A 71,489-nucleotide genomic window follows, 5' to 3' on the forward strand; every position below is an offset into this window, starting at 1 on the left:
TCCCGAAGACGTAGCAGTCAACCCCACCTCCAGAGAATTCTTCTTACAGGGAGCATCCCCCCACCCCCGCTAAATTATTACAGGGCAGCGCTCCTGCACTTCTGGGGTAACTCCCATAATGTTGGGGAGCCCTAGAGAAATAGACACAGAGGCCTGCCATGAGGGAGACGCTCACTCAGTCTCAGCTTTTGCAGTATTCTAATGGCCCACAACCTGAAGGCCAGCCCCTGGACGCCAGGTCCCCCATCCCACCTCCCAGAGCGTCCTTTCCACCTCCAGGTCCTGAGCTACATACCACCCCCATCGGAGGCAAAGCCCAGGATGGCTCTGAGGAGCAAGGCGCTGCATGCCACGGCTCTGCCAGCTGGGCGTCCCCAGTGAGCTCGTATCTCTGCAGCCCTGGTGCAGGCTTCTCTTGACAGGTGATCACAACACAGCCCAGTGTCAATGGCCCAGGGGACTGCAGAGGGCCCTGGGGCCTACTCTTCCCCCTCCCCCAAATCTTCCCCAACCTGGGAGCTCGGGAGCCCTGAGAGCCTTACCCTAAGGACTCAGCAGCTACGAGAAGCTTGTCCTTTCCAGGGACAGCCCCCATTTATGACTCTGGTGGTCCACCGGGACAAAGGTAATAACCACATTCCTGGCTCTTTTAGTCACAGGAGCCTGAGTCGCGGTAATTCCAGGTAACCCCTCTAAATTCCCCAAGGGAGCCTCCTATACTCTACCAGAGGGAGCACAAGTCAAGCTGGACGTGTCTGTGGCACCATATTTCCAAATTAGCTGCTAGTGTTATTGGCCCCCTGGCTCCCTCTTCCTGTTACAGGTATGGATGCCCTGGCTCACCAACACATTGTTGGGAAATGTCACCAAAGAGAATTGACTGCCGGTTGACCTGTGAGCTGGACCCGGGCCCTTGGAGGCTCCTCACCCCCTCCCGCCCTTGGAATGTGGGTTCCATTTGGCTTTCCCGATCCTAGAGGCTGCTCCAAGGATGTGGACTTGAGATAGCGATGTGGTGTGGAGAATACCTGCACCGTGCATGTGACTAAACCCACTGAGGGCCTCTTTGTAAACGCTTAAGACTTGGGGGGCAGGTGCAGGAATCCATTCATCTTGCTGCTCAAGATAAGCCTTGTATGTAAGTTTCCTTTGCTTAGTAAAGCTACCGCCTACCAACTGGGAGTCAGCTGCCTCTCTTTGGTGTCTCCCTGCCCTCTGTGTAAGGGGCCAAGTTCAGGTTTCACCAGGGAAGCTCCAAGAAGGCTGTGATTCAACACACATCTACTGGAATAAGCCTAAATTCCTGGCATTTCTCATGGGAACCTGCTCAACTGCTTCTCTAGCACAAATATTGACGGAAGCAAGGTGCGGAGGGATGATGCCCCTTGACCCTGGGGTCATTAGCCCGCCACCTCATCCTGTAATAGCCCCGTCTGGCCAGTGTCAAACTGGCCACCAAGGAGTAGAGACTAACAATTGACTCTGGCAACTTAAATGCACAGTTTCCTGCCACTAAGTCTCCCATTTCCAGTAAGACAGAGATGATCGATGACATAAAAAAAACTCAGGGCCCCTACTTTGCAGTCTGAGATCTAGACAGCGTGTTTTACTCTATTCCCATCAGTAAAGACTCACAACATCGATTTGCTTTCACTTTCAGACACCCAGGGCACCTACTCGGCTGTGGACGGGTTCCCTGCACAGCCCTGCGTCTCCTATAACCTATGCAGACAAGTTCTAAATCCACTCAAACTAACCCGCTGTGGCCTTCAGCATCATATGGAGGACATTCTGCTACAGGGGTCCTGAGATGCTGTCCGGGAAGACTCACGCCAGGCAGCATGACATTTACAGCAGGGGAAGAACCACCACTCCGAATACGATCCAGGACCAGCCGCTCTGTCAAGTTTCTCGGCACACTACGGTCAGCGGAGGGCCACGGGACTCCTCTGGCTGTGAACCTCCACCCCTCACAGCCGGTTCTCCCACGACACTGCGGCAGGTGAGCACGTGGCAGGTCTCTCCACCTTTTGGAGGCAAAACGTCCCCACTCTCCATTCCGCTTGGCCCTACTCGTGCCGTTACTTGCCAATTGGCTGCCTTCCTTGGGGAGAACCTCAGAAAACTGCCTTACAGCTTGCCCTGCCCTTGGGTCCCTCTGGGCTCAGACTTCCAAGTTCAATCGCTGGCTGCCCCTGATTATGCCTCAAGGCGTCCCCAGGATGAGCACGGGGTTCTGGGCCAAACCTGCCCCAGACGGCAGCCTGGTACATGCCACTCAAGTGCCAAAGTTTGGCAGCCTACCGGGCCCTATTACAGACAGAGGCATTACTGGTTCCCAGCCCGAGCAGGAGGCACACAGTCCCCATCCTGCCTTGGCTCAGCATAGCCACCGAGGCCTCACTGTCGAACTGGAGTTTTTTGTTTTCAGATTACAGGAAGGTGTGGCTTCCCCCACACTCGGCCCCCTCACCACTGACGTAGAGGCACAGATGGCCGCACCCCCACTGCCGGCCCTCTAGCGGTTTGGAGGGCCCTTGGCATCAAGGGTACGGCATGGAAAAGGAGCCAGTTCTTCACCAATGGCAGGGCTGCCGCTGTATGGAGCACAGCGCCCCAGAAAGCCAGGGCATGTCCCACAGCCTGTCCCTGATGGGGGTGGGCAGTCCCGGCAGAATGGTGACATTATGCCCGGCTCTACAATAGGTCAGAAGAATGACACTCCTGAGGGGGCACCTGGGTGGCTCAGTCAGTTGACCATCCAACTTTTGAGCTCAGCTCGGGTCTTGATCTCAGGGTCCTGAGTTCGTGTCCCACATTGGGTTCCGTGCGGTGCATGAAGCTTACTTAACAAACAGACAAAAAAACAACAACAAATAAAGAAAAGAAGAGAAAAGAAAAAAAAAAGAGACTCCCAAGACACACAGTGTTGACTCCTGGGTGGTACGCAATGGGTTAGCAGCCTGGTCTAGACAGTGGCCTCCCTGGGGCATCTCCATCTGGAAAAAGATCGCCAGCTCATGCATGCTGACTGTGGTCATGCATCTCTGCGCACACACACCAACACATACCGGAAGCACCTTGTAGTAACGTTGCGGACTCCAGCTCCGAATGACATGCCTGTTCCGACGTGCCACTCGAGCCACCTCCACGCGTACCAGACACAGCCCGACACGACGAGTCCTCTAGACACGGCTGACCCACTAGCAGGTACGCTAGCAGAGTTGGCCCCTTACACCGGGTCACAGGGCACGGCAGCCCCTCACCGCGGCTCCAGGCAAAGTGGTGGCACAGGATTGTCTCTTGCTGGTACATAAGTGGCTCCCAGGAGAGGACCCGTGCCCCAGGGGAACAGACCCTATTCTTGAGCAGCCCCCACTAGAGACAGCAGGCACCCCACCACTATCTGGGTCACCTTCACTTTACTCCTGCTGGCCGTTCCTCTAGAAATGCTGCCGCCAACCTGTAACCACTTTCTTAAGCAGGTCTGGGCTCGTCTCCCTTGGCGCACACACCAGACATCGTGGCTTGAGATCAAGGTGCCCGTTTCACTTACCAGGCTGTCCTGTCGTGAGTTCGAGAACGTGGCACCTTGTGGAATTTCCACCTTGCTCACCGGTCCCAAGCAGCCCGGCTTACAGAGAGGCAAAACGTTCTACTCAAAGACGTGCTTCTCAAGCTTTTAAACAAAGGGGGTCCCTCCGGTGGACAGAGAGTTTGCCCTAAGCTCTGGTCTTGCTCGAGTCCCAGCTCTCAGGGCTCCAAAACCCTCGCACCAGCTACCTGTCTCCTGCGATATCTCCTTGTGAGTGTTCCAGGGATCTTCATCCCACCATAGATAGCACAGAGGGCGTCATTCACATCTGTCACCGGGGGAAGCTCCCCTCGCCATTGAGATCTTTTGAGTTTTTTATTTCTATTTTCATTTTTTGAACCGGTGACCCAATTGAGGGCTGATTGTGTAATATGACCCTCTTATAATAGAAAGTCAAGGGGACAACCCCACCAGATTCTTAGAGGTCATACAGATTTCAGTGGTCCCGGTTACGATGGCCCAGTACCAGCTGCAAAACTAGGGCCGATGATGCTGCCTCACATTTCTGTTATAATAGCTGATCAATTTAAACAAATTCATCAGGGGTGCCTGCGTGGCTCAGTCCATTAAGCGTCTGGCTTCGGCTCAGGTTACGATTTCATGGTCTGTGAGTTCAGGCCCTGTGTTGGGCTCTGTGCTGACAGCTCAGAGCCTGGAGCCTGCTTCAGATCCTGTGTCTCCCTCTCTCTCTGCCCCTCTACTGATTGCGCTCTGTCTCTCTCTCCCTCTCTAGTGGGGCTGTGTGGATCACAGAGACAGGAAAAGAGGTCTTCTGCTTAGCGATGCCATTGGGAAGTGAAATCCACAAAGGAATCCTGGAATATAGTGGTTGTTATCGGCCGACGTGGGCCAAGCCTCCACCCTGCCCTAGGTGGAGGGGTGAATGACCTCAGGCTGTAGGTGGAGGGATGAATGACCTCGGGCTCCGAGGCAGCCACACTGCACCTGGGGTCAATATCCAGACCGAGTCCCCAAGAGGCCCCGCAAGCCTGTACACGCTCTCCTGGGTTGTGGCTCCTGCTCTCCCCTGCACAGCCCGGATGGTAGGGTGGCAGGTGGGCCTCGGAGGGTAACGCGTCCCGGACTATGGGCTGGAACAGAATCAGTGCCAGTGCTGCAGGCCCTGTCAGAAGGGCTTCAGCCAGTGGGCCGCCAGCCGTGGGTTCTGGCCCTGAGCTCACCTCCCTCTCATTAACTGGGGCCGTGGAAACGGGTTGCTCCTCCTTATCCCCTGCCTCCGGTTATGCCCCGGGCAGAGGGCCCTCCCAGTGTAACCAAGTCAGCCCGTCTGGCTGGCAGGGGTGTGCTCTGACGATATGCCACAGTTTAATGGGGAAGTCTCCGGACTGTGAAGCCGCCATCCACAAACGTGGTGACAAGTAGCCCATCAGTGTGTCCGGAATCTGTAAGCACCGTGGATAGAGTCTCCACGAGACTCGGACACGGACAAGGCGCATCCGCCACGAGCAGGTGGAACTGCCTACAATCCGCTCGCCGAGCCACAGAGCCCACACTGCAGCGCCACCCTGAGCCCGGGCCCTCGAGATGGACTCGGGACTTAACACCAGCCCGCTCCTGCCCCTCATGGGTCTCCTCCTGGGTGGGTCGCCCTCCGCCTGGCTGGCCCCCACCACCCCAAGTACGCCAGCGCCTCGGACAACGTCACCGCAGCCCGAGAGCATGATGGGGATGGTGCGCGGTGACCTCTTGGACACTGGGACTTTCCCCTCCCAGGTGTTCTCTGCACATGGGGGGGGGGGGGAGGGCCAGTGCCCATGTCACAGTAACCTGGAGGCCAAGTTGCACACATGCCTCCCCCTGACCTGCCCTGACAACCGTGCAGAGTGTTATTTTTCTGGAATAGCTGGGCTTGCAGACCCTGCCTCTAGCAGAGGCTCGCAAACTGGGAGTAAGTCCCCTGCCCACTGGCTGGCACCCTGGGCAGCATTTCACCTTTGTGGCCAAACAGTGGACCGTAAACCACGGCAGCCACTCTGAGGGCACTTCCCGCAGAGTGCCCACGGCCTGGGCCTCGTGAGGCAGGGGCCTCCTGCTGCCGCGTTCACTGCTCGGTGCACTGGGACACAGCTCCTGCTTTGCGTGCGACACGCCCGCAACAGGCCTTGCTCCCTGCTTCCCGCTACCACCGCCAGCACCCCAGGCACTGTCCGAAGGCTTCCAGCTCCACTCCAGCACAAAGGCCGGACCTCCCCCTGGGTACTCACTGTCCCCCGATGGCCACGCCTCACTCAGACTCTAGAGTGGACCTGACTCGAGGCCCAGGAGCAAGTCCAGCAGACCGTGCCCACCCACAAGCCATCTGCAGGGATGGCCCCTGTTCCTGCAACTCTGTTACCTTGACTGTTCCAGCACCCTTTGCTCTCTGGGCATCTCCCCCAAACATGTCCTGCTGGCTGACCAAAAGCCATTCTTATTCCCATCCTGTGAGGGACTGGCCAGCTCCACTGGCCCTGCAGGAACGGAGAACATCCTAGAGCAATTCCCAGCCGCTCTAATCAACCACACACAGCACCAAGCTCCGAGTCTGAATCAGCAACGGCACCACCGGCTGGGCAGATGGTGATGGGGTCCACCTGGGCAGGTTCCCGGGTGCCGAGGGCACGGGGCCTCTTACAGGGACAGTGATAGGGTCCACCTGGACAGGTTCCCGGAGGCCTCGGGTGCGGGGCCTCGGGCGCCCCTTGTTTTGCTCAGAACAACTCACGACAGTACAGGCCAACCTCAAGGAGAGGCCTCCAGATATCAGGTCAGGTAGAATATGACTGAAATATCCAACAACCTCCGTCTCCCCAAGGTCCCTGATTTGTCGCAGGGCTCCCGCCATGCACCTGGGGGCAATGGCTGAGAACAGGACTGCAAACAGCAGCGAGCCTATGCACTCCAGGCTTCGTTGTGATGGCCTCGATTCAACGTACGTTCTGGGGGCTGCAGAAAGCAGGACCTATGTCCTTTAACAGATCTGGTCCTTGCGGCACCTGGGCAGCTCAGTCTGTTGAGTGTCCGACTTCGGCTCAGGTCATGATCTCACAGTCAGTGAATTCGAGCCCAGTGTTGGGCTCTGTGCTGATCACACAGAGCCTGCTTCGGATCCTCTGTGTCCCCTCTCTCTGCCCCTCCCCCACTCTTTCTCAAAAATAAATAAACATTTAACAAACAAACATATCTGCTCCTCCATCGATGGCTACTGCTGAGGGCCGGGCATCCCAGGACAGACTGTCCAGAGTTCAGCTAAGCTGCTCCGTGGGATTCCCGCCTCTGCCCCTTCTCTCGATTTGGGCTCCGTAAAAAGGCAACATTGAGCGTTGGCAGGTGGATGGCTTGCCCAGGCTGGAGGTGGGGACAACACAGAGCCAGAGGGTCTCCAAGCTTCACCCAGGACTTTGTAAAGATGCTTCAACGTTTGGCTACAACAGGAGGACACATTCTGCCCTGAAAACATTTGTTCTGTATCAGCCGAAGTCCTTACCCACAGGCAATCCCTCCTCTCTGACAGAATCAAACAGCTCCTTCCAGGTGGAGGCTGCGGGTAAACGAGCGAGACCCCCTTCCTCCTGGGAGGCTCAGCCCGGACTTGGCATCTTCCCCGGAGGCCAGGCCGCCCCACATGTGGCGGTCCTGCTGGGCTGAGGCAGCGCCCTGCCCCCTCCCCTCTCCCCGCCCGAGATGAGCCTCGTCAACGCTCACCTGTCCCTGCAGGGACGTCCACCGGACTCCAAAATACAGGAGAGAAAGGACACGCCTATCCGTGGAGGCAGGATGATTGGAGGGAGAGTGAACCCTGGTCAGCTGCACTGGGGCCTGCCGCAGGAAGTGCCTCACAGATGTAGCTTGCTCACGTCGTTTGTAAATAAATGAGATACTATATATAGAAACACAAGGAAAATGCAGCGGGACAAAGTAAACGTTTCTCCTGGGGTTGCCGTCGGAGGGGCGGGCGTCAGGGGCCATGGAGACCTGGAAGATGTTTTACTCTAATGTTATACCATTTTTTAAAAATGCTTACTTTATTTCTGAGGGAGAGCATGAGCGGGGGAGGGACAGAGAGAGGGACAGAGGATCCAAGCAGTCTCTGCGCTGACAGCAGAGAGCCCGATGCGGGGCTTGAGCCCACGAAACTTGAGATCATAATCTGAGCCTAAATCAGACGCTTAACCAAACTCAGCCACTCAGGCGCCCCAGTTTTATACCATTTCAAAAACTGGGATTACTGTTGGGTTTTAACTTCATTTGTATGACATATTTTCCTAATGGAACTAACAAAATTAGGATGTGGAGGAAGGGACTGTGTCTCTGCGTTGTTGTGTGTCCTGACCCCAGACCGCTGCCGTTTTCAAGTGACAGAAGCTTGATCATGACCAGCAGCACCCCACCCCGCAAAGTCTGGACTCTCAAGTTCAGGTTCCAATGTTGGCTCTGGGCTCTGCCAGTGGTGGGAGTGGTCCCCTCGGGGAAGTGATTTCCCACCCCCCTGGCCTTCAGCCTACCCCCAGCCCCAGCCCCAGGGTGATTTATGGTAATTTTCTGACTCCTAGTTATAACCTCCTAGGAATAGAAACTTGGAGAAAAGGCTCAGCCAACATTGGGGCTAGTGTATCCCTCCTGCCTGGAGCCATGAAATCCTTGGGTGGTGCCCCAAGTGGGCCAGGGCCAGTCTGTTTGCATCTCAAAAGCTTTTAGAGTTTCACTGTTACAGACACCGAGGCTCAGAAAGCAAAGTGTCCCATCAAGGCCACACTCTGTCCTTAGGCAGGGCAGTTCGCTGGACAAAGGCGAGGCGAGGGCCGGCCCTCTCTCCGCCAAGGGCGCAGTCCTCAGTCTCCAAAATGCGTCTCCCTCGGGAGCGCTACCTGTGCACCTGGGCAGCAATCAACTCCACAGGTGTCCTGGGCCCTCTCTTCCAGAGGTGGGGAAGGGGCAGAGGTCAAGAATCGTCAACTGTTTTCAGGGGTGATTTGGGAAAAAGAGAGAGGACGTAAGCATTTGTCTATAAAGGCAGGAGGCTTGGCATCCCTCCGTGCGTTGCCGTGGAAACGCAGACAGGCAGCTGTCCCAGGCCCGGGGCTGGCTCCCCAGCTCTGCCCACACGGCGGCGAGGTCTGCCGGCAGCTTCAGTGTCCACTGTTCGGGGCTCCCTTCTGCAGCAACAGATTTTGGCAATACATTTTAGTTTACCCAGTGTGTCAAACGTGTCATTGCTTTGGCCATATTACGAATACAGCCATCACTGAGCTGCTTCATGTTGTGTGTCTCGAGTGTTCACAAAGCAGAGTGTGTACCTGCTCACGGCACATCCCAGCTTGGAGTCGCCACGTGTGGGTTGTCGGACAGAAACGCCCTCACGGCCTGTGGCAGGGGAGGAGCCTGGCCACAGGTCAGGGCCAAGGCTGGCTTGAATCCAGGGCTGCGTCTGTCGCGGGCCTGGGCCTGACCTCTGCTCTGGAAGAAACGGGGATGCGAGCAGAGGTGAGGACCGCTTGCTACAGGGCTTTGCCAGGGGTCCAGACCCCAGAGTCCCTCTGCGGAACAGCCCCCTCAGTCTCTGGATCCATCCTTTCCTACCACCAACTCCCGGAACACCTTTCTAGAACTTCTGCTCCTGTGGCAACCTGCTCGGGTCACGTATCCCGGCCCTTCTTACGCCTGCGCCTCGGGACCCCCTCTGTCTTCCACTCGCCCCTGCACGGGCAGTGGGGCTCCTCAGACTTCGCAGGTCTTCAATGGGACCGTGGGAGGCCAGAGAAGAAGGGAGAGCTTTCAAGGGTGGAAAGGCCAGCAGTGGCGCTGGGGGTCGTGTGGGGTGCTGGGGGGCCTCGTAGGGTCTTTGTAGGGTTGCAGTGGCTTATGTGAAGCTTTGGGATCATTGTGGGGTGGTGTGTGGTGGCTTCAGGGTGACATGGGGCAACACGGGGCTTCGTGGGGGGACCGAGGTAGCTTGTAGCTGCTGTGTCCGTCCCCCAGGGGAGGAGCGGAGACGTTAGTAGCCGTCGGGCGGCTCCGTCCCTCCCAGGCTGGCTCTCTGATGTCGAGCACACTCAGAGACCCTGCGCACGTCCTTCAAGGACACACAGCTTTGGGGATCATTTCTGACCAGAACGGGGGTGCCTTTTACGACTGGAAGCACTCTGGACTCGTGGCCTGCTTCTTCCCTGTCGGGGGGGGGGGGCGGACAGCAGCTGGGCCCTCGAAGCAGGCCAGGAGGGCAGTGCTCCTGCGCCCCCGAGCTTCGCGGCCTGCAGCTTGAGGACCAGGCTTCCCGGGACTCTCTGGGGAGTCGAACGTGGCATTTCCAGTGGCTCTCAGCAGCCCCCAGGACAGTCCCACCAGCTTCTCAGCCCCTCCATCTCCTCAGGGCTGTCCCCTCGGACACTTGACGTCTATCGGTTCAGCACAGACTTGGGTGAAAATAATTTCTTTCTCTTTCTTTGCTTGTCTGAGTCAACCTCACGAGGACGTCCCAGAACTTTTCACTTGCAAATTAATCCAGCCAGAAACAAAACAGAGCAAAACCCGACACAGTTTGAAAGGCAATGCTTGACGCCCATTAAAACGTGGTTGCAAGTAACGCCCCGCCCCGCTAATCTCCAAAGTGAGATAAGCCTTCGACCAGACCCGCAGACGCAGACGCTGCAGCCTCTGCTCTTCTCCGCCTCTCCCGGGACCTGAAGCTTGGGGACCCTCGCAACGGGCCGTCCTGTTTACGTGGATTTACACACTACTAAACTACTAAAACCCTTGGGACTTGATCCGTCCACCCAGGTTCAAGAGAAGGGGGCTCGGATGCACGGCACCAACCTAAATCTGAACCTTCTGGGTGCACAGAGGCAGCTGCCTTACGAGAAGCTCGTTTCGTGGTCACACTTTGCCCATTACGATTCGGAGGGTACAGATGAGGAAGCAGCAGTGGAGGGTTCCGTGGCAGCTGAGCAAGGAGTGTGGGTCCTGGTCTGCTCTGGGTGCGGGTCTGGGCAGGGGGCGCGTATTTGTGCTGCACGGCAGGTGCTCACTGACATTCTTTTTGCTTAATTCACTGGTGGCCGAGCCCCTCAAAACAACACCCACTGGCAACGCACGTGGTCGGCAGAGCCTGCACTTGGCAGCCTGAAGTCCTGTCTTAAGCCCTGACGCATGCGGGTGCGCTCGCCCTCCGCAGCCCTGCAGGGCCCAGAGCAGTTGAGGGACGGGTGGTCTGGCACCACTCTGGGATCATCCCTTCCCGAGAAGATAGTATTAAGGGAGGTGGGTCTTGCAAAGTGCTAACCAGGGGCTTAACTGGGTGGGACCCTCAGCCTTTGCTATAAGACCTGGGGCGGGTGGGAGAGAGGGAGGCAGTTCTTACCGAGATCCCTCTGACCTGCTTCAGTCTCCAGCTTGGTCATGTCTTCAGACCGTGAGTCCTAGAGGGGGGTCCTGGGGGTGGGGGTGGTGGCCGGAGAGGCCGGGCAGTGGGGTCCAGGCAGGTCTCAGGCGTTGCTCACCGTGACGTCTGGTTTGGGGACCTGGGAGGAGAGACCAACACCCTGGACCGGACCCGGAAAGGCCCCCTTGAGGAGCACGGGCGACACCATTTTTCAGTCCACAAGTCCCCTCTTGTGGGGGCTGCTGGCTGGCACTGTGGGGCCTGAGGAGGACAGGAGGGAAGGGAGCCCGGCTTCCCCCGGGCCGTGTATTCTGCGGGCTTTTCTCCACAGAGGATTCTGTGTTGACCTGAATCCCGTCAGAGGGGAGCCCGCTCTGCCCGGCCCGGGGTTGGGGACCAGCAAGCTTCCCCAGGTCACGGGGGAAAAAAACCCGTGTTGACAGACAGAAATCCCCTGGGCTGGGCTTTTGCACATGAAGGCTCCTTATCTTGTGGTTTTGGGCCTCTCTCCCCACTCGTGTGTCTTGGGCACAAGCAGAGGTAGTGGGCAGTCGGAGGCTGGGAGACCCAGTCGTGCCCATCCCGGAGCGGCCGAGCCCTCCAAGATGCCCTCACAGCCCGCAGCCCGCAGCCAGGGATTGGGGGCGGGGGGTGGGGGGGGTGCAGCTCATGCGGGGAGAGCAGGTGCGGCCGTCGGTGCGGGAGCTCAGGGAGGGTCCCCAGCATGTCCGCCTAGGGCACCGGCCAGGGGCAGCAGCTCGGGACGACTGGGAGGCTTTTTCGGAGGGGCCGGAGTCCTGTGTCTGCAGGCAGACACCTCGTGTTGGGGAGGCTGCACGCTGACTTGGACGGGGAGCGAGTCTCAAAACGGACCTAAACGTGGGGTCAGACTAACACCTCCTCTTTCTGGGTGCGAATCTGTCCCAGCGCCCCAGGGAGGTCGGAGACGCAAAAGGACCAAGTTCAGCAAGACCCAGTACCAGGTGCTCATCGAGGCTTTCGAGAGGGACTCATACCCTGATATCACTGCCAGAGAAGAACTGGCTCGACGAACCCAGATCCCTGAGCCCAGAATCCAGGTGACTACAGACCGGTTGCTCCCTGACGGGAGGGCGAGGGGGGCAAGGAACCTTGTACTAAGCGCCTGTTCTAGCTCGGGCTTAACAACCCGCTTTGCGTTAAGCCTCTCAGTTCCCCTGTGAGTAGGCGTTAATTATGCCCTTTAGCTGGGCTGGGACAATGATGACGGAGGTTTGGTGACAGGTTACAGCTCTGGCAAGGGGTAGAGCCTGAACTGGTGATGAGAGTTGTATCTGCCAAACAGTTACCATGTTAGCAATGAAGAGAAATCTTCAAATATTTACTAACCAAAAAAAAAAAAAACATAATAAACCCATTACGTGTAAACCGAAACTTATTTTTCAAGATAAGCAACCATATTGTCACAGCCAGAAAATTTACTCAGAGAGGATGCCAGAGGACGCGGGAAGAGCAGGGGTGGGGCTCCCCTCTGCCAAGGGCTCTGAGAAACCCTTGAGAAAGTGGGGTGTGAAGCAGGCAGAGGCGGATTACACCTGGGTGTCGTAAAGGAAAGCGTCGTGAGCTAACAGCGATCCCGAAAGGATGTCAGGGATCCTGGGGGTCCCGGGTCATGGGGTCCTCTGGGTCTCAGTGTCGGGGGCACCGGGCCCCTCCTCCAGGAAGGCTGCTGGGTGCAGCCTGGGTTTGAGGGCCGCCGCCCTGCATGAAACCCAAGTCGTTGAAAGTGGAGCCCAGATACCGAAGGTTGTTTGGGAAGCCCCCCCAGGTGATTCTGCTGTGTAGGCGCCTTTCAATCTGAGGCCATCAGGGTCTCATCCCAGACTGTGATCAGGATCTCTGGGAGTGAACAGATGTGCAGAAGTTTTTAAAACTGCCAGGTGACTCCAGCATGCCGACCCCTACCCTTTGACCCTTGCCCTCCCGCGTGCTGTGGGCCCAGCTCTCCCGGAGAGCCGACCGTCTACTGAGTCTGGGTTCGAGCTGGGCCCTGGAGTTCCGAAATCTCCCCAGGTGGTTCGCAGGTGCAGCAGACTCAGGGTCACCCCACTGGCCTCCAGGGCCCACCACCCCCATATCTTACCAGCCGCTTTCGAGGTCCTTGATGAGGGTGGTGGGACGGATCACAGGCTGCTGCATGAGAATGACAAATGCTTAAGGGTTTGCTAATTTTTTTCTAATGTTTGTTTATTTTGAAAGAGACAGAGCATGACTGGGGGAGGGGCAGAGACAGAGACAGAATCCCAAGCAGGCTCCGCACTGACTCGGGCCTGATCCCACAGACCATGACCTGAGCCGCAATCAAGAGTCGACACTCTACGCCTGAGCCACCCAGGTGCCCCAAGGGTTTGCTAATTTTAAAAAATTTTGACCTAACCCCAGAGATAATTAAACCACAGCCCAGAGGGGAGAAGGGTTACCAAAAACACCCTACAGGGGCTGAGAGATAAGCCTTGGGGCTTCCTATTTCTAGAAGCAATAGATAGCCTGAGCCGTCAGTATCTGTCCTAGAAGCCCCCTGCTGGCCCAAACCTTACAAAGAGAACCAGGATACAGAAAAGCTTAGTGAAAGCCCCAAGCCTGTGACGTTAGATTTAGTGGCCTTTTATCAGCGGGCCTGGAAACCTCACTCAGGGAGGGGCAGACAGCCCTTCAGGACTAGATCACCTTCCCAGAACCCGTCAGCCCAAACAGCCCTCCATGCCAAGTACAGCTTGACCTTCCCCAGGAGAAGGAATTGGCCACAGAAGTTCAGTACTTGGGGTGAGGTGGGTGGGTTCCAGGTTTCAGCTCAAGCAGCTCCTGGATCCGGGAGGAAAACCCTGATGTTCTCGGTCCGGCTGGCGCCTGGGTGGCGAGTGAGTTCCCGGGGCCAAGTGTGCTGGGGCGGCTGTGATCGGGATTCGCAGAGGCTCTGGCTCCCACAGGCTGCACCAGCACCCTGCCGGCCGGCACCTGGGCCTGGCCCCGGGCCAGGGCGTGTGTGGGAGGGTGCCAGGTGGCAGTTCTGGGAACGGCCTGCTGGAGGATTGGGCTTTTGTCTTGCAGTTTGTGCAGAGGATTTTTTTTTTTTTTTCTCCCCCTGGGGCAAGCAAATCCTGGGAGTTGTTTTGCCTATTCATGTCCCATCTTTCTGCGGGATCTTCAGGCCTCGCTTGGTGGCTGGGCCCCAAAAGAGGCCTCTGTTGTGTTTTCCAAGAGCGGAGGGGAGGCCTGGCTGACCGCTGCTGGGAGGGGCATGGAACCACCTGACCCAGGTGACCCCCAGAGGAACCGGACATTGAACCTGGGCAGAAAGAGGCTTTACTCACAGGCGTCCATCTTACTCCTTGTGTGGTGGAGAGGGGGCCACCCAGACAGAGCAAGTGAAGGCTGCGGGGTGATCTTGGCGGGGTGCAGCCCCATCGCTGGTTCAGCAGAGCCTCAGAGGCAGGCAGGGATGGGGAGCTGCCAATGCAGGGTGTAGGTACTCGGACGCCAGCGCGGTCAGCCAGAGGGGCACCTGTGTACTGGTCTGGGAAGCAGACTGGGCTGCTGGTCCCGAGCTGAAAGCAGGTCCTGGGTGGGCGTGGTCGAAGCTGATGGCTGTAGGGGTTCTGTGGTGATCTGGCCCTCGACTGTATATTCAGCCCTTCACTGTTTTCCAATACATTAAAAATTTTTTAGTGTTCATTTATTGTTGAGAGAGAGACAGAGGGTGAGTGGGGGAGGGGCAGAGAGAGGGAGACACAGAATCCGAAGCAGGCTCCAGGCTCCGAGCTGTCAGCACAGACAGCTGGGAGACTCAAACCCACGATCTATGAGATCGTGACCTGAGCCACAGTCGGACTCTTAACTGACTGAGCCACCCAGGCGCCCCTGTGATACAATATCATCAGCTATAGCCCCCCTGCTCTATGAGGCCTCCAGAACTCGTTCATCTCAAGACTGCAAGTCTGTGCGCTCTGACCAGCACCCCCATGGTTATCGGATAATGGAGGACCGGGGAGAGGGCGCAGGAGCCGGAGTGTGAGTGTTGCCTGGTGGACCGTGGAGCCCCCTGGACACCACCAGACGCTCTGGTCTCGTCCCCATAAAGAATTCAAGGACAGACCAGACAGTGGTTGAACGGTGCTAGTAGGAAAGTTTGTTAAAGAGCAAACTCTGAGGGGCGCCTGGGTGGCTCAGTCAGTTAAGCGTCCGACTTCGGCTCAGGTCGTGATCTCGCGGTCCGTGAGTTCGAGCCCCGCGTCGGGCTCTGTGCTGATTGCTCGGAGCCTGGAGCCTGTTTCGGATTCTGTGTCTCCCTCTCTCTGACCCTCCCCCATTCATGCTCTGTCTCTGTCTCAAAAACAAATAAACATTAAAAAAAAAATTAAAAAAAAAGAGCAAACTCTGGAGATGTGAGCGAGCTCCAGGATGCACGGGGTTTGGGGCTCTGTCTTATATTGATAGTTGTTAACCGGGGGTGGAATATTAATTACTAGGGGAGGGGACTAGGGTTTTGTGCCTTTTTTCCCTTATTTGGGCAGGGTCTCTGGCCTTTGTTGTGGGAGGGGCTGGTTTCTTCCAGCTTCCCTTGGCTTTGCCTTGGAAGGCTCCCAGGACAGGTCTCTAACTGCCCCCTCCGAGGCAGTGACTCCCCTTTGCCAGCCTCCAGGCATCATGTTAAGGCCTAATAATAACCGCCTACCCTAGCACGGGCAGGAGAGAGCCCGGTGTTTCCCCGAGGCAGCCTTCCCGTAGCACTGGTGTGTCCATGAGTGTCCGTCAGTGTGTGTGTGTGTGTGTGCACGGGTACAAGGTGGGTGCTTTGGGGAGAGGTACCTGGAAGGTAGGGAGGGCCATACAGGGAATGGTTTGATCAGCCGAGCCAAGGATTTTGCTTTCGTTCTAAACTCTGAAAGTTTCATTTGGTGACCGTCTAACCTTGGCTACGCGGTGATGATGATTGTACTGGCTTTATTACAGTGTCTCCTCTTCGTCTCCCCTTCCATGACCATCCTTGCCCCTGCAGGTCTGGTTTCAGAACCGGAGAGCCCGAATCCCCAAGAGCAACCAGAGGAGGCCAGGCGTGGAGGCAGGTGCCCAGGCGCCGGGGTCCGGTCAGCACGGCGGGGGCGCCCCCCACTGCGCCTGCCAGCCAAGCTTTGTGGGGGCCCCGAGCACCGCTGGCCACTTCTTGGCGTCGGAGGGCACTTCTGGTCAGGCCATCCCCTCGGGGCACGCTGCTGTCGTGGACGAGAACGTGGCCTTGCATGACCTGGAGACTCCAGGCAGCGCACTGGGCGAGCCTTCCGGAGATTTCTATCTCTCTCCCTTGGGCTTCAGCCCCGAAGCCCTGTGTTCGCTTCCTGCTTCCCTGCAGCCCCTCTCCCAGCCGGAAGAAACCGGAGCTCAGTGGGGGGACCTGGGACAGCTCCTGCCCTACGGGGACTGTGCCCTTCAGGGCTGGGAACAGCCTCCCGCCTCTAGTGAGCCTCAGCCACAGCCGTGGTGGGGCTGGCAGCCTTCGGCCTCACTGGAGCCGGACATGTTGCCCCCACAGCCCCAGCCCCCGGGGCCCTGGGAGCAGCCAGCATGGTCCCTGCCTCCCACAGAGCCCTGGCCCCAGCCCTCACTGGAGCAGGTGCCCATGGGCGTCGGGAGCAGTTTCCCCACCCCCCTGGGACACGGGATGCTTGAGGGAGGCCCCGGGGCCCCCACACACCCCGGCCCCCAATCCCGCAGCTGTGGGGCCATGCTGGGAGCTGCTGCTACAGCGAAACGTTGAAATGACTTAAGCTCCAATGGTAGGAGATAGTGAATGAGCAGCGGTTCCCCTGCACACTTCATACTACGCGAAATTAAAAGGGAATGAAGGTTTGCGTCCTTTGCGTGGAGAGGTGTCCCGGACATACCTCTCAGGAGTGGGGTCTGTCATAAAGTGCAGAGGGACAGGCAAGCAGAGGATCCAGGGGGATGTTCTCAGATGGGAGGAAAGGGATTTTTTGGTTTTTACCACCCATGTGACCTGCCTTCAAGTCACTGGTAAACTCAGAGCACTTACAATGTCCTGTAGACTCTTAGAGGGGGCTTGGGGACAGGGCGGGGCTGCCTTGTACAAGGGTCAATAAAGAACGAGGAGCACCTCGTCCCTCTTCGCATGCACAGCGGCTGCTTCCTTCCACCTGGCCTTGGCCTTCACAAGGGTCCCACACTCATTCCTCCCCCACCGCCCCCCCCCCCCCCGTCCCCATGTCCAGCCAAGTGTGGCTTCCTCCTGGACACTGGACGTGTCCCTGGTGCTGGGCAAACAAATTTCTTGAAAACGAGCCGTATGGGTCTAATGCAAAGTGTGGCATAAAGTAGCTGGATCTCAGCAGAGAGAAGCAGGGAGGATGCCTGAGCTGCGTCCCTTCTCTCCGGTCCACAGTGTAGTCTGGGCCCCCCAACACCCACCCATCTGCACTGAGAAGGGGTGTGGGGGAGGGTGCTCACCTCGCCTGGACAGCTGGTGGTCCTGCCTTCAAGGATGGGGAAGTCATGAAGACCCCTCTTGGTCACCGGAACCACACCTTCGAGGTTACACAGAAGGAAACATTAGTTGTGCCCAACTTACAAGTAGGGGCAGGTGTTAAGTCAGACGGATGCCAGAGATCGACCACCCTGCGGCCCTGAGAAACCAGGAGCTGAGCCCAGCGGCTTGTCGGGCACACACTTCATGTCCCTGAGGAAAGGCGGACACACAGATCTCCAGGGCTTCTGTGAGTGATGTTGCTGTGGCCTGTGTGTCACCACGTCCACCTGCTTGTCCTCCTTTGCCAGCTGAGGCCCGGGGGGCCTCCTGCTTCAGCCAAACACTCTAGAACCGGGTCTACATCAGCACCCTGGGTCTCAAGCCAGGCCAACTCAGGTGTGTGGATACGTAGACATCTTTCTAGCCAGCAGTCCCAGTGTCCCCATCCCCCATTACCCTTCCCCAGATGACAGTCCCAGCTGATGGGACTTGACTCCGGCAGGCAGAGCCCCAGCTGCCTGGTACGATGTGGTCCCTGTCGGGGACCTGCCCTGCGTATCTGCTCGTGAAGAATGTTCTGGATTTCCCAGGGCTGGAGCCAGAAGGGACCAGAGCTGGGCTGCGAGGCAGGGGACCCAGCGGCCGTCCTGTTGGGATGGCGCTGACTGCTGACCTCAGGGTGGGTTCTCCCTCTGACGCCCTTTGTAACTAGAACAACCTGCAGCGTGCGAGTCCACACGGAATGATCCGCAAACATTAGCTGGCCCTTTACCACGTGCCAGGCGTTGGTAGGGATGAGAGACAAGATGCCTGCCAACCGTTTCTTAAACACCCAGGGTGATGCCGGGCCCAGAAACTGCCTGTGCTGAGCAGCTCGGGGAGCGATGTTCCTTCTCTGAAGTGAGGCCTTGGCGATTCCTACCTTCCCGTGGCTGCGAAAGATCCAAAGGCGTCAGCTGTCTCTTCCTTTCTCTCTGTCTTCTATTATTAGCAAGGAATCTGGCTTCACGGGAGGAAGGCCTGTAGAGGATTGGTATTTGTTAGGAAATGCTTGGGGATATAAGAGGGGAAGCCAGGCTTACCGAGGCCCTAGGTCTCCTCGGATCACCGCTCGCTGCTCAGCTGCCTGCCTCCCTCTCCACCCGGCCCAGGTGCATATCTGCCAGGCAGCTGGTCAGAGAGCCTGAGGAGTAGGGGGAGGAGTCTGAGGAAGGATCGGGGTTCGGTTCTGCCCCCACTCCTTCTAGGTGTAGAGTCTGGGCACTATTTCTTCTCTTACAACCTAGTTTCCTTAATTACAGGGGAGCATTTGAGAGCTCGTTTGGGCCAAGAGCGGTTCCAAGCATAAACATAAACGTGTAAGAGATGGCTCTGCCTTAGTTCAGGAGACAGAGTCACCGCAGACAAGACTCAGAAGGTGAACGACAAACTGGGAGCAAAATGAGGATTTATTTATTTTTTAAGGATTAAAAAAAAATTTATTAGAAAAAAATTTTTAATGTTTATTTTTGAGAGAGAAAGAGAGAGAGAAAACAAGCGGGGGAGGGCCACATAGGGAGACATAGAATCCAAAGCAGGCTCCAGGCTCCGAGCTGTCAGCATACAGCCGGATGCGGGGCTCAAACTAGTGAACTGCGAGGTCATGACCTGAGCTGAGGTCAGATGCTGAGCCAACTGAGCCACCCAGGTGCCCCCAAACGAGCAATTATAATAGCAGAGAAACTAATAACACCAGATAAGGACGACTATCACCTCCCAAAATGAAAGTACCTATAGATGGGCAATGAACATATTTTAAAAGTTATTCTAAAATTTAAAAAGTAATGCAACTTAAAATAGTGCCATGCTACTTTTTACACAGTATATTGGGTTAAAAATGAAAATATTCATCACACATAGTGCAATATTTGAGGATATGCATAAGAGCTTGTAATAGTAAAAACTGAGGGGCACTGGGGTGGCTCAGTCGGTTGAGCGTCTGACTCTTGATTTCAGCTCAAATCATGATCCCAGGGTCATGGGATCAAGCCCTGTGACAAAGCTTCTCTTTCTTCCTCTCCCTCTGCCCCTCCCCTTCTCATGCTATCCCTCTAAAAGAAAAAAAAAAAAAGAAAAAAGAAAGTTGGGAGAAATTTGCAAGGTTTAAGGACCGTAGAATGGATAATTATACAGATCTTCTAGAACATGAACTATTATGCACCCATTTCAAACAACATCCTAAATGAATATTTAACAACATATAGTCTTGTTTTCAACATCTGGGTGAAAACCATTCAGCTAATTAAATCCTCTACAGGAAAGAATCTGAGTAGATAATTAGCCAAATTCAACCTCCTTCCTTCTCTTTTTTTATTAAATCTCTCCACCTAATTATAAATGCCTTTAAAGGCGCACCAGCACCATTCAGGTGAACCACTTGAAACTTCCGAAATGCTCCTGGTTCTGGTCCTGGCCCTGGTCTGGCCCACCACGTGCAGAATCATCCACCCCAGCTCGGCGTGTCCAGGGCAGAGAAGGGGGAAAAGACATTTGCTAAGCAATGTGGCCTTTGGGTTCGGTGGGCTGAGCATCAAGTCCTGGGGAGCCTTCCCCTCTCAGACCCCCAGGGAACGTGTCCCAGGCCCCAGGATGCATCCCCCCTCTGGTGTCTCCTTTACGCATTCGGCCTCACAGCAGCCAGTGCCCCGGGCAGCCCCCCTTCCGGAAGGTGGGGGTGAGGGGATTGAGGAGCAGAGGCAGGAGGTGACAGGGGGCCTCACTCACGCCTGCGCACGGTCAGGTTCTGGAGGAGACTGGAGATGGGGCAGGGGACAGAAGCTGAGAACCGGCCCCAGGACACTGAGCGTGACTCCCGCGGGCGGTCCAGGGAGCACGGTGCCGGGAAGGGGCACCACCGCCCTGTGCTCCACCTGAAGCCTGCGTTTGCACGTCGGGTCTAACGGGTGCAGCTGCCCCCCTGCCCCACAGAGGAGAGTGTGGAAGGAGCAGGGGCCGTCGCTCTAGAAAGGCAGGGGGGACACCCGCGGTTTTGCCGGGGCTGAGAAGGCCCGTGCAGAACTGTCGGTGTGCGGGCATCAGCAAACGGAAGGCGGCAGCGGGGCAGCCCCTGTGCCAGCGACAAACCAAGCTGACCCCAGCCCCCTCTACCTGCGCAACCCAGACTGCAAGTGTGAGTTGGCCTACCTCTCACCTGCCAGGGATCCAGGTCCCTCTGTGGCGTTGGGCTGTGCAGAAGCAGCTGGAGGGTCCTCCCTTGTCTTTTTAAATTTGTTTTAACGTTTATTTATTTTTGAGACAGAGAGAGACAGAGCATGAACAGGGGAGGGGCAGAGAGAGGGAGACACAGAATCTGAAACAGGCTCCAGGCTCCGAGCCGTCAGCACATAGCCCGACGCGGGGCTCGAACTCACGGACCACGAGATCGTGACCTGAGCCGAAGTTGGCCGCTTAACCGACTGAGCCACCCAGGTGCCCCATCTCCCTTGTCTTTTTAAATTCTTCTCTGCCTTTTCTCCTTTATTTATCTTCCAGAAAAGGGGGATTTTTCTTTCTCCCTTCTCTCCTAACCCCCGTGTCTTCTGAGTAAAGACAAACCCTCCCAGGATTCCAGTCCCCATTGTCCCGCCTCGTCCACGGAGGTCTGGGGAGACAGGACCTGGGACGGGTGGTCAGAGTGGTGGATGGGTCGCTGCACTGTCCATCCTCCCCTGAGACCCGAGTCTCTGCCCGGCCTGTCCCAAAGGCCTTGGGATGCACGGGATGGGTGACAGGGCTCGCATGCCGTCTCAGATTTTGAGGAGCTAAATCAATTTTGTGCCATTTTCACTGCAGGGGTCTCCGCGGAGGGGAGCACCCTGGGCAGGTGTTTGGGGACAACCCACTGGCCCTATTTTACAAGGACTTAGAAAGTTTGGATAATATCACCAACAAAAAATAATTGTTGCTAATATAAACTCCACAACCATATCTTTCAAGTACTCGCATTACATTGTCCCTTCTTCTCGACACTTTGCTGCCCGTTCTCTCTGGAAATCCTCATCTTTGATATTGGGATTCCTGAAACTAATCTCCGATTCCCTTAACTTTTTCTTTCTCTCTGTGTACCTTTACTCTCCTTTGTGACATTTCCTTGACTCTCTCTTCCAACCGTTCTATTGGCTTTTTAATTACTCACATCCCGTTTTCTTTTGTTCTGAATGCGCCTTTTAAAGGCACCCATATCCATATTCTTATTTCCTCTAAAGACACATGTATATGCATAATATCCTTGGAGATTATGTATCTGTGGATATAGTGATAACTTTGAAGGTTTTTTTTTCTATTTTATACATAGTTTTTGTTCCTCCATGTTGATTGTTTTTGCTTGTTTTGGTCTTATTTTCCATTTTAGAAGCGGGTCTGGTAATCCGTGGTTGTCTGCTCATGGTTAACGATATGGAATGGAAAAGCTTACTGGAAGCCCTATAAGTGGGTGTGGCTTGTTGACCTTGCCCTTCACTGTGAGATGATCTTGTCCTCACGCACCGCTGCTGAAGTCAGTCCTCAGCCCAGAGCTCCTCTCCAGAGAACAGATGGGGCTGTTGGCCGTCATGAAGCCCCGTGGGCTGGGGAAAGGGGTCTAGTGAGCCAGCTGCTTCTTAAACTTAGCTTGGTTCTCAGATGAAGTCACTTGGGGCTTAGAATTCAGCTTTCTGGGGTTGGCTAGATCAATTATTGCTCTTGATTTTTCCAGCTTCCAAAGTTGGCTTCTGTCTTCTGGTTTGCTGTTGAGGACATGTTTTATTCTCCAAAGATGATGACCACAGTATCTCCAACCTCACGTGGTCTTCTCACCGTGATTTTGACACTTTGGTGGCTGAAAGTGTGTGGGTAGACTGATGGGTTCAGTCAGTCACAACTGCAACACTGAGACGATGTTTGAATTTGGGCATCACTGGCCTCTGTGCTTTAGTTTTCTCATTTGAAATAGGAGGATAACGATAGGACTGTTGCTGTACAACATTCACAGAGCATCTTGAGTTACATCTGGTGCATGGTAAGCCCTCTGTTTTATTTTTTATTTTTATCAAAAAAGATTTTTTTAATGTTTTATTTATTTGAGAGAGAGAGAGACAGAGAGAGAGAGAGAGCAAGCTGTGGAGGGGCAGAGAGAGAGGGAGACACAGGATCTGAAGCAGGTTCCAGGCTCCGAGCTGTCAGCACAGAGCCCGACGTGGGGCTCAAACCCACAAACTGTGAGATCATGACCTGAGCTGAAGTTGGACGCTTAGCTGACTCAGCCACCCAGGCGCGCCAGCCCTCTGTTTTAACTATTGCTATGATGACGAAAGAATCTTGGTAACTTCATTCTTGCCTCCTTCTTGGCTCCTACTGTGGTAAGAGTGCAGTGTCTTACCTCCTACAGTATCTTACCTCTTCTCGGGAACAATTGTGCCAGAGGTCAGCTGGTTGATTTTACTTATCTCTTTGGTTCTCCCACAAAGAACCAATTTTAGGGGCACCTGGGTGGCTCAGTTAAGTGTCCGACTTCAGCTCAGGTCATGATCTCACTGTTCGTGGGTTCGAGCCCCACATCAGGCTCTGTGCTGACAGCTCAGAGCCTGGAGCCTGCTTTGGATTCTGTGTCTCCCTCTCTATCTGTCCCTCCCCTACTTGCACTCTGTCTCTGTCTCTCAAAACTAAATAAAATGTTAAAAGAATCTATCTATATATAAAAGAACCAATTTTAGACTTTTTGGGGGCCCCTTTAGGTATATTTTATTTCCTTTTTAATCCACTTCTGCTATTATTTTTATTATGTTCTGCCTTCTGCTTTTTGGGGGAATATATTTTTTTTTGTTGGATATTTACACCTATATGGTGCTTTTAGTATGTAGCTCTAGTATACACTGAGATTCAAGGTCAGTGTTTCCCAACTTCTATCATGATTTCTTCTTTAGTCCACGAGTTACTTAGAATTGTTGACTGGTTAGTTTCTATGCAAATGGGCATTTTCCCCCCTTAATGCTATCTTCTTTTATTACTGTTTCCTATTTTATTTTATTTTTTTTAATAAACATGTATTCATTTTTGAGAGAGAGAGTGTGAGCATGGAAGGGGCAGAGAGACAGGGGGACAGAGGATCCAAAGCAGGCTCTGCGCTGACAGCAGTGAGCCCGATGCGGGACTCGAACTCACGAACCATGAGATCATAACCTGAGCCGAAGTCGGGTGCTCGACCGACTCAGCCACCCAGGTACCCCACTGGTTCCTATTTTAATTGAGTTATAGTCAAAGGATGCAGTCTAGGTGAACCAATTCTTTGAAATTTGTTGAAGCTAGCTTTATGGTCCAGGATATGGCCAATGTTTGCATGTTTTCCCTTAAATGTTTGGGAAATAATGTGTATTTTTTTAATGTTTATTTTTGAGAGAGGGAGAGAGAGACTGAGTGTGAGGAGAGGGGAAGGGTCAGAGAGAGAGGGGAGGACACAGAATCTGAAGCAGGCTCCAGGCTCCAAACTGTCAACACAGAGCCCGATGCAGGGCTTGAACCCACAAGCCCTGAGATCATGACCTGAACCAAAGTCAGATGCTCAACTGACTGAGCCACCCAGGTGCCCCTTAATGTGCATTTTCTAATTTAAGGGTGCAGTGTTCTATATATGTCTATATAGAGATCAGGTTTGTTGTTCAAATATTTACCAGTTCCTGTTACTTAATTCCTAAATTGTTGAGAAATATCTTACCATGGTCATAGATTTTTCAGTTTCTCCTTGGATTTCTAGGAGTTTCTGCTTTATATTTTTTTGAGATTTTATGTGTTATTGGGCACAAACCTTCTAAAATTGTTACATTTTCCCGACAATTTGAACTTTTAACTGCTATTGACATTTTTTGCCTTAAAATGATAGCATGTCTGATAGGAATGGTGGGGCCGGGTGTGTTGGGTGCGTCTGCCCATCTTCCACTTCTTTCCTTTGTGTGCCGCAGGCATATCTCTAAACAACATGTAACTCCACTTTGTGTCTTCAGGACATGTGGGGATATAGCCGCGTTTATTTCTGCCGTTCTATTTTGTGCTTCCTACTTGCTCTGATGTTCCTCCTCCCTCCCTTTTGCTGCCTTCCTTTGTATTGTCCAACTTTCCCTCGAAATTCCATCCTCCCTCCCCACCAATTCAGAAGTTATACACACAGAGAGTCCTTCTTACTTTTCACAAACCTTAAACGCCGATTCGGACGATAGAAAGTGTTCTGCAGGCTCTACTTCGTTCCAATATGTAGAGGATTCGCCCTTCTGCCCCTCTTCTCAGATCTCTTCACAGGAAGGCAACGTTCATCCGTTCAAAGCTTTGGCCTTAAACGGACATAAAGTCACCAAAGGAAAACTGCAGTTTGCTCAAACTCAGGTTCGATACTTAGGGCCCCTGACCTCAGAACCAGGACTAGATTTGGACCCAGGCCGACTTCAGGGCACCCTGAACATCCCTAAACCTAAAACCAGCACCAATTACGAGGTTTTCTTGGCCTAGCTGACTGCGTCAAAACTGGACCCCAAACTCTCTTACAGCTCAACCTCCACACGCTTTCCTGAAAATCAACCAACCTGACCCTGTTATTTGGAAAGATCAGGATGACACAGCTTTTGGGACTTTAGGGAAAAGCCTAATACGACCCCTGCCTTTGGACGTCCTTTCAATTCCCCTTTTCCCTCTTGGTGTGTGAGAGGGAAGGGAATGCCCTTGGAGCGCTCACCCCAAAATCACGGGCACCATCGCTGTCCCGTAGGGCATTATAGCCAACAACTTGAACCTGTGGCTCAGGGATGTACCCCCCGCCCTTGCCTCCCAGCCATTCCTGCCACTGCCTTCTTGGTTGAGGCCACTGCGGAAATAGTCACAGGGTCCCCTCTAACCATCCTTGTATTGTGGCTGTAGGGAAAATTGCAAACTTTTATACAGATGGCTGGTACACCTTCCAGGAGTTCATGACTTTAGAAGATTATGCATACAGCGAGGTTTCCTCACCTCCAATGGAGATAATAAAAAAAAATGGCTCCTATGTTCACAATTTATCACACGGCCACACTTTTGTTGGCTGCTCTGGCCATTACCAAGGTTCCTGGGCATTCCAGACGTGAGTCCCTGGAGGCCAAAAGAAACCACCTCACTGACATTTCTGCCCCAAATGCTGTTCTCTCGGATGCCAACAACCAGACCTCTGCCCTGGTCCAAAGGGATGTTCTCTCAAATGATAATTTGGAAAAATTGACCAGAGACCCCAAAAATTGGCCCCAGAAAAGGAAAAACAGTATTAGAAATCTAGTCATTGTTGGTTTGGTAGTAAGAGAGAACTCTGGTTTGGACCAAATAACAATCTGCCCACCCCAAATCCCCACTGCTCACCACTGTACGTGCTTTCAACCACTGGTCTCCTGACACAGTGATGGCATTCGTGGACCAATACTGGTGCGGAAAAGATAACAGGGCCACAGAAAGTGCCTACTTCGCTCATCCCACATACAAGGTATAATCCAGGGAAAACCGCACTTCTCCCAGACTCTGAACCACCCAACGGACCATTAGAGGTTTGGCAAATGGATCTCATACGGCTTCCCTACCTCAGGGAAAGAAATATGTTCTTGTCGTGGTCTGTATGTTTTGTCACCGGACCGAAGCATCCCCTTGTAGACAGGCCAATGCTTCTTCTGTGGCTAAAATTCTGTTAAAGAAGATTACTCCTACCTGGGGGCCCCCTCTCACATATCACAGTGGTCGGGAAACCCACTTCACCATTCAGGTGCTTTGTTAGTTAGGCGTGCACTGTTCGGCCGTGTGATGTTACCACACTTGCACTGTGCACACGCCACACTCAGTCCTCAGACTTGTCACACTCACTCGCGGCATCGTGAAGTCTCAGCTGGAAAAACTTGTGGAGACTGCCACTGGTCCTTCTAAATCTCAGATCCATTCTCTGGGGAACTCCTGGACCCTCACCCTTTGAGACAGTCACAGGACATCCGGCCCGCTTGGCCCTGCCTCCTCGACCCACAGTCCGTAAAGGGAGGTCCCTTCCGTAGCGTCAAGGCTCGCTGCTCCTATAAAAACAACCACGGTTTGGTAGAGCAAGCTTTGCGCGGCGTGCTCCCGGGACACGCCGTCCTGCATCACCCCTGGCAACCCAGAGACTTCGTCTGTCGGGAAAGATGCCTCCAGAAAGACTCTCTTCCATCTCGCCGGCAAGTGCGGCCACAGTCCAGGGAACAGACTCTCGGATCCACGGGACACGTGCAAAGACGACACCTGACTGGCCCTGCCCGCCATCTGGTGTGGCCTGAAGGTACGGGCTTCCCGGAACTGAAGTTGACATCTGACCAGCTTTCCCACAATGCTCCCCTCTTTGTACTTTTCTTCCCCTTATTTGTGTTGGTTTCTGTCTTTTGTGTTACAACCTTCTTCCCAACACTTGGCGATCCTCAAATATTCATTCAAGTTTAAGACCGAGGCAGAGAACATCTGATTGGAAGCTTGGGTGGGGGCTGGTGTGAGGGGTTCTCCACTTCAGACACACATCTAAGTGTTGTTTCTCTTCTGCTGGGCACTTTCCTGGGAAGACTCTTCTGTGTCTCTGACCTTCCAAGAAAGGTTCAGTAGAGATGTGGGAGGCACACGGAGAGCTGCGGTCACGTGTGGGGTGAGGGGACAGCCGCCTGGGGACAGGTAAGGGGCCGCCGTGGGTTGTGTGGTGGGGCTGCAGGGGAGAAAAGCTGTCATCCCCAAATGTGTCCTCTCCGGCATGTGTGTGTATTCTGGGCTGATTATTTTCATGAAACAGAAGGCTCGGGAAGAACCCTGACCTCCCCCAGGTGCCTGAAGAACGTAGGCAGAGAAGCCGCTTCGGGGGGCAGCTGTCGCCGTCAGTGACCCCAGTACAGCAGGAGGGGGACTGGGAGGCACCTGTCTGCCTGTTAACTCCTCCGTGTCCCACATCTGTCTACCAAACGTTTACTGTACCATCTTCCCTGTGAACCATCTTCCTTCCTAACACCAGTTATTTCCAGGTCCCTTTGTATGGGAGAAGACACACAAGTGGGGAGCAGGAAGGTCTAATTGGAACTGGTTCACATTGGAAGGGAAAGAAAATTGTTAAGATTCTCCAGCTTTCCTACATTCGGTCTGGGTCTGGCACCTGTTAGCTCATGACAGAATCACACCGGTGTCAGTCGTCGAGGAAGTAATCTGCATCTCTTTCTCTGTCCCCAAAGCAGACCACACGTGTCCTGCAAGATGCTATGAAAACAGCAGCAGAGCGTGGGCACACACTGTGGGGTCTCTTACCGCATGGCCACAGCCCCCGAGTCCTGGCACTAGCATGCAGCATCCTGCAAGGACATCCAGTGTTCCCCAACCTGGTGTCCCCCTCTTCACAGCTAGTTGTCGAGACCGCGTCCTTCTGGAAATGGATTCCGAGTGAGACTGCCTGCAGGGGGCTTCTCGGGAGCCCTGGCAGGAGCCACATGTGGGAGGGAAGTGGGAGCCAGCGGAAAAGGCAGTGGCCATAGAGGCGTCATCTGATCCCTCGGGAGGTCTGAGGCTGATGTGGCGCAGAACTGCCCCTTTGTATCCCACGAGTGACAGTCACCAGGGTCAAAAGCTGGCGGGGGGGGGGGGGCAGTTCCTGGGGAGGGCTCTACTCCTCTCTGAGCCCTCAGCAGGCAGCACAGCCAGGAGCTGGGGGGAGGAGAAGCCCAGTCCTGGGAGGGAGCTGGAGTGTGCCTGCGGAGGGCCAGGCCTCAGGCACCTGGCCAGCCCCCGCTCCCGCAGGAAGCTGCTGTTCTGCCTTCAGAGTTCACGGTCACCTTGACAGTCTCATATCCTTCATCTATTTAGCATGCAACCACACCTAATCGGTGGGGCCGGTTCTCTGCAGGCCGGTCCCCGCCCCCCGCGATCACGGGTCAGCGTCCACGGGCCAGTTCTCCTCCGGCTGGTCCACCCGTGATCACGTGTCAGCGTCTGTGAGCCAGTTCTCCACGGGCGTTCCCCCGGCGGTCACGGGTCAGCGTCCGGGGGCGACTCACTGCCGCACAAGGACACGGCCGAATCACAGCTATTCGGAGTAGCGTATTGCGAGCTGTGCCGTACTTGCTAAAACCAGTGGCACCATCGGTCTGTGACACGAAGGAGGGGGCCCTTCTCTCTTGCCCGAACTCGAACTCCACCGTACGCACCTTTGGAACAGGGACGTGTGGAATGGAGAGACGGTCTTGCAGCAACCACTTGCTTGAAGCTGGTGCCCTCCCACCCCCAACAGACTGCATTCATCATCAGTTAATGCATAGATACTGTGGCCTCTCTCTATATCCAGGAGAGGTTAATGAACTCTCATTTAAATCACTATTTCATTTGTTGAGAGTTGCTCTTGACTGAATGCATTATCTGCTCCAGCTGTCTGTGGTCAAGGACCACAGACACACTTAACAACAGGGATTGTCTCCCAGTCTGGAGTCTGGAAGCCTGAGATCCAGCATGGGCAGGGCTGGTTCCCGTGAAGCCTCTCCCCTGCCCTGGAAGATGGCCACTTCCTCCCTGTGTCCCTCTGTGCATGTCTGTGTCCTCACGTCTTCTTATGAGGACACGGTGTAGGACCCACACTCCCAAAGATCGGCTTTCAGACCTGTGTTTAGAGAGTTTTTTCTTTATTTTTATTTTTTTGTTAACGTTTTTATTTATTTTTGAGACAGAGAGAGACAGAGCATGAATGGGGGAGGGTCAGAGAGAGAGGGAGACACAGAATCCAAAGCAGGCTCCAGGCTCTGAGCTGTCAGCACATAGCCCGACGCGGGGCTCGAACTCACAGACCGTGAGATCATGACCTGAGCCAAAGTCAGACGCTTAACCAACTGAGCCACCCAGGCGCCCCGAGAGTTTTTTCTTTAAAAAGACCAGCATACTTTCCCTTATGGGTAGTTTGAATTTTGTGACTATATTTATATGTATTCGTTGTGCCCAGAGTTCGATTTTTGGCCCGATTTTCAGAAAGGTACGTGATAAAAACCAAAAATTCTGGCTTTTAATTTTTACTCAAAAGTGCTCTTAGCACATCAAGTGTCATCAGAATCGCCCAGAGGGCTTGTTAAAAACAGATCACTGGGCTCCACCCCCGGAGTGTCTGACCCAGGGGGTCTGGTGGGGCCTGAGGATTTGCATTTCTGACAAGCCCTCCCAACCCCGCTGGGGTGCTCACCCATGTGTTCCAGACATGGTCCACCAGGTGGCGCAGTGGGAGCACCTCCAGACAGGCCATCAAGGCCAGCGGGCCCTCCAGGTGGGCGGTGGGCCCCTGTGCACCAGGGACCCTCCCCACAGGCCATGGGTCCCCTCACCCCTGTAGGACTTTTACCCTAAATTGTTGCGACCCAGCTTCAGCTGTGGCATTTCAGACCTCAAAAGTAATAACATTTTTTAAAAATTTTATTTATTTATTTTTAATGTTTATTTATTTATTTTATTATTTAAAAAAAAATTTTTTTTTTAATGTTTATTTATTTTGGAGACAGAGAGAGACAGAGCATGAACCGGGGAGGGTCAGAGAGAGAGGGAGACACAGAATCCGAAACAAGCTCCAGGCTCTGAGCTGTCAGCACAGAGCCCGACGCGGGGCCTGAACTCACAGACCACAAGATCATGACCTGAGCCGAAGTCAGCCGCTTAACCGACTGAGCCACCCAGGCGCCCCAATGTTTATTTATTTTTGAGAGAGAAAGAGAGCACGAGCAGGAGAGGGGCAGAGATACAGAGGGAGACACAGAATCCGAAGCAGGCTTCAGGCTCCGAGCAGTCAGCACAGAGCCTGAGGTAGGTCTCGAACCCACGAACCACGAGATCATGACCTGAGCTGAAGTCTGAGGCTTAACCGAATGAGCCACCCAGGTGCCCCAAGAGTAATAACAATTTAAATGACACAAACTGGTAATGAATAAAGCAGTAAGGAGCTATAAGTGTTTTTTTAATACAGGACTTTCCATGCCTGCACAACCAGCATATGCAAAATCCAGCTGAGGAGGATGAAGGGAAGGGTCTTTGGCTTTTACTGTCTTTTGTTCTTACATTTGGTTTGTCAGAGTCAATGGGATCCACTTACTTGTGAAGTTAATTTCCTAACCATCTGCTACCCTTCAGCCTAACTTGCAACGTGAGCTATTCCTGTTTAAACTGTGCGTGCAGTCAACAGCAAGGAAATCATAAGTGTTTGTATGACTCAGACAGTCAATCAAAGGAAGTGATTAGTATTTGGGGTGAAGGGAAGCTAATTAAATATGTGCCTAATCATGTATATATGAGAGCAAAGTACTGTAATGAAATTGTCATTTTGAGTGGTACAAGTCAGCATGATGATTAAAAACAAAAGTCATGAATAAATAAGATATTTATTAACTACAGGGGGACTGCAAGATCCAAGTAGTCAGAAAGTTGTACTCAGCCTGGTTATGTGCAGACTCTATGACTTTGTGTTCAAGGGTCTTAAATGTTCAGTGCAAGCTATATCTAATTACACTATGGACTAGATCTATGATTTCTAGCAGTTTTCCAAATGATAGGAGAAAGTAATTATCAAGAATGCACCTTTGTGGAGGGGGAAAGAAAAAAACCCAAACTCTATTAGAGGAAATAAAAGACATGGGAAGAATGTCAAGTTATTTTAGTACAAGCAGGTTTCTGAACACTTGATTAACAGAGGGTGTCAGAAATCTTTTTTCTTTTTCTGTATGCCTCCATTGTACTTCAAATTAGCAAAGAATATTGCCTTTATCAAGGCCAAGATTTGCATGTTGCAAAGAGAAGAAAAGGAGTAAGTAGATCATCTTTAATGATGATTCTTGGCACAGTTAGAGCCGGAAGGAGCAAGGGGTAAGTCAGTCTGCGTACACGAAGTGCCCCGGGCCCACCCCTCAGATGTGTGCACGTTTTAGGCCTCTGGTCGGGGGCGCCGAGGGATTGAAGGATAAGACAGTACAATCTGCTGGGAGGGGACTGTGAGATCCTCAATCACAGGTCAGTTCAAGGTGAATTTCAGATGGAATCCTACAGCTTAATCGTCACATCTGGGGCGTGTTCTCTGTCCATTCTTCTTCCTTGTAAAGGAAAATCTGTGCTCACATGGTGTCTCAGTCAGCTTGGGCAGTGGCGCAAACACCATGGCCAGGCGGCCTAAACAGCAGACATTTCTTTCTGTCCATCCTGGAGCCTGGAAGGCTGAGATCAGCGTGTCAGCAGGCTTGATTCTTTCCGAGGCCTCTCTCCTGGCATGTAGACACCACTCTCTCCCCATGTCTGCACGTGCTTGTCCCTCTCTGTGTGTCTGTGTCCTGATCTCTTCCGTTTATAAGGACACAAGTCACGTTGGATGATGGCTACCTTAATGACCTCATTTTACTCTAAAATATAAAGGCCGTCTGTGCATACACAGTCTCATTCTGGGGCACTGGGGATCGGAACTCTGTCATATGAATTTTGGGAGCCCTGAGCACAGAGTGTTATGGCAGCAGTTGGCTTCTGGACGGGAGACCCTAGAGAAGCCTTGTCAGAAGTGAGTCCACGGCTCAGCAACTCTGCCAGGTGAGTCCCGCTCCAGAGGGCACAGATTCCACCCAGTTCCTAACCACCGCGTGGCGTGCCGTGGTTACTGAGGGCAATGGGGGTCTGGTGGTCAGCTTCTACTTCCAACAAGCAAGATGTCGATACATTTAAAATGAAATTTTAATTTCATAATTTCATGCTGCGATTTAAAATGTTCAGCAGTAAGGGGCCCCTGGGTGGCTCAGTCGGGTAAGCGTCCCACTCAATATCAGCTCAGGTCACGATCTTGCGGTCATGAGTTCGAGCCCCAAGTTGGGCTCACTGCTGAACGTGAAGCCTGTTTGGGATTCTCTGTCTCCCTCTCTCTCCTCTCTTTCTGCCCCTCCCCGGCGTATGCTCTCTTTCTCTCTCTCAAAATAAATAGGTAAACTTAAAAAAAATTATAAAATGTTCAGCAATAACTAAATCACTCTGTGGACGAGGTACTAATGCCTCTCAGTAAAAAGCACAGTGTGTTTCCTGCAACATGAGAATGGCTGGCATGTGGTAAACCCCGCGGAAGGCAGTGGGAGAGAACCATCGCCTGTGGTGCACGCAGAACCAGTGTCTCGCTGGCCACGACTCGGCCAGTCACCCTGCCTGCCCCGTGCTTCTCTACTGAGCACTCCAAGCAGAGCAGGCGTGGATGGGCCAAGGCCCAGGGTAAGAAAACCGGCCTGCCTCTTGGTTCACGGGAGCGCCCAGCGCTCCTGCCTGAACACGGAGGGCTGCACACTTCCCGGGGAGGTGGGAGATGACGCACCAGAGGATGCACAGCCATGTCCCCAGAGACGTCCCTCCTGTAGCTGGTGGCCAGAGACGTGCAGAGCCGTCATCGCACGGGGAGGGCTTTGGGGGCTGTGATTCTCCAAGTGTATCCTCAGACCAGCAGGGTCAGCATCCCCAGCGAGAGGGTTGGAAATGCAGATTCCTGGGCCCCACCCGGATCTGCTGAGCCACGACCTCCGAGTGTGTAGCCCAGAAACCAGCGTCTGAACAGGCGGTCTAGGTAAGGCTGCCAGGCACGGTGAATAAAATAAAGGCACACAGTTAAATTTGAATTTTAGAGAAACCCGATTTTTGCATGGGACATGCTTATACCAAAAATGATTCATTGTTTCTCTGAAATACAGATTTAACTGGGCTTCTGCCTTTCCTCTGGCAGCTCCAACCCCAGGAGATTCCGATGCTAAAGTTTGGGAATCACTGGTATAGAGATTTGCCCTGATCTGGCACTTTCCATGATGAACTTCAATGGGTTTTCATTAGATTCCTCCTGACTTTTATCTTTCTCTGCTCCTTTTGTAACTAATGACTCCATGTTCTTTTTTTTTTTTTTTTTTTTTTTTTTTTTAAATTTTTTTTTTCAACGTTTTTTATTTATTTTTGGGACAGAGAGAGACAGAGCATGAACGGGGGAGGGGCAGAGAGAGAGGGAGACACAGAATCGGAAACAGGCTCCAGGCTCCGAGCCATCAGCCCAGAGCCTGACGCGGGGCTCGAACTCACGGACCGCGAGATCGTGACCTGGCTGAAGTCGGACGCTTAACCGACTGCGCCACCCAGGCGCCCCAATGACTCCATGTTCTACAGACTTCTTTTCCTGAATCTGGGTCTAGCTTATCCAAGCCAAGCAGACACCCAGAATGTGGTCGTATTTTCGTTTTCACCACAAGGGACTTGGAATGTAGTCATTACTGGGGAGAAGGACGTGACCCCAGCAGCCATGCCAGGCGGAACTGCCCTTGGCTGCTTCTCATCTCTGTCCTTACGCTTACAGGTCGCATTAAGATTTGTTCTGATATTTGCATGGTTACCCGACAGCCTTACCGTTTGCTCCCACTGTAGATTCGAGGGCCTCCCCCGACCCCACCTCCTCCCCCCCAGGCTTCTCCAGAGAGAGCAGGAACATCAGGTGCATGGTCCTCTCCCAGATCATTCTTGTCGAAACGCACCAGTCCATGAAACAGCACGTTTCGGGAATACGGGAATGGTGGCCAAGCATCATACACTCACCCCCTTTATGTCCAAGTGGCATTCGTGGTCACGGAGGTATGAAGCTCTTGGAGGAGCTGATGTGAACCTTGTTAGACATGAACCACACACAGGGCTGCGCTGATCCGTCCTGGCCCTCACGTGGGAGTGGGGTCAGAGGTCCGAGAACGGGGCCATGAGGCATATTTGTAGAACTCTGGAAGGCGGACACATCACAGTTACTGACCACATAGCTTTGTTTCAGACAGCTGAAGAGCCTTCTGTCCCCACATTTGTCGCCCTGGGTACCTGTCCCTCTTCCCTTCATGTCTGATTCTCTGTTCTCTCCCTCGTTTCCTCTGCCTTTTGCTCCTCAGTTTGGTCAGGGATGGTTTTTAAATGTCACCCTCCCCCCCGCCCAAACTGCATGGACCTACTACATGCTGTTTGTGGCTTGTGGCTAACCGGAAAGGGGTTAGACTGTGCACCCTCTGATCAGCACACCTGCCCACATCCACAAGTGCGTTCGTAAGACCCTCAGAAGTCATGTCCTTATTCTGCATCTGGCTCGTGCCTCCACACGTGCATGTTACTAGGTCACAGCCATTAAATATAGAGGAAAAGAGAACTCCATGTTTTTTTTCCTAAGTGTTTATTTATTTTTGAGAGCGAGTGAGCACACACGTGGGGGAGGGGCAGAGAGGAGACAGTCCCAAGCAGGTTCCATGCTGTTAATGCAGAGCCCAACATGGGGCTTGAATCCATGAACTGTGAGATCGTGACCTGAGCCAAAGTTGGATGCTTAACCGACTGAGCCACCCAGGCACCCCAAGAGAACACCATTCTTAAAAATCATTGTGGATGGAGCTCTTGTTTTGATTCTGGGTTGGACACTGAGCTGTATGGAACTATTGATAGTTAAAAGGCAAATCCTTTAATACAGCACGTGTTGTTGTTTATGACAGACAGTAACTGACCAACCAGGGCTGGTTGAATGCAGGGTGTTTGTCGGCTGAGGGCCTAGGAAGGTCATATGATAATATTTGGCAAATGTGTTCAAGAAACGGAGGTAAATATGTCACTCTTGGTGGTGACACATGTGATTACAGACAGAAAGTTGCAGCCCCAGCGTTGATGGAAGCTTTTTAACATTGGGTTTTCTTTTCCTCGAGCAGATTTGCCCGATGATTCAGTATAGCAAGAAAACAGTGCATTTTATACTTAGGAAGAGGGCATGTGGTAGTCGAGACATAGGCTGTTCACATGTTTCTATCAGGTGGGTTTGAACTGCGGCAGTGAGGTCGGGACAGCTTAGGCTGGTGACTGCCTGTGTGGCCTTAGTATCGACCGGAGTTGTAGTCACAAAAGATCATTCCAGGACCTGAACAACTGAGATTTCAGCCCTGTTGCCAACTAGGGGGCGATGTCCCTGTCATGACACGGACACTCGATGATCCCCCCGCTCTGGGGTCCTTCTCACATAGTCGACGCCATCGCCGTGCGCTGATTTCCACCACGTAGATTCAGCATCTGGACAAACAGGCGGACCTCTCCAGTGTGGCTGCAGATGGGGTGTGGGTGCGCAGAGCCAGGAGGGGCGGCCGGTGAGGTTGGCAAGGCAGGACAGACAGCACGGGCGGTGCTGCTGGGGCTTGATTCCAAGCAGTAACTCCAGTCATTTACAAGGTTTTCATGTCATAGTTTTTAATGCATTGATGACTGATGGCAGGAGCAGGAGTTCTCAATTATTCACGAGATTGTTCCCGTAACTCCTGCTCAAGTTCCCCAAAACAGTCATGTGGGAATTAACTTCCAAATATTATTATGCTTTAAAATCATATTACCTCAGAGTGGATGTGTGGTTGCAAAAAGAATATGTCACCTGCCTTCTGCCTGGCAGGCGTTCTGTGCTTGCCCTGGGGGCTGTAAACGCCCGTCTGGGCCCCCGCCTCCCGGAGCCCCCTGATCCTGCCCCAGCTCCGGCCCTGGGCCAGTCGGGAGCACATGCACGCCGAGACCCGGGCCATGGAAACGTCCCAGGAGGACATCTGCAAAGACCTCTGTGTCGACCACTGTGTTCAGATGAGTTGGCTGAGGAAAGCTGTGTTAGCTGAGGTTCTCCAGAGAAACAGAAACAACACTGCGCGTATACGTAAAACGACAGGGGGTGAGGTGAGGAGGGAGAGAGAGAGTGGAAGAGATGTATTTGAGGAATTGGCTGGAAGGTCTAAGATCTGCGGGGCAGCGGCAGGCTGGAGACCCGGGGAAGACTGCTGCAATCTTGAGTCTGAAGGCAGAACTCCCTCTTCCTTGGGGAACTTTAGTCTTTAAGACCTAAAACTGATCAGACGAGGCCCACCCACATTATGGAGGGCCATCTACTTTGAAGTCTGCTAGTTTTATTTATTTATTTATTTAATTTGTTGTTATTATTTTATTTTACAGAGAGAGAGTGTGAGCAGGGGAGAGGGAGAAGGGCAGAAGGAGAAAGAGAGAGAGAGAGAGAGAGAGAGAGAGAGAGAGAGAGAATTTCAAGCAGGCTCCATACTCAGCACAGAGTCCTACTCAGGGCTCAATCCCACAACCCTGGGATCATGACCTGAACCAAAATCAAGAGTCAGACACTCGACTGAGCCACCTAGGCTCCCCTGTACCAGAATTAATGCAAAATTTTCCAGGAACTTCTACAGTGCCTTCTTTGGACCCAACTTGTGAGCAGTTGCCATTCAGCACTTAGAATAGAGCACAAAATGACTGCCGTTTGGCTGCCACAAAAGGCACACGGCTTCGGAATGGGAGCCCAGGGGCGCCTGGGGGGCTCAATCAGTTAAGCGTCCGACTTCAGCTCAGGTCATGATCTCACAGTCAGTGAGTTCGAGGCCCACGTTGGGCTCTGTGCTGACAGCTCACAGCCTGGAGCCTGCTTCAGATCCTGTGTCTCCCTCTCTCTCTGCCCCTCCCCTGCTTGCACTCGGTCTCTCTTTCTCTCAAAACTAAACATAAAAAAAAGAAAAAAAAAAAGGAATGGGAGCCCAAAGCCCAGGGTGTACTGGGAACCTCCTCAAGGATTACAAAGTAGCTGGTTCAGAGGCCTCGAAGAGAAATCTCCAGAAAGGGGGTGTGAACGAGGCCCACCTGCTGGTGTCTGTGGGGTCTGCAGTCACCTGGGGCCTCTCCTGTCAGGAGCCCAGCGGGTTTTCTCAGAGGCTTCCATTTCTAGCTCCCTTCACAAAGTGCATCTCGAGGCAGCATGATGAGCAGGAAGTGTGGCAAGTGGATGAGAGCTGCCGTGTGCTCCCCGCACCCTCCCCAACCGTGAGCCTGCTCCTTTAGCTCTCTCGGGGGGCTGGGGCCTCTCCTGGCCACGGGATGAGGTGGCCAGCTGGGTGCCAAGGGGACCAGACACCTTGCAAGAGCGCCTCCCCGGAGAGTAGGCTTCTCTGCAGTGACAGAGAAAACAAGAGGACACTAACCTGCTGTCTGTGGCAGTTCCGGTGGCCTTCCCACATCCCCCCGCCCCCCGCCCCCGTCCCCCTCGCTGTGACTAGAGCCCCAGGTGAGGGCTTCCCTCAGCTCCTTAGTGGGTTCGAACCCTACATCAGGCTCTGTGCTGACAGCTCGGAGCCTGAAGCCTGTTTCGGATTCTGTGTCTCCCTCTCTCTGCCCCTTCTCTGCTCACACTCTGTCTCTGTCTATCAAAAAAATAAACATTGAAAAAAAGTTTTTAAAAAATCCATAAGGGGCCCCTGGGTGGCTCATTCGGTTGAGCGTCCAATTTTGGCTCAGGTCATGATCTCATGGTCCGTGGGTTTGACCCCCGCATCGGACTCTGTGCTGACAGCTCAGAGCCTGGAACCTGCTTCGAAATCTGTGTCTCCCCCTCTCTCTGACCCTCCCCCGTTCATGATCTGTCTCTCTCTCACAAAAATAAATAGACATTAAAAAATTTTTTAAAAAGAAATGAATTTCTCTTGTGAAGAAAATTTATTCAACCCACAGAAACTCCTGACTTCAGTTTCATCTTCTTCCATTAAATTCCAGAAAACTTAGTTTGATTTTACTTAAAAATTGCATGCATAATGTTTTTTTTAATGTTTATTTATTATGAGAGAGAGAGAGAAACAGAGAGAGAGAGAGAGAGAGAGAGAGTGTGAGCAGGGGAGGGGCAGAGAGAGAGGGAGACACAGGATCTCAAGCAGGCTCCAGGCTCCGAGCTGTCAGCACAGAGCCAGACATGGGGCTCCAACTCACGAACCGTGAGATCACGACCTGAGCTGAAATCGGACGCTTAACCGACTGAGCCACCCAGGCGCCCCTACATGTATAATATAATGCCATGTTTGTAATTCTTTCCCCATCCTTTGGTTTACCTTTCGGCACATGTAGAAAGTTATTCTCTAGGTGCTGCCTAGTGTTGCTTTGAGCTGATTGGAGTCAGGATGATATTTACATTCTTTGTTTTTTTTTTTCTGTATCACTTTTTTAAATAACAAGAATCAGTTATTGTTTGGAAAAAATAATGTTTTAAAAAGCATATTCTCATGGGGCACCTGGGTGGCTCAGTCGGTTGAGCATTTGACTTTGGCTCAGGTCATGATCTCACGGTTCATGAATTCTAGCCCCACGTTGGTCTCTGTGCTGACAGTTGAGACTGGAACCTGTTTTGGATTCTGTGTCTCCCTCTCTCTGTGCCCCTCCCCTGCTCGTGCTCTGTCTCTCAAAAATAACCCTTGAAAAAAAAATTAAAAATAAATAAATAAATAAATAAATAAATAAATAAAAAGCATACTCTCAAAAATGTAACAACATGCAAAAACAGGGATCACAAAGCTGTGTATCATGACATTGTATAGGAGAAGGGCTGGGAAAGAGTACCTCAAAAGGTCCCTAGTGATTTGTGAGAATTGAGATTACCGGGTTTTTTTTCCATAGCTTTTTTTGATATGTTAAATATTTAACATTAATATGTATTATTTCTCTGTATTACTCAGGGTTCTCCAGAGAAACAGGGTCAACAGGATATACAAATAGAGATTTATTATAAGGATTTGGCTCATGTGACTCTGGAGGCTGAGAAGTCCCCAGATCTGTGATTGGCACACTGGAGGCCCAGGAGCTGATGGTGCTGGTGCCCATCTGAGTCCACATCTGAAGGCAGAAGACTGTGTCCAGCTGGAAGATGGGCAGAGAGATGGAATTCTCCCTTCCTTGGCCCTGTGCTCTATTCGGGCCTCGGTCGACTAGATGCCCTCAGTGGGGAAGGCACTCTGCCTTATTAGTCTGTTGATTTAAATGTTTATCTCACCCAGAAAATGCCCAGAATCATGTTTAACCAAATATCTGGACACTCCAGTGGAATTGACAGATAAAATTAACTATCACACTCCTTATAATGAAAAAATAATAATTATTAAGGCCATTGAAGGCAGAGACGCAGGGTGATCTTTCAAAAGGAGCGTCCATTGGCTGCTTACTGGCTCGGTTCTGCACATGGTGCGGGCCTGTGGAGACCTTCCCCAGGACATCAGCAAATACTCTGAATGACCTCGCTCCTTTGTGCTGCACGGAGGGTATTGGGCATCGTAGGTGATGAGGGAGAGAGCTTTGGGCCCGCAGGAGCCACTGCTTTAATGACCGTAGCTCTGTTCACGGCGCATCCTGTGAACCCAGTTACTATGCCCGAATCTCACTCCTCCCCACCACGGCTGCGTTCTTCTTTACAGACGGGGAAGGTGAAGGGCAGAGAGGCCACGTAACCCATCCAACACCACACAGCAGGCAAAGGACGGAGAATTTGAACCCAAGAGGCAAGTATGGATCAGCTGACCTCTTGCTCCCGGGTTGGCAGCTCCATTCCTCTGTTTCCCTTGGGTGCCAGGTAAGGGCAGGTGGACTTTTTTTTTTTTTTTTTTAATCAGGGCATCTTTATTGCAACACGTATATAATCGCAATGCATTTTATATATACTTGAAGGGCTTAAAATCTTACTTCCCAGCTCATTAACATAAAATTGACACTGAAGGCCCAGAAATTTGAGTTTAAGGTGTGACCCGTGGAGGAATGATTTACACATCCTGGGGCCACTGTCTTACGGAAGGGCTGCCTTTAAAGAGTATTCCGGGGGGGCGCCTGGGTGGCTCGGTTGGTTAAATGTCCCACTTTGGCTCAGGTCATGATCTCACAGTTCGTGAGTTCAAGCCCCATGTTGGGCTCTATGCTGATAGCTCAGAGCCTGGAGCCTGCTTCGGATTCTGTGTCTCCCTCTCTCTCTGCCCCTCTCCTGCTCGCATTCTGTCTCTCCCTCTCAAAAAAAAAAAAAAAAATAAATAAATAAATAAACATTAAAATAAAATAAAATAAAATAAAATAAAATAAAATAAAATAAAGAGTATTCCAGGGTGTCTCATCTTCTAGGACACTGCTGAGGAAGGCTATCTTAGGCACAATTCACATTTTTGCACGTTTCCTGAAACCAAATCATTTTATTAGATTTTGTAACACTACTGCTTTCTTTTATACGGGGTCCCTTGGGGATTCCCCATGTTTGGAATTAAATTCAAGCCATCTATCTTTTCTCACCAGATGCCTTGCCATCGGGTCTGGTTTTGGTAATATTTCGAGGACCACAGACACCTGGGTTGAGCGCGACGCATTTTAAACAGTGCAGCAACATGGCTTTCGTTTTCCTGAGACTAGATACTTGTTATTCAGCCAATACAATTCCAGATTCCTAGACAGATGGAAAAGTCAATATTTTTTCTTGAACACATCCTAACTCCTAGACTGCTTCTTCCTGAGTCTGTGTGTGAAGCTGGCCATACACGCACCTGCAGATGTAGTGGCTGTGCTGTACTTTTTTTTTTTTTTAAAGTGCTGTACTTTTTACGACAACTTGCCTCCTGGAAAGGGCCCACTGTCCTGGTGGAAAACGTGCTTGTGACAAATGTTTTAGTTTTGAATTTTGGTGCTGAGAATTAATGGGTCACAATAAATATATGAGGGGATTCTTTGTGGTTTTTTCCTCAAGGCGAGTTTGCCTTTTGATATTATGAATTACTTAAAACATCAAGCACACACATGGACAAGCGTGTGTGCACACAGGGCAGTAAGAATAGGATGTGTCATCTTCTTCCTTTTTTTAGTGTTTATTTTTAAGAGAGAGAGAGAGAGAGACAGAGCGCCAGCAGGGCAGGGGCAGAGAGAGAAGGAGACACAGAATCCGAAGCAGGCTCCAGGCTCTGAGCCGTCAGCACAGAGCCTGACATGGGGCTCAAACCCACGAACTGTGAGATCATGACCTGAGCTGAAGTCGTACGCTTCACTGACTGAGCCACCCAGGCACCTCTGTGATATAGAATTTTCAGCATCTTTTCTGCCACAAAAGTACCAACTATTATTTAGTCCAGGAATTGCGGGAAATTTCCTAAAGGCAGAAATTTAACCATTACTGTTTTTAGTTTCTCGGTGGTTACTTCCAAATTCCAAATTATATTGGGGAGCTGGGTGGCTCAGTGGTTAAGTGTCTGACTTAGGCTCAGGTCATAATCTCGCCCTTCATGAGTTCGAGCCTTGTGTCAGGCTCTGTGCTGACAGCTCAGAAGCTGGAACCTGCTTTGGATTCTGAATCTCCCTCTCTCTCTGCCCCTCCCCTGCTTGTGCTCTGTCTCTCTCTCTCTCTCTCTCTTAGAAATGAATAAACATTAAAAAAAATTTTTAAACAAAATTTCAAATTATAAAGTTTCTCCATTTTTCGACCTTGATTTGTTTTGTGATGACCTTCTGTTATGGAAGATGGAGGTTTAGCTAACATGTACTCCTCTCTCCTTCCTCTGCATTATTTTAGGTACATTATCACAGTCAGTGCTCTTATAGGTTCATATTTAGCTTTAAGTGGTTGCTTGAACTTGAATTTCTTATTGGATCAACTTTAGATGGTAGGAATTGCTGAGCCAAGCACGTCTCCAAACCCTGCCTTTCCCTCCATCTTTCTCCCGGCCTTGTGTGTCCCACATTCTTCCAAATAGCATTTATTTTTTTAGTGATAGATTTTTTTGCCCCATTTTTAGCAGCTGGTATGGTTTACATACCATAAAACTCACCCACCTCCAGGGTACAACTCACTGATGTTTATAAATCTATAGCTGTGTAAGATCCACTAGCTCTGTTCCAGAACATTCTCAACATAAGTATGCACTTATTTTTATACTGTCAAAGTAAATGTCATTGAGTTTGGTCCCCTGGCCATATATGGATTTTCTGGGTTTCATCTAGAAGTCAGGTCAATACACCACGTATAGCCATGATTACGACAGTATAGGGACGGGCCCGGTGCAGACTCGTGACTGTTTACTTAATTCACTCAACAATAAATCATTACTGAGAATCCACTTGTGTCAGGTGCTGTTTTAAACACCAGCAACAAGGGGCGCCTGGGTGGCTCAGTCGGTTAGGCGTCCGACTTCAGCTCAGGTCATGATCTCACGGTCCGTGAGTTCGAGCCCTGCGTCGGGCTCTGGGCTGATGGCCCAGAGCCTGGAGCCTGCTTCCGATTCTGTGTCTCCCTCTCTCTCTGCCCCTCCCCTGTTCATGCTCTGTCTCTCTCTGTCTCAAAAATAAATAAACGTTAAAAAAAGAATTTTTTTTTAAATAAAAAAATAAACACCAGCAACAAGATGGCGAGCACAGTGCACCTGGTGCCTGCCTGCATGATGCTTAAACTCTGGAAAAGCCATTGACACCATAAAGTACCGACCCACACATATGCATATCCATTAGCTTCCACCAGCGAATGGTGGCTTCAAACCACAACCACCTGATTATCATACATCTGATTACTGCGTCATCTGGACTGGCCATCCAGTCTGGGCCAGCTTGTTTGGTCCCTGTATGTGTGGTCAGTTAGAGGGTAGTGTGGAAGCCGGCTGATGCAGGATGGCCTCCTGACAGGGTCTCTTCCACCACATTCTGTTGGTCAAAGCAGCCATGAGCAAAGGGGGAACGTAGACCACCCCGCTGAAAGGGGGATCCTGGGTAGGAAGATTACCCGACCTGAAGCAGCCATGCTGGGAGAAAACTCAAGCCTCACAGAGAAGCCACGTGCAAGAGCTCCAGGCCTGGGTGAGCCTGCCTTTGGGTCATCCCAGGTTAGGTGCCGGATAAGTTGGGAAAGAAGCCTCTGTCGTTTCGGTCCTCTTAGCTGGGGATTCCAGACTCCAGGGAGCAATCAAACCATCCTGTTGGGGTCTGGCTAAATTCCTGAGTGCAGAATCCAAGGGGCATAATAGAGAGGATGTTGTTTTATCACAGTAAGTTTTGCAGCAATCCATAACTGGTTTGCTCAAGGAGAAAGAGAAAGGAGAAAGATCAAGGAGAAAGATGGGGGAAGTACTGGGTCAAGGAGAAAGATGGGGGAAGTACTGGGGTAACTCACAGAGAAGATGGTGCATGTTTGCAATGTTGTTCCTTTCAGTTAAAATTGTTTCCACGGGATGTCGAGAATGAATGTGAGAAATCAGGAGCCCATACTGTGCTTTGCATTAAGTGACACATGATTTGCATATTATCCGAAGTTGTGAATGGAGTGACTCTGCCCAGCTAGTGCTGAGTGGAAATGGTGGCCATGGAGCAAGCGTGGGGTACGCTGTCCCAGAGCAGTGGGTGTCCAAGGCCACTGGGCCTGGTCTGCCTTGGAGAGGACAATCATACTGGTTTCTAGATCAGAAAGCTCTGAGCTCAGGATAAAGAAAAGAGTCTTTTACGGGAAACTGTAGAACTTGATGTTTTTTTGTTTTTGTTTTTTTTTTTCTGGAATATTTATTCTTTGTTTTTCTAAATGAGTAAAGAAAAATTCTAAAGAATATTCATTGGATTTAATTTTGTTCTTTGGAAATCCAGGGATGAGCTTCTAGGGGAATGAAAGGTACATGCCTGAAAGGGCTTTTCTCTTGTTAAAAAATGTGATTAGAGGATTACCCAGAATGCTGTGTTTTGCATTTTCCCTGTGGCTTTCATTACAGCTGCTCCTTCCTCAGCAGGCTCCATAATTATACAAATGTCTTAGCCTTTCAAGTGTTCCATTATTCATTTGTGACTCACCGGGAGCACCTACGGCCTGTTCAGCTGCAGAGCCAGCTTGCTCAGTGCACTGGCTGTACATTCGTTTTTGACTTGGGTCTTTTGTGTTTCCGGGAAAGATGAAGTGGAAGATAGCATTTATGCCGTGGTTCTCCTCGCTTACACATGGGGCCTTATTCTTTATCGCTCACATGCGTGAGCCTCCAGACTGCTCAGTCCTTGGTTCCCTGGTTGCACTGGCTTGCAAATTGTAGACACTCTCACTGAAGCAATCTTGTCTACTTGAAATATCTCATTTACTGTCATTGCTTTGGGGGCAACCATTTCCCAGCCTCTGAGTCTCTTTGCCCACAGCACCACCTACGTCTTCTACTTATTGTATCCTACACGTTTCAGCAAAGCCATCTCAGAATCCTCATTTCCCACCATAAATGTTGCTTAGATAGAACTAAAATAGGTTAGACAGAACTTTTGGCTGTGTGCCCTTGGTGACATGCATAAGCGGCAATGAATAAAAATGATAGATTTTTTGACAAACAACAGTTAGTAACAACTTTTAAGTGGCGAATTAATCATTGGGTCATTTAATTGTCATGTAGAAGAGTTCAGAAATTGGAATGTCTATGAGGGTAAGCAGACACATGTGTGTGGACGGGCTGGGGTGCATAAGACATCTACAGTTACACAGCATCTCATTAAAGTAAAGAAAACTCTACACATGCAGTTGTACGAAATAGTACAGAGACATCACCCAATTTCCCTGGGGGGTAACATCATCCAAAAGTACAGGACAATGTTAACCAGGACATTGACATTGATAGTCAGGACATAGCGTTTGCATCACCACAAGACCTTCTTGGGTCCTCCCTGTCCTCCCCACCCCATCCCTAACCTGGGCAATCACTCCTCTTCACCAGTCTTTTCTCTGTCTCTATAGTTTTGACATTTTAAGAATGATATATAAATGGAATCATAAGGTATTATTAAAAAGAGAAAACAGGCCCAAAATGGAGTCACCAAACGAAGACTTAATACCTAACATAACAGGTTTCAGCCTCTCCCAGGGGTGTAATCTTTTTTTTTTTTTTTTTAAGTTTATTTATTTATTTGAGAGAGACAGAGACAACGCAAGTGAGGAAGGGGCAGAGAGAGAGGGGGAAAGAATCCCAAGCAGGGTCCATGCTATCAGCACAGAGACTGACACGGGGCTCGAACTCCCAAAACCATAAGATCATGACCTGGGCCAAAACCAAGAGTTGGAGGCTTAACTGACTGAGCCACCCTGGCAGCCCCCAGGAGTGTAATCTTAACCAGTCAGTCTGGGATTACCTGGTCAGCACTAGTGAGGTCATCTGCCTGATAGACCCTCAGCCTTCCCCCAAAGGAAGGTGGCCTTGCCTAAAACAGTCCACTCTGCTAGTAACTTGTTTGTAAAAGTCTTCCATTTTGTACCCCGTCTGCCATGGATCTCCTTTGTATCTGCTCAATGGGATGCTGGTCAATTCATGAATCACTGAATAAAGCCAATAAGATCTTTAAAATTTACTCAGTTGTCTTTTAACAGTAACCTTTTGGGAATGGATGTTTTCCCGCTCAGAACTCCTTGTAATCTGTTGCATAAATAAATAGTTCTTTTGGTTGCTGAGTATAATTTCATGGTATGGACCTCCCAGAGTCTGTGTGACTTGACACCCACCGAAGGACATTTCGTGTGTTTATACTTTTTGGCTGTTATGAATAAAGCTGCTCTGAACATGTACATAAAGAATTCTGTGTGGACATAAACCTGCATTTCTCTGGGATAAATGTCCAAGGGTTTGCTTGCTTGGGTCATGTGGGGATCGCGTGTTTAGTTACATAAAAGCTCCCACACTTTTCCAGAGAGACTGCATAAATTCACATCCCCCCAGCATATACAAGTGATTCTCTGCATCTTTACCAGCATTTGGTGTCGGTGGTATTTGTCCTTTCAGCCTCTCTGTTAGGTCTGTAGTGATAGCCCACATGGTATTAATTTGCATTTCCCTCATGATGAATGGTGTTGGGCTTATTCGTTGTCTTGCTTTCATCCTCAGGACGTGTCTGCTCGTGTCTTTTCCATTTTCTAATTACACCATGTTTCAACACATGAGACAGAGGAGTGCAGCATGTCCTGGATCCCAGAGAGCCTGCTACATAGATGACCATCTCACAGAAACTAAGAGCCGTGGCAACTTTTCCTGTTGAAGCATTTCACAGTGTCCCAAGGCACTCACTTTAATAATCGCTGACATACAGCCAGCGAGAAAGTAGTTTTCTTTATCAACAGGAGGTGGACTCTGAAATCTGGGGTCAGGATCCCTTGTAGCCAAGAAACAGAAGAAGCATCTGCCCTGGCCAAGATGTCCCCATGTCTCCCGTGCTGTAAATGGGCAGGGAAGCAGCTGGAAGGTGCAAGGGGCAGAGGGAGGAGGGCGGGGAGGGCAGCACCTAGAACCCCAGGTTTCTTCTCTTCCTTCTTGGCACTAAAATTTTCACTTCAATCCACAGTGGCTGCTCAAGCAAGATTTCGCTGGCTTCGGCCCCAAATCTGTAATTTCAGCAAGGGTCCAGGTCATTTGTCTCCTTCTATTTGGGAAATAGTGCCTTCTAGTGCTCCTGCGTGTCACTTACTCGTCTGTCACAGGGCCGATTCCCAGGGAGATGGGCTACCTGGTCTCTTGGCAGTGTGACTTAGTGCCATTTAGCACACGTGCTATGGTCCTCTGTGTCCACGGTTAGTGGCAGCCACCAAGTCCATCAGCCACCTCTTCTGAAGATGCTCTGTTGAACTATTGATGGGCATTCACAGAAGACGGGACCTGTGTGTGTTGTTAGTTGTACACGGCCCATCTGTCCCACAGCATCTAACTTTCTGCTTCCTACTTCCTTTCCAGTGTGCACATATTTTATGAGCACAAATTCTCGGGGGGGGGGGGGGGAGGGAGGGACATAATGCAGTCTTTGTTTATTAATACTAGAAATTACAAGTTTCCAAAAAAGTAATTCTAAAATAATTCATGCAAGATATTCCCAAATATCCTAATCAGGAATCCTTCTGTCCTGCACCTTAGGAAAAGAGTCTCAAAAGAAAGAGGAATGGTTTCTCCAAATCCTAACTGGCCAAAAGCACCGACAAAACCCACTTCCCCTGGATTATCAGTTGCAATCATGTCCACTTAGCAAAAATCTCAATAAAATTGTCTATGTCAATTACATGTTAAAACAACAACATTTTGGTATATTGTGTTAAATAGAATACAGTATTAAATAAAAAAATTTTAAGTTTATGTATTTATTTTGAGAGAGAAAAAGTGAGTGGGGGAGGGGAGGAGAGAGGTGGGGGGAGAAAGAAAATCCCAAGCAGGCTCCACGTTGTCAGCGCAGAACCCGATATGGGGCTCAATCCCACGTGAAATCATGACCTGAGCCGAAATCAAGAGTTGGCTGCTTAACCCACTGAGCCCCCCCCCCCCAGGTGTCTCTACAGTATTAAAACTAAGCCCACCTGTTTCTTTTTAGTTTCATAATGTAGTGACTAGAAAATCTAGAATTACGTCTGTGATTTGTTCCTCTTCTGCTCGATGTGGGGGCGCTCCTCACTTAGCTCTCTGCCAGAGGTCACCTCCGCCTGACTCCTGGGTTTTCCTACCTGCCAGATTTCTGATCACAGCTCTGGCCTTATACGACTTCATGTTTGTCATTTTTTGTCTCTTCCCCTAAAGTTAAAGCATGGGAAAGGCAAGGACTGAGACTGGCCTGTGGGCCCCCCACCCCCCAGACGCCCAATGAACATTCGTTGAGTGCATACAACTCTACCAGACAAAGCTGCAGTCAAGTTCATGATCCAAGGCTATATTTGTAAACAGTTGAACAGATAAGCTCTGGAATGCACATTTTGTTTTCCTTCCTTTTTTCAAATCTCATGGTTTCACAGTCCTTCCAAGGCTTGTAGCTCTGACCCAGGCCCTCAGGGCTAAGGATCTGCCTAAACCTATCTTCTTTTTTCCCCTTTATTTTTAAATGTTTATTTATTTTTAAGGGGGTGGGAGACAGAACTCGAGCTGGGGAGGGGCAGAGAGAGAGGGAGACACAGAATCCGAAGCGGGTTTCAGGCTCTGAGCTCTCAGCACAGAGCCCAGTGCGGTGCTCGAACCCATGAACCGTGAGATCATGATCTCAGCCCAAGTCTGAGGCTTAACCACCTGAGCTGAAGTCGGATGCTTAACTGACTGAGCCATCCAGGTACCCCTATTTATTTTTATTTTTTAAGTTTTTAATGTTAATTGATTTTTGAAAGAGAGAGAGAGAGAGAGAGAGAGAAAGAGAGAGAGAGAATGAATGAGAGGGAGAGGGACAGAGAGAGAGACACACACAGAATCCGAAGCAGGCTCCAGGTTCTGAGCTGTCAGCACAGAGCCAGATGCAGGGCTCGAACTCATGAACCATGAGATCATGACCTGAGCTGGAGTCAGACACTTAACTGACTCAGCCACCCAGGTGCCCCCAAACTTAATTTCCTAATAAACTTTCAACTTTACACATTTAGAGTTGAGACATCTGTAGTTTGTCAATTGGGCACATTTTAGGAGAACTAAATGTATAATAAAATCATTTTGAAAGAACCATATCTGGAAGAACTGTTTTGTACCAATGTTGAGTATTAAAAATTCAGTGGGTGGAAATAAAAGCTTTTTAGACAAATACAAGGTGAGGAGAGTTCCAGAAACTATGGTCATTATTTAAAATAAGTTCCTTATTTCTGGTATGATTACTGATCCTGAAGCTTATCTTGATGAACTCACGAATCCATACTTTGTGTATATACTCGCTCAGGCAGAATAGTTTGCAATACTGTTACTGGTGACTTGAAATAAATTAAACTATGATTTAGATAATTTACAATAAAATAAGTGACAGTGTTTTTCAAGGGGAATGAGGGCCTCTGTGTATTACTAAATCCTCCCTCCGGGATATCTAGTTCTGAAGGAGAGGCTTGTGCTGAGGGTGACCCAGAAAACAAAACATGTAGGAACTTTCTTCCTTGGAGAAAACGGTTTCTGATGGAAAATGATATACAGGGAGGATCTTCGAGGTATTGATGGAGGGCTGATTCTGAATTTTCTGTCAATTTCATCAGTGTTAAAGTCTCGGCCCCTCTCTGATGCCAAAGAAGGTGAGTGCAGACAGTGCTCTCCTAGGAACTGGCTCCCTGGTAGGGCCTCTACTCCAGGATGGCATCTATAGTTAAACTCAAGTTAACCAAACTCTCAAGAGACTGATGTATAAACCAAAACGCCAGTTTATTACTGTCCCAGTGAGTAAGGGACAGAAGTTCAGTTCTTCTCTTCAACACATTCTCCCTTCAGTACTGGAAGCCAGTTATTCTTAGGAGACTGTTTTGGGTAGCAAACAAATGCATGTAAGATGCTCGGATGGCATCTTGCCAGGTGGCAAGCAGCCTTAGGACGCAACTCTGAACCAGAAGCTGAGAGCCCTGCCCTGCGGAGGCTGATGCGTACGTCATTCCTGTGCCGGGCCCTCAAGTGCCTGCCGGCAGGACAGCCTCGCTCCGTATGTGGTTGGAACTTGGGCAAGTTCTGACTTTGTTGGCCCTCCGTCTACAGTTCTGGTAGTTATTTCTCGTTGCCTAATCCTGGCTCTTCAGACAGGATGCAGCATACATGTGATTTCAGCGTCCCTGAGTGACAATCACCTTTGAGCCCAAGCCATCTGCTTCTCTTCCACGGGATTTATGCCGTTTGGACACACCTGGACATTCCCGAATGCCTACAGCTACGCGGTTACAGGTGATGGGTTAGGGTGGTTACAATGGCACTTTTAGGAGACCTCATCTCTAAGTTGTGTGGACAATTTATCTTACGTAGCTATATCTTTACTTTTTGTATCATGGAAGCTAGCTGTCATCAGGGAATCTGCCAGTTTATTCTCGGTATACTGCTGATCTTTCTGCAGTTGTCTTTTGGGGACATAATAGTATCAGTTTAAAAATAAATTGAGGCGCCTGGGTGGCGCAGTCGGTTAAGCGTCCGACTTCAGCCAGGTCACGATCTCGCGGTCCGTGAGTTCGAGCCCCGCGTCAGGCTCTGGGCTGATGGCTCGGAGCCTGGAGCCTGTTTCCGATTCTGTGTCTCCCTCTCTCTCTGCCCCTCCCCCGTTCATGCTCTGTCTCTCTCTGTCCCAAAAATAAATAAAAAACGTTGAAAAAAATTAAAAAAATAAATAAATAAAAAAAATAAATCCTCAGAGGGAATGTCTGTATTGAGCCGGGGCTAAATCAGGGAGGGGACAAGAGTGGGCACGGGGAGAAAGAGGAAGCCCATCATGGATGCACCTCGCTGTGTGCACCTGGCCGTCGGCACACTTGGTAAAGTAGATCACACACCACGGGAAACGTTTCCGTTCCCATCTGCGGAATGTCCGGGCCTGTTGCAAGTTAAGCTTATGCCCAGAGGGTGGGTCAGGCAGGGTGAAGCTTGCCGGCTTCCTGTGAGACCCGCACATCTCGGATTCCCACCAGCGTCCTTGGCCTGACACTAAAATCTACCTTGGCTTATGGGCTTATTCTGGGGGATCACCTCCGCACCAAGTCTGGGTCTCCTGTCATCGGGACGGTGCAATAGGTACCATCATTATTCAGTGGCCCGTTCATGTCTCTGAGGCCAAAAGAATTCAGTATCATTTCAGGTATTCCATCCATCTGCATCATCATGGATGCCCATTGTCTCTCAGGGACCCTTGTAAGAATACATCTTCCCTGGTGCTTTCCGTCAGCACCCGCAGGGCACATTTCCTTTCTATTACACTTACAAATTTTTTGAAGTTTATTTCTTTTTTTTTTTTTTTTTTCAACGTTTTTTATTTATTTTTGGGACAGAGAGAGACAGAGCATGAACGGGGGAGGGGCAGAGAGAGAGGGAGACACAGAATCGGAAACAGGCTCCAGGCTCCGAGCCATCAGCCCAGAGCCTGACGCGGGGCTCGAACTCACGGACCGCGAGATCGTGACCTGGCTGAAGTCGGACGCTTAACCGACTGCGCCACCCAGGCGCCCCTGAAGTTTATTTCTTTATTTGAGGGAGAGAGAGAGAGAGAGAGAGAGAGAGAGAGTGCATGTGCACGCAGGAGCAGGCGAGAGGCAGAGAGAGGGAGAGAAGGAGAGTCCCAAGCAGGCTCTGCACAGTCAGCACAGAGACTAACGTGGGGCTCAAACTCACGAACTGTGAAATCATGTCCTGAGCTGAAATCAAGAGTGGGATGCTTAAGCGACTGAGCCATCCAGGTGCCCCTACACTTACAATTTTTTTTTAATGATTATTTTTTTCATTTACATCCAAGTTAGTTAACATATAGTGTAATAACGGTTTCAGGAACAGAATTTAGTGATTCATCACTAAACACTAAACATCACATACAACACCCAGTGCTCATCCCAACAAGTGTCCTCCTTAGTGCCCATCCCCCCTTTAGCCAATCCCTTCCCCCAGCGTCCCCTCCAGCAACCCTCAGTTTGTTCTTTTACACTTACAATTTTTACTTCAAGTATGCCTCCTATAGGTGGCAAAATGCAGGATTTTTTTTTTTTTTTTTAATACTGGCAATGGTTTGCCCTTTCTTCCCTTCTCTTCCTCCTTCCCTCCCTTCCTTCCTTTCTTTCCTCCTCCTTTCTCTCCTTCTTCCTTCCTTCCTTCTGCCCTCCCTCCCTCCTTCTCTCCCTTCCTTCCTTTCTTCCCTCCTTCTTCCTTCCTTCTTTCAGCCCTTCTTCCCTGCCTCCCTCCTTCTTTCACAGCAGAGTTCTGCTGATCTGGACTGGCTCACACAACAGCCTGTCTCCACTCACTGTGACTCTGTGCCACTGATACATCGCTTGCTTTCTGCCCTCCTGGCTTCTTTTGCAGAGTGTGAGCGGGTCACATGGCTCTCGCTGACCCACTGGTGACTTTCTTCAAGGGGTTCGGGGTAAAGAAATGCCGAACTCCCTGCCACATTCCTGGAGGAAGCCCATGCACTGTTGGAAACCCTTACTGTGACCCGCATCATCTACTTAGACTAGCGGAGGTCAGGAAAGTCTGGTCTGGAGAAGTGCCTGTCAGACCAGTGGTGACGATAGCCTCTGTCTCTAGTTCAGCAGGTGCCACTCTGAGAAGGGAGCACACTCCACTCGGGGCCCTGGGGACACAGCTTTGCAAGGGTGTGCAGCTTTGGCCAGCCAGAAGAAATAGAAAATGCATCTTCTTCACCAAATCACTGCACTTTGACTCATTCCCTCAGCTTGCCTTTGGATCTCCAGTGGCACTACTTTGAAATGGATTCTAGAATGAGTGCGGCATGGAGGATGTCGTCAGGCGCAGATGGGGACCAGGTTGTCTCTACATCCGTCCCTCACCCGACTCCCTGCCCGGGCCGCTCAGATGCACCCAGAATGCCTTACCTCCAAAATCAGCTCAGACGGAGCGTATCTTTCTTCCAAATGTCAGCTGGAAGCTTGTGGACACAGCCTGGCTTGGACGAAGACCACTCACAGTGCACGTGAGGGCAAGATTGCTCTTCATTCCGAGCACCCTGGAAAGGGAAACGTGACTTGTCAAAATCAAGCCCCTTGAATTTAATGGCCATAAATTTCAAGTAATTAAGAACCTGACAAAAACAGACAATTATGCTTCAAAATAATTAATTTTATAATTTTTGTTTCCAGGAAATTGACCGCTGTTTGGATATCTCGTGAATTTTGTCACCATTGAACAAAAATAGCTTCCCTCTGTCAATGCCAGTTAATACCACCCTGTAAGAGAAAATCTCACCACCATCACATGAGTGTTTATGACAAGACATTTTGATAGATTTGCATCACTCTTGTAAAAAATGAGGTGGCAGAAACCAAGCTGTTGTTGGGATTCCATGGAGAACAGAGTCTGAAGGGAGATTTGCCGGTGAGATCTTTTAAGGTACCCTCTGGGGAGACACCTTTTAGGGGAGTGAGGGTAGAGTTGGCTGTGATGCTGGTGCAGCAGCAGCCTCAGTGAGCCCAGTTCTGAGCAGGGATGGCCTTTCTGAGACGACATGCCATGAGGTAAGGGATCTGGGGGTTGCACCTTCCAGGGAGGGGTGGTGGTGACCTCAGATGGGGAAGTGTCCTTTGCAGAGGGCAGTTCCTGAGGAGGGACCTGTCTGGGAGCTGTGGACAGCAGGGAGGTACTCTCAGCAGCTGGGGAGTGATGGCCAGATTGGGCGGTACACCAGCGTCCACCAAAGCAGTTATTAAATTGCTTATTTTCTCTTTTTGAATATGGATAGTCATATGGAAAGGGAAGGCGGGAAACCCTGGGACAAGGAGGTCCACGCAGGGTTCTGGCAGAGCCCATCTTCCCGGTGAGGACTTCTGGGTGGCTCAGTGGGTTAAGCATCTGACTTCGGCCCAAGTCATGATCTCACTGTTCACGGGCTCGAATCCCATGTCAGGCTCCGTGCTGACAGCTCGGAACCTGGAGCCTGCTTTGGATTCTGTGTCTCCCGCTTTCTCTGTTCCTCCCCCACTCACACTCTCAAAATGAATAAACATTAAAAAATTTTTTTTTTACAGAGAAAAATGTTTATTCAGGTCCTTTGCTCATTTTTTAATTGGATTTTTTTCTACTGGGTTGTATGGTTCTTCATATATTTTGTATATTAAATCCTTGTATGATTTGCAACTATTTTCTCCCATTCAATAGGTTGCCTTTTCATTTTGTTGACGGTTTCCTTTGCTGTGCCGAAGATCTGTAGTTTGCTATAATCCCACTCTTTAAAAAATTTTGCTTTTGTTACCTTTGTTTTTGGTGTCATGAAGGAAAAAATTTTAATTAAGAACAAAACAGACACAAACTATGAGAGACTCTTAAAGATAGAGAACAAACTGAGGGTTGATGGGGAGGAAGGAGAGTGGGGGGGGATGGATGGGGGATAGGTACTAAGGAGGGCACTTGTTGAGATGAGCACTGGGTGTTGTATGTAAGTGATGAATCACTGAATTCTACTCCTGAAACCAGTTATCACACTGTCTGTCAACTAAATGGAATTTATTTTTTTTTCTTTTTCTTTTTTAAATGTTTATTTATTTTTGAGACAGAGAGAGAGACACAGCATGAGCAGGGAAGGGGCAGAGAGAGAGGGAGACACAGAATGGGAAGCAGGCTCCAGGCTCTGAGCTGTCAGCACAGAACCCGACGCGGGGCTTAAACTCACGAACTGTGAGATCATGACCTGAGCCGAAGTCGGACGCTTAACCGACTGAGCCACCCAGGCGCCCCAACTAAATGGAATTTAAATAAAAATTTGAAAAAAAAAAAAAAAAAAAAAAAAAAGAACAAAACAGATTCATTTCAAAAAGTGAATCACTATTAACGTTTGTCTTTTCTCTTTGGGTCAACAGCAAAAATATATTGGTCTTTCAAACCCTTTAATGTGCTGAATAAATCCTATAAAATAACATAATTTAATCAATGCCTCTAATTTTTTTTAATGGTCATCATTTATATTACTTTACACACAAGGAATAACTTTAATTCTAAATTCTTATAATATTCAAGCCCGTTGCTCAATGTACGAATATCTTATAAGAAACTGTATTTCTTACTTTTTCCTAACGCTTAGCTGAAGTGATGTCAGTAAATACTGTTTTCTCGAAACGTGCATGCCCCCCATTAAATTTATGGGAGAACTTTCTAGAAGCTGACATGTTACCCCAGACAACATGACCCTGAAGTTGTCGCGTCTCCTGTCCCAGGCCCCGCCTCTCTGTTGTCTTGTATGCTTGGCTGGGCTCACCTCTGGGAGAAATTCCTCCAACACTGACCTTTTAAATTAAGAAAATAATAAGGAGCCAAAGGCTCTGTCTGTGAAGCTTGGGGACTCATGGAGGAGTGGGAGCTCTACGCTCAGGCAGCACAGTGGTCCAGGTTCACCAAGACTCGAACGTTGCTCTGAGAACCAGGCCACCTTGTTTCTCTAGAGCAGGGTGGCCACGTGCCCGCCTCCTGCGACCTGGGTGGTGAGCCCATGGACGGGCCTGGAAAGGCCTGGGTGCACAGAGAGCTCATGACCAACCCATCAGGTCATCATTTTTCCGCCCAGGCAGCTCCTGCCATGCCGGAGGGCTGGAGCTACTGATTTTCCTTCTGGAGAAGCCAGAATCCAGACGTTTTTAATGTGAACATCTCTCAAATTTTACACGTTAGAACTATTTACATTTTCTTTGAAAGCACGGTGTGGGCCAAAAAAAAAGCGTGAGGCTACTTTTGGGCCTCAGGCTTCAACACACGCGCTCCTGGTAGCCACTGGTTGGCAGTGTAGTGGACACGGCACAGAAGGAAGGGCGCCCCGCCCGGGCGGCACCACCCACCCGCCAGACGCGGGACAGGCGCGGAACCCTGGTGGGCTGGAAAAATGACAGAGAGGGACACCAGCCGTGGTACTGGGCACACTCCTCACGGGATGGGCTTCTTCACGTGGCTTCAGAGAAACAGGTGATTCAGGCAGAGGAGTGGTTCGTACAACCCCAACCTGTGCAAGTGTAAATCAGGGAAGGTCCGTGAGGCCCCTTCGTCGAACAACTGCTTCCGCGGGCTTGCACAGGCCTCAGAGGTTCCCGTTGCGGGTTCCACGGGGACAGGAGAAAGCAGGCAAGCAGGCGGATGGCTTCCTGTTTGCATGTGTGCAAAATATTTTCACCATCATTCCCGGGCTCGGGTGACGAAACTTTTACCAACAGAGAGCCTCCCAGACGGGGACGCTCACCGACAGGGACCCTCGCAGAGGGGACCCCTCTCCCCACGTGGGCGTCTGGAGCCTCGAGGGCCCGCCCGGCAACCTCACTTCCGGTCCGGGGCCCGCGGGCGGCCAGGCGCGGGGAATGTCGGGAGGCGGCAAACAAGACTCGGTGAAGAATGGCCTCTCCTCCCCTCGCACCCCCCAACACCTACCCTTTCTCAGCGCTTCCACCGATTGGAAACCTCCGAACTGCTCGAAGTGTAACCTGTTACAGTGTCCGACAAAACGTCGGGCTGGGGCCGGCGGCCTTTCGTCCTCATCCTCCCGAGAAATGTGCCTGCCGGTCAAGCCCACGGCGGGCGCCGCGGAAGCTCCGATTGCCTGTCCGGGCAGCGCTGACGCCGGGCGAGACTTCCCTGGGTGAGAGTCGCACGCTTGGCCCGTCGGGAAACGAGCGCGTTCGTGCTTAATTGCCACCCAAGTGCCTGCAGCTCTTTTACTCCGGAAGGACAGCGCGAAGATCCTCCGATGAGACGAACCCTTGCACGCCGCCTTGCTGTGAAGACTTGTGTTACGTGCACTTGGGGAGCCTCCCTTTACAAGGGCATTCGGCATAACGGGGCACTTGCCACTGAAGCTAACGTATGAGCCCAGCTCTGGGACGCAGTCTGCCAGCTGGGTCGTCCCCCCCGAAGGGCCAGAGCTAGGCAGGAACTCTCCCCTTCACATCACCAAGCAAACCGGTGGGCTGCGGAGTCCTGTTGGGGAAATCCATTCCAAAGGACCAGTGAGTTTAAATAGCCAAGGAAGTAAACATTCTTATTTTCTTCATCTCTTTACAAGATTTCAGGTGCTACAATGAATGATATGCCACTCGAGCCTGTGATTACATTTTTGTGCACCATAAGCTGATGGGGGCATTATGCAAAGGGCATTTTTGTTGCTGGGGCGGGTTTCAAAAGCCAGGCACATAGACTGTACCAGAGTGTTTTAGCAGATACTTTTAATGAGGTTGCATCAACACTAAAACCATTTTCAAAGCCAAGAACAAATCAATGTATAATATGATCCAGATGGTTCTCAGATACAGGCTTCCAAGGACTCTGGGCCCCATACTCCTGTAATAAAAAGAATATAAATTCTACACTTTTTTAAATGTTTATTTTATTTTATTTTTGACAGAGAGAGAGACAGAGTATGAGCAGGGGAGGGTCAGAGAGAGAGATAGAGAGACACACACAGAATCTGAAACAGGCTCCAGGCTCTGAGCTGTCAGCACAGAGCCCGACGCAGGGCTCGAACTCACAGACTGTGAGATCATAACCTGAGCTGAAGTCTGACGTTCAACCGACTGAGCCACCCAGGCACCCCTAAATTCTACACTTTTTATTGGAAGATTTGAACCTACAGATATAACAAGAGTGGATGATTTCAAGAACTGGTTTAAAAGATTACAGCCTTGGGAGTCTGGGTGGCTCGGTTGAGTGTCAGACTTCCCCTCAGGTCATGATCTTGGGGTTCATGGGTTCAAGCCCCGCATCCGGCTCTGTGCTGACAGCTCGGAGCCTGGAGCCTGCTTCGGGTTCTGTGTCTCCCTCTCTCTCTCTGCCCCTCCCCGCTCAGACTCTGTCTCTCTTTCTCTCAAAAATAAGCATTAAAAAAATTTTAAAAACACACGGATAGCTTTTTTAAAACGTATGTTGAATAACGTAGACAAATTAGAAAGTATCAAATTGAGCCGAGCAAAGAGGAGCAGGCAAACGCAGCAACCGTAAAGGCTGACCTAATTACTGGGGCTGAACTTAGTTTGTATCCTTCTGGTAAGCATTCAGGCCAGAAGTATTATAAACCACACTGTTCTCATTACCAAATGACAAAAAAACACGTAATTTGCTTAAGAAGAGATGAAGTCGTCGCCATCAATAAATTCGAAAAGTTAGGTGAAGATACAACCGGTCAACTGAACAAATAAATTTTAAAAATTCAACCTGCTGGCTTAGAAATTGGTTGGCTTCTAGACTAAAGTAACCCAAGTGTCATATCAGTGAGCTTACCTTGGCGTCCATGTGTCTGATGGGGACACAGACTCTGGGCTCGGAGGCTCAGAGGACAAGGGGTCTGGGGGCACTCAGGCCTCTGTGCACTGGGGCATATGTGGGACCAGTAACATGTGGTGTAAATTTCCCAGTGAAAACCTCGTTCTTAAATGCTACAGCATATGGCAGGATTTCCTGATTTTTCAAGGCCGAACAACACTGTGCTGCACGAAGATCCCACATCATCTCCATCCTCTTACCTGTCCATGGACACGAGGTGACTTCCCATCCGGCTCTTGGCTCTCGGGGCTGAGCTCTCTCTTCTCTGCCTTCTGTGGACAGGGCTGCAGCTCAGGCGGGTGTCACTGCTTCTGCACGTCACCGTCACCGTAGCAACAGGTCAGTGAGTGTGCAGAGGAGCTCCGGATCTCAGCATTCCTGAGCCGCCTCCAGCTCCTTCTAGGCCTTTCAGAGCCAGGGCGGCCGGGGCTCAGACGTGTCCCAGACGTGCCACACCGGCTATGGCACTGGAAACTCTGCTCCGACGCAGGCCACGCTTCTCACTTTGGCGTCTCCAGCATAGGCCCAAACGTGCCCATCGGGACTTTCCAGATTGGGAAACCTGATGGCTTTGCTGCTTCAGCAAAAAGGGAATGTAAATATTTTCTCTTGCATCCTGGGAGGATGAGAAGATAAAGTGTTTGCCACCACCCAGAAGAATGGAAGTGGATTTCATAGGTCATAGAAAGTCTTTTACAATTAGGGAGAATTAGAGTTTCAGTTGGTGCGGTAGAAGGCCCTGAGGGAACCAAGAAGGAAGGAAACATGTTCCTGAAACAGAGGCTTCCCTCAGGCATGGCGGCCTCACCCATCCCGGCCTCGCAAATGTCCCAGGACACCCACAAACCCGAGGGAAGGGAGCTGAGGCTCCGGAGACGCAGTGAGGGGACCGTGTGGAAGCCCACGCTTCCCGCCCCACCCAGAATCAAGCGGGGCCTCCCTGTGGGCAGCACAATGCTCTTGAGGGGGCCCGGCCTCCCCCGAGACTCCTTCACCCAGGCCTCACTCACTCACTATCCTGTGCCTCTGCCTCAGGACCCTCGCATATGCTGTTCTCTCTGATCTGTTCGACATCAACGGGGGCCAGTGCCGACACCAGCTTCGGAAACACACTAACAGAGAGAGGCCCTCGGTGACCAGCTGGGCCCTCAGTCGCTATCACTTTTTTCTGCTCTATTTTTCTTTGCTATCATCCCTGACATTATTTACTATAGATTGTTAAACGAGAATATAGGGTCAAAAAATACTTTTCTGTTTAACTTTGCGATTTCCGCAGTGCCTGAAGGGTGCCTGATGTAGAGTAGATCTCGCTTCATACCTGCTTTAGGGAGACAAGGCCTTTCCCCTTCCCTCCCCCTCCCCCATCGCCGCCAGGTGTGGGCCCGGCAAATACAAGGGGGCGCAGTGCTTGGAGGCCGCAGCAGAGGGCGCTGTGTGAACCCAAAACTGCTCTAAAAAATAGTTTATTAATTACAGAGCAAAACAGAAAGGAGGATGACCACATGCCGGACACGACTGAGAGTCTGGACGGACTGCGGGTTCGTGAAAAGCAAGGGGTGCCTGCTGTTGGGCCACGCTCAGCCTCTGTCTCCGGCCGCAGACCCGCAGGAAATCCTCACGGAAGGTGGGGTGCCGGTGCCCAGGGCGGCCGAGAAGCAGGTGCCAGCCTCGGGGAGACGGGGGGCGCTCCGGGCATCACCCACCTCCTGGCCCGGGTGCTCTGTCAGGAGAGATCCAGCACGTTCGAGGCGGCTGCCTCGGGCACCCTACAAGGCCTGTGTGGGACCGTGGGCGCAGGGAGCGGGCGGCGGAGGCTTCCGTACAGCTTAGCATCTTAGAGTCATTTCCTAACGTCTTATTCGGTTTTTATTTATTTTATTTATTAATTTTAAAAAAATTTAACATTTATTAATTTTTGAGACAGAGAGAGATAGAGCATGAATGGGGGAGGGTCAGAGAGAGAGAGGGACACCCAGAATCTGAAACAGGCTTGAGCTGTCAGCACAGAGCCCAACGCAGGGCTCCAACTCACAGACCGCGAGATCATGACCTGAGCTGAAGTCGGATGCTTAACCGACTGAGCCACCCAGGTGCCCCTCCATTTGGTTTTTAAAACTTCTCTTTTTATGGCTGCCTCTCTCTCGGGGGTAAAGTGAAGGCATGTGTGTTTGGGACGAGGTTTTTGCAAAAGCTTCGCTTTCGAGGATCTCAGGACGACTTTGTGTGTTTTTTTCCAAATGAGAATGATGGGGTATCAGGGTTCTCAGAGAAACAGAACCAACAGGATGTGTGTGCGGAGAGTTATTATAAGGACATGGCTCGGGCAATTATGGAGTCTGACAAGTCTCCATCTGCACTGGGGGCCGGCAGGCTGGAGACCCAGGGGAGCTGGTGGTGCCAGTGACGTGGAAAGCCATCTACTAGAAAATTCCCTCTTGCTTGGGGGAGGCTGGTCTTTTTGTTCTATTCAGGCCTTCAAGTGATTAGATAAGGCCCACCCATGTTAAGGAGTCTTTCTTCACCTATAAATTTAAATGTTAATCTCATCCAAAAACACCCTCACAGAAATACCCAGGGTAATGTTTGCCCCAATATCTAGGCACCCTTTGGCCCAGCCAAGTTGACACACAAAATTAGCCATCACACTCCTTCCCTCCCTCATTCCTCCCTCCCTCCCTCCCCACCTTCCCGCTTTCTTTCTTTTTTTTTTTAAACTTTAAAAAAAATGTTCATTCATTTACTTTGGGAGAGAGAGCGAGCAGGGGAGGGGTAGAGAGAGAGAGGGAGGCAGAGAATCTCAAGCAGGCTCTGCACTGTCTGTGCAGAGAGTGATGTGGGGGTCAAATTCACAAACTGTGAGGTCATGACCTAAGCCGAAATCAAGAGTTGGATGCTTAACTTAGCCACCCAGGTGCCCCTTCCCTCCTTCTTTCATGCAACCCTCCTTTCCTTCCTTCTTTTTTGTCTCCACACATTTCTTCAGTGCTTTTAAATCATAGTCTACTTTTCTCTACTAAGTTGTATCCTGAATTTTATTCAATTTAAACTCACATAACATAACAGGATGTAGATCAATACTTGGATATATTTTCTTAATAAATAATTTGAGGCAGGGAAGGCATATACATATTTAACTTGGTTCCTTCACCAATTGCATGGTACTGAAAAAAAGTTTTCCTTATCTTCAGCCTGGATGCTGCTTTAATGTGAAATCCATTTATTTTCCATTTGATTTCGGTCCATCTATTGATCAAAGTTAAATAAACATTTTTAGTATCTGCGATGTAGCTTTTTTTATTAAAATTTGTTTAATGTTTGTTTTTGAGAACAGAGAGAGAGCACAAGTGGGGGAGGGACAGAGAGAGAGGGAGACACAGAATCGGAAGCAGGCTCCAGGCTCTGAGCTGTCAGCACAGAGCCCGACGAGGGGCTTGAACCCACGAACTGCGAGATCATGACCCGAGCTAAAGTCGGACGCTTAACCGACTGATGTGATATAGTTTTCAATCTATGTAACTGTATGATATTTCCCACATACTAAACTGTCCCAACCCATCTAATTTAGGTACATTTTAGAATTTTCCATATAAAGTGTCACACTTGAATTTCATTTATGATTATGAAATATTATAATATTTAACCACACAATCTAGAGGGTAAGAACTGGGCTATAAAGCTATGCTTATAAAAGTACAAATATTCAGAGTCATTTTTAGAAAATATTTTGCATGGAAAACAAAACAATAAACCCCCAGCCAAAGCACACGTGTGCTCGCAAACACTTCTGCTTCCGTTCTCTGTCCCCGGGAGCTGGCTGAGGCAGGACAGGACATGTCCACTCAGGTGCCTGTGGCGTCCAGGCGGGTAACCCAACTGACCAAGTGTTAGCCGGCAGTTACGGGCACCGTGTGAGCTGTGGGGTGCGCGCTGCACCTAAAACCTTAGCAGTTGTATCTTTCCTTCTGCCATGGGAAGAGGCCCCAGCATGAACAGCTCAGGGACACACAGCATGTACAAAATGGAACGACTGTGGGAGTTGAGAGGGAATTCTGAGAAGCGTGAAGATTTTAAAAACGAACACTATCACTGTTACACAAAACCAGAAGGGCTCTTCACTTTATAACTTTTTTGTTTTAATGTTTATTTATTTTTGAGACAGAGAGAGACAGAACACAAGCAGGGAAGGGGCAGAGAGAGAGGGAGACACAGAATCTGAAGCAGGTTCCAGGCTCCGAGCTGTCAGCACAAAGCCCGACACGGGACTCGAGCTTGTGAACTGTGTGATCATGACCTGAGCCGAAGTCAGATGCCTAACCGACCGAGCCACCCAGGCGCCCGAGAAGGCCGCTTCACTTTAAGAGGCATCTGGCAGTTCCAGAAGATTTAGAGGTTATGTAGTCTAATCAACAATGAGTAGCAAATGAATTGAAAATATATCTGCATTATGTCCTTCGCTACGAGGTACAGCTAGGGTGAACTGATTATCTCCAGCAGTGTGGAAAGAAACCAAGTTTGCATGCCTGTGTCGCTCAGGCTTTTTGCTCTAATCGAAGGTCAGCGTCTTCTCCCACCCTGCGGACCCTCTCCCCCAGCCACACTGGGTCCTCTCTCCCAGGGCACCAGCCCACAGATTTAGTGTCTGTCATTCTGGCTTCCGTTTAATTTGTTTCTAGAAAAGTCCAGATACAATTGTATTTGCAAACTGCGGAGGAGAGGGGAAAGTATCATATGTCTTGTATTGTTCACAGAAACTAGACAGGTTTTATTTCAGGCCATAAGTCATTTGAGAACACAAAGAGAACTTTGACCTTTAGCCATTTGGTCTGGTTTTAAGGGGAGGAGCTCTTGTGCTTTCTTCGAAGGGGTTTTTAAACTTCGGGCTTGTTTTGTTCCAGAGAAAAACTCATTTTGGATGGCAAAATATTTATTTTATTTGGTGTTGAGAATAAGACATCTTCGGGCTTGAATCTCCATTTGAACACTTACTACCTCTATCACCTTGAGCTCGAGACTTCTCACCAAGCTTCTGTGTCTCCACCTAGAAAATAAGTGTGTCGATATCTGGTTTGGCTTCCTTAGCCCTGCCTACATTTCCACAAGTAGACTTGTCATTACTGTACTGATGCTTAGCCTTCACTGGCCATTGGAATCACCTGGAAAGCCTGGCCCCTCCCCCAAGCACCAGGAATGTGAACGCTCCCCGGTGACTCTAATAGACAGCCATGGTCAAGAGCCACTGTGTTCAAGTCTTTAGATTTGAACCATCAGATGTAAATTCTATTTTCTGCTGGGATCCTGGATATAGACATTAATATTTTTAATTCCTCAATTCATTCCCACTAAACCCTCATTGAGTGCTTACCATTAGCAGGCTCTGTGGTAGGCTGTAGGGATACATAAATTCTAAGAAATTCTGTTTTTAAGAATTTTAACTAATGTGTAGAAGATGCATTTAGAACTTATATTCAAACGGCATAGATCTTGCCATAAAGGATTCACATTGTTAGCTATAATCCTATCTGTTGTTATATAATGGTCTGAAAATATCTCATAGACAATGAGACAAAAAAAAGCCGGGGCGGGGGGGGGGGGGGGGGGTAAGGTATACAGATCGGAAGGAAGAAATACAACCGTGTCTGTTCACGATGACATGGTTGTCTATGTAGAAAATTCTAAAGAATTGACCAAGAAAAATGACAAACTTCTGGAGCTGTTGGGTGATTAAAGAAGGCTGCAAGATTGCAAGATACAAGGATGCTATGTAAGATTCAATGCTCTCCCATATACCAACAATGAAGCATTGAAATTTGAAGTTGAAAACACAAAACCGGGGCGCCTGGGTGGCTCAGTCGGTTGAGTGTCCGACTTCAGCTCAGGTCATGATCTCGCAGCCGGTGAGTTCAGGTCCCGCATCAGGCTCTGTGCCGACAGCTCAGAGCCTGGGACCTGCTTCAGATTCTGTGCCTCCCTTTCTCTCTGCTCCTCCCCCACTCACACTCTCTCTTTCTCTCTCTCTCTGTCTCTCAAAGATGAATAAATGTTAAAAAAATTTTTTAAAAACCCCAAAAAACCATTTTTAGAAAAGAAAATGGTAATTATGCGAGTGATGGGTATATTATTTAGCTTGTGATGATTACTTCATAATGTAAACATGTCAGAACATCAAGTTGTTTACCTTAAATATATAGTTTTTTTCAATTATACCTCACTAAAGCTGGGAGGAGGTGAACCACAACACCATTAACATCAGCACTGAAAAAAGAGAAATACTTAGATACAAATCTAACAAAATCTGTACAAGGTCTATGCAAGAAAAACTACAAATCTCCAGTGGAAGAAATCAAAGGAAATTTAAATAAATGGAAAGATAATCCGTGTTGGTGAACAAGAACATTCAATATCAGAAAGATGTCAGTTCTTCCCAAGTTGATCTGTGGATGCAATGCCATCTCAATAAAAATTCCAGCAAGCTACCTTGTAGTCATCCACAAACTGGTCCTAACGTTTATTTTATTTTATTTTTTTATTTTAGAGAAAGAGTGCTCGAGCTGGGGAGAGGGGCAGAGGGAGGGAGGGAGAGAGAATCTTAAGCAGGCTCCATGCTCAACATGGTGCTGGATGTGGGGTTTGATGCAGGCTCAGTGCAGGGCTTCACGTGGGACTTGACCTGGGGTCATGCCCTGAGTCCAAATCGAGAGTCCGAGGCTCCACTGACTGAACCACCCAACCGACTGAGCTCCTGATTCTAAAGTTTATATGAAGAGACAAAAAGACCCGGGATAGCCAAAACAGTATTAAAGAAGAAAAACAAAGTCAGAAGGCTGAAATCACCCCAATTTCAAGTGTTACTGTAAGGCTGCAGGAATGAAGACAGTGAGGTCTTTGTGACAGACACATAGATCAGTGGAACAGAAAAAGAGACCAGAAATAGACCCTCACAGACAGAGTCATTTGACCTGGGACAAAGGAGCAAAGGCAATTCAGTGGAGAAGAGGAAAAAAGTCTTTTTAACAAATGGTACTCAAACAACTGGAGAACCACATTAAAAGAAAAAAAAAAAAAAAAGAACCTAGGGGCACCTGGGTGGCTCACTCGGTTAAACAGCAAACTTCAGCTCAGGTTATGATCTCACGGTTCGCGGGTTCAAGCCCCGCATCAGGCTCCGTGCTGACAGCTCGGAGCCTGGATCCTGCTTCAGATTCTGTGTCTCCCTTTCTCTCTGCCCCTCCCACACTCATGCTCTGTTTCTCCTCTCTCTCAAAAATAAACATTAAAACAAAATTTAAACCCTTAAAAAAATTGAACCTAGACACAGACATTATAACAAATGGTACGGGAACAACTGGACGTCCAGATGCAAAACAAATGTAGACACAGATCTTACCCCCTTCACAAAACTAACTCAAGGTGGATTGCAGACCTAAATGTAACACACAGAACTGTAAGACTTGGAAAAGAAACCATAGGAGAAAATCTTGGGAACCTATGGATTTGGTGATGAGTTTTAAGACATTAAAAGCACGATCCATGAAAGGAAAATTTGGTAAGAAGGACTTAAGAAAACAAACCTTCCAAAGAGCCCAAATGTCCGTCAAAAGATGAATGGATAAAGAAGATATGGTTTAGGGGTGCCTGGGTGGCTCAGTTGGTTGAGTGTCCGACTTTGGCTCAGGTCATGATCTCACGGCTCGTGAGTTTGAGCCCATGTTGGGCTCTGTGCTGACAGCTCAGAGCCTGGAGCCTGCTTCCGTTTCTGTGTCTCCCTCTCTTTCTACCCCTAACCCACTCGCACTCTGTCTCTGTCTCTCTCAAAAATAAATAAACATTAAAAAAATTAAAAAAAAATTTTTTTTTAACATTTATTTATTTTTGAGACAAAGAGAGACAGAGCATGAACGGGGGAGGGGCAGAGAGAGGGAGACACAGAATCGGAAGCAGGCTCCAGGCTCTGAGCCATCAGCCCAGAGCCCGACGTGGGGCTCGAACTCACAGACTGGGAGATCATGACCTGAGCTGAAGTCGGACGCTTAACCGACTGAGCCACCCAGGCATCCCTTTTTTTAAAATTTTTTTTTAACTTTTATTTATTTTTGAGACAGAGAGAGACAGAGCTAAAAAAATTTTTTTAAAGAAGATGTGGTTTATATATCCAATGGAGTATTACTTGGCAATCAAAAAGAAAGAAATCTTGCCATTTGCAACTACGTGGATGGAACTGGAGGGTATGATGCTAAGTGAAATTAGCCAGAGAAAGACAAATATCATATGAATTCACTTATATGAGGACCTCAAGATACAAAACAGATGAACATAAGGGAAGGGAATATATAAAAACAGGGAGGGGGACAAAACATAAAAGACTCTTAAATATAGAGAACAGGGTCACTGGAGGGGTTGTGGGAAGGGGATGGGCTAAATGGGTAAGGGGCATTAAGGAATCTACTCCTGAAATTGTTGCACCATATGCTAAGTAACTTGGATGTAAATTAAAAAATAAATAAATAATTTAAAAAAACCCTTCTGATCTGTGAAAGACACAGATAAGAGGAAACGGAGGAACCTTAAATGCATATTACTAAGTGAGAGAAACCACTCTTTTTAAAAAATGTTTATTTATTTTTGAGAGAGAGAGAGAGAGAGAGAGAGAGACAGAATGTGAGTAGGGGAGGGGCAGAGAGAGAGGGAGACACAGAATCTGAAGCAGACTCCAGGCTCTGAGTTGTCGGCACTGAACCCAACCTGGGGCTGAAACTCGTGAATGGTGAGATCATGACCTGAGTTGAAGTCAGACGCTTAACTGACTGAGCCACCCAGGCGCCCCAAAAGAAACCACTCTTAAAAGGTGACATACTGTAGAATTCCAAGTCTATGACATTCTGGAAAAGGCAAAACTATGGAGACAGTAAAAGGATCAGTGGTCGCCAGGGATTTGGGGGTGGGCATGAGTAGGTATTGTGCAGAGGACTTTTAGGGCAGTGACACCATCCTGTGATATGTAATGGTGACATTATACATTTGGCAGAACCCAAAGAAGTGTCCTATACAAAGAGCAAACCCTAATGTAAACTGCAGATTTTAATAATAATGTGCCAATATTAGCTCATCAGTTGTAACAAATGTACCATGCCAGAGCAAGATGCTAACTATACGGACAGAGGGCAGGGAATAAAGGGAATATATAGGAACTCTCTGTACTCTCTGCTCAATTTTTCTGGTAAACTTACAACTGCCTTAAAAAATAGTGCCCACTAATTGAAAATATGTGCGTGTGTGTGTGGGGGGGGGCGTGCGTGTGCTACAGAAACATCTCAGGCTCCACTTAATGACATTATTTCTCATGAGCCTCAAAAATTTTGGAAAAAAATTTATTAGTAACACCTGATTGATTAGAAATAGTCAAATGTCCGAATGAAGGCAGGGCACTAACGGTCATTCGCGTGTCTAGAGGAGGAAGCCATGGTGTGCTAAAGTGGACAGGACACTCACAGGCAAAGTCCTGCCAGGCTGGGCTGTATCTTAGCTCCCCTCCTGGTGGCAGGTGTCCAGTCCTAAGGCATTAGTTTGAAATGTTGCCCTGAATTTCATTGGACGGGCTAATTCTTGCAGGTTTGAAGCTGCATAAAAGGAAGGTACAATCATTTTTGGTAGGAGTGGTCTCATGAAAGTCTCTCCAGACTTTAGTTTCCTTAGCTGCAAATGAGGGTGAGAGAATTTGAATTCAAATGGAAAATTTTGGGCACATTAAGAAAGATAAATACGTATAGGAGATAAAGGGTCTTGGACCTGGAGTTCTCACTCAATAAGGGAATTTCCAATTTCTCAACCGATCCTAACGGGCAGTAGCTGCAAACGTGTCCTGTAGGAGGTTAAGTAGGAGGTGCTCCAGACTGTGGGGCCACACCTGTTCACTGCCGTTCAGCCGCTGTAGCAGCAAGCACTGCCCGGCCACGCATCAAGGACAGAGCATGAGCTGGACAGTCACTGGTCACCAGGAAATGGACAATGGTCTGCAATTACCCTTGGAGCACCTGGGTGGCTCACTTGCTTAAGTGTCCAGACTTCCACTCAGGTCATGATCTCACGGTTTGTGAGTTCGAGCCCCGCGTCAGGCTCTGTGCTAACAGCTCAGAGCCTGGAGCCTGCTTCAGATTCTGTGTCTCCCTCTCTCTCTCTGCCCCTCACCCACTGGTGCTCTGTCTCTGTCTCTCTGTCTCTCAAAAACAAATAAAACATTTAAATAAATACATAAATAGGGGCACCTGGGTGGCTCAGTTGGTTAAGCCTCCGACTTCGGCTCAGGTCATGATCTCATGGTTCATGAGTTCAAGTCCTGCGTCGGGCTCTGTGCTGATGGCTCAGAGCCCGGAGCCTGCTTTGGATTCCGTGTCTCTCTCTCTTTCTGCCCCTCCCCTGCTCACTCTCTCTCAAAAAAATGAATAAACGTTAAAAAAAACATTTTTTAAAATAAATAAACGTTTGGAATTACCCTTAACCAGGGTCCCAGACTTCTTGTCTGTGGCCTGACATGTAAATTAGCTCAAACCCTTTCTTTAGATGTCAGTGGAAGTTTATCAGTTGTGTTTGTTAGAATATCACAGGAAGGTGGTGCCTTAGAAAATTGTTTTAAGCCGTGCAAGTAAAATGAAGCAGAAGCCCACACTCAGTTGGCTGAGGTTAAGATGAACATCTCCCCTCACTGAGTGAGCCCAATGGGTGGTCTCCTATGTGGGAGCAGATGTCTTAGGTAATTGCTGGCCGACCCCTCTCCCCCACACACACTCCCTTTTGGCTTTGACTTAGTGTTTTTAGCTTAAGTCTCCCTCTGAGGAGAACAATGTGGCATTAGGGAGATTAACACGAAATGCTAAATGCTTGGGACTTGTTGAGACCCATTCTCAGTAGATGAAGGGACTCATCCAACTTGCCCAGGAAGCGCTGGGCGGGGACAGAAATTCTAGCATCTTTTTGGCACGTGTGCGCTTGTGCCCTGTGTCCAAAGAAAGCTGTGCCGACCATGAGATGGTTCGTGGTTCTCCTTGCGTCCCCGGCCTCCTCCCGAGGGAGATGCAGTGATGCTAGAACAGACAAAAGGGGAAAGACACTTGGCTCCCTGCCCGAACAGAGAAACTAACACTCAGAGGAAGAGAATCCGAAAGCAGGCTGAGATACATACACACCCACCACACCATCTTTGAGCCAAATACGGAAACACAGCGACGTGGTGAGAACATTATGGTAACATTAACACATAATGAGAAAATTATGGAAGAGATGCTCCTCTCCTTGGAATAGGGAACCGAGAAAAACCAAGGGGAGATCGAGGATTGTATACGCATCTGGGCAGACGAGTGAGTCATGGCAGATGGTTCTCAGTCCTGCAGTTAATTGCTGTACACAAGCATGAGGGCTTTGTCCTTTAAAATTTTAAATTCTGTCTTGTAACCTCCATATGGTCGCCTGTCATGTGCACAGTTTTCTGTTAAGTCCTGCCTTATTTATTACACTCCAAACAATATTTGCAGAGCGTGTAACGAATTGGTACCAGGAAACATACTCATTAGAATCTTGTTTCTGAAAGCGATTGCTGAGTGTCCCAGAGCATCACCCCGCATTCCTGAAACCCCGACACTCACAAAATACAGATGTGCCACCGAGCAGATTCGCTCTCATTTCCCAACATCACACGATGATGACGCTCTGCGCTCGTTCAGGCACACCTCGTTTTATAGCTTCGCCTTATTGTGCTTGGCGGAGCACGTGCTTTTTACAAATCGCAGGTTTGTGGCAACCCTGAGTCCAACAAGTCTGTTGGCACCATTTTTTCCAACAGCGTCTGCTCACTTCGTGTGTCTGTGTCACATCGTGGTAATTCTCACAATATCCCAAAGGTTCTCGCTCTCGCTATATTTGGCGTAAGGATCTGTGATCAGGAATCTTCGATGTTATCACTGCAGGTGTTTTGGGGGCATCACAAAGTATGCACGTGTGACAGCAAAGCGGGTGGATAAATGCGTGTGTGTTCTGACAGCAGACGTGTGGCAACAGGAGAGCCGGAAGCAGAAGGGGGGCCTGAAGACGGCAGGGAGCTGGGCCACCTCAGGATAGAACTCCAACGGATGGGGACTTGCTTCCCGTGGATGAACAAAGAAAGTGGTTTCCTGAGACGGAGTGTGCTCCTGGTGACGATGCTGTGAAGAGTGTCAAAATGACAACACAGAATTGAGAATATCACACGAACTTAGCTGACAGAGCAGCGGACAGGGTGTGACAGGATAGACTCCGGGTTTGAAAGAAGTTCTGTGTGTAAAATGCTACCAAACAGCATCACGTGCTACAGAGAAATCGTTCTGAGAGAAGAGTCAGTCAACGTGGCAAACGTCACAGTTGTCTTATTTCCAGAGATGTCCACAGCCGCCACTGCCCTGAGGGGTCAGCAGCCTTCAACACTGAGGGAAGACCCTCCAGCAGCAAAAAGATCGTGGCTCACTGAAAACCCAGACAGATGATGGCTAGTCCTTCTTAACAGTAGAGTATTTATTTATTTTTGTTTTTTTAAGTGTATTTATTTATTTTTGAGAGAGAGAGAGAGGCAGAGAGAGAATTCCAAGCAGGCTCTGCCCTGTCAGCACAGAGCCCAAATTGGGGCTCAATCCCACAACTGTGAGATCATGACCTGAGACGAAATCAAGAGTCAGATGCTCAACCGACTGAGCCACCCAGGCGGCCTAACAATAGAGTATTTTTAAATGTTTTTTTTTTTTAATTTGTTAAAAAATGTTTATTTATTTTTGAAAGAGACATAGACAGAATGCAAGAGGGTTAGGGGCAGAGAGAGAAGGAGACGCAGAATCCAAAGCAGGTTCCAGGCTCCGAGCTGGCAGCACAGAGCCCGACGCAGGGCTTGAACCCAGGAACCATGACATCATGACCTGAGCCGAAGTCGGACGCTCAACCGACTGAGCCACCCAGGCGCCCCTGTTTGTTTGTTTGTTTTTTAAGTAGGCTTCACACCCAGCGTGGGGCCTTACACAGGGCCCAACATGGGGCTTGAACTCACAATCCCGGGATCAAGACCTGAGCCGAGATCAAGAGTTGGACATTTAACCAACTGAGCCACCCAGGCGCCCCAACAATGGATTATTTTTATTTTTTATTTTTAAATTTATTTTTACTTGTTTTTTATTTTTTGGAATATTTTTAAATTAAGCTATGAACACTGTGTCGTTAGACATAATGCTATTGCCCATTTCACAGACTACAGTACGGTGTAAACATAACTTTATGTGCACCAGGAAAGCAAAAAGTTCACTTGACTCTCTTTATTTCAATATTCACTTTATCCCAATGGACTGAACCAGATCCACAACATTTCCAACGTGTGCCCACCATTTTTCCCAATTTTGCACACATTGTAAAAAAGCTTTGCAACATCATTATAACTTACGTCATCTCACCAACGGCAGCCCCGCACAC

The 71,489-nt window shown here is 50.0% G+C and overlaps 1 long non-coding RNA gene across 2 annotated transcripts; it reads right to left on the minus strand.

The window, feature by feature from the left end:
* Window positions 1–11,652: 11,652 nt before the first annotated feature.
* Window positions 11,653–56,246, minus strand: LOC144614001 (uncharacterized). 2 transcript variants are annotated; one of them, XR_013551536.2, is made up of 5 exons: window positions 56,133–56,246; window positions 52,607–52,737; window positions 18,413–18,510; window positions 17,472–17,548; window positions 11,653–13,145 (listed from the first exon to the last, which is right to left on the minus strand). It is a non-coding gene; the product is annotated as an uncharacterized LOC144614001 (long non-coding RNA). The 2 variants fall into 2 exon arrangements; XR_013551535.2 differs by lacking the exon at window positions 18,413–18,510 and adding an exon at window positions 34,105–34,279.
* Window positions 56,247–71,489: the final 15,243 nt, after the last annotated feature.

The sequence above is a fragment of the Panthera onca genome, chromosome D4 (assembly GCF_046562875.1).
Source record: "Panthera onca isolate mPanOnc1 chromosome D4, mPanOnc1 haplotype 2, whole genome shotgun sequence".
NCBI lineage: Eukaryota > Metazoa > Chordata > Mammalia > Carnivora > Felidae > Panthera > Panthera onca.